Here is a 70,733-nt window from a genome sequence, read left to right on the forward strand (position 1 = left end):
CTTCGCAAAGGTGATGAAACAAGCTGTACAACACTGCGATTGTGTGCGCATCTTGCCAACTGAGAGAAAACAGTACCTGACCACTCTCCTGCCTTTTCTATTCACATGAACATTCGATTGCAAGCTGTTTTGGACAACTTTCTTTCTCTTCTTGCAAAACACTTGGGAGACCTCCGTGCAGCCTCTAGAACACGATGGGAGATGTTTTCTGTGCTGGCACAGTTTCTCCTTGCCAGACAGAGTGGAAAAGCTTTTTGCTAAGATGTAGACGAGAAGAGAGGCTAAAGACGAAGGTACGGTGCTCTGCAGAGCTAAGCACCGCTCCCGGACCTCTTTCGGCAGAAGGCGCACACCGCAGAGCACTGTGAGCGGCAGAATCGTCTTTGCGCGAAGAAGCAGCTTCTTCGTCTCCGGGAGCCGGAGAGAGCGGCAACTTCGCAAAGGTGATGAAACAAGCTGTACAACACTGCGATTGTGTGCGCATCTTGCCAACTGAGAGAAAACAGTACCTGACCACTCTCCTGCCTTTTCTATTCACATGAACATTCGATTGGAGCTGTTTTGGACAACTTTCTTTCTCTTCTTGCAAAACACTCTGCAGACCTGCGTGCAGCCTCTAGAACACGATGGGAGATGTTTTCTGTGCTGGCACAGTTTCTCCTTGCCAGACAGAGTGGAAAAGCTTTTTGCTAAGATGTAGACGAGAAGAGAGGCTAAAGACGAAGGTACGGTGCTCTGCAGAGCTAAGCACCGCTCCCGGGCGTCTTTCGGCAGAAGGCGCACACCGCAGAGCACTGTGAGCGGCAGAATCGTCTTTGCGCGAAGAAGCAGCTTCTTCGTCTCCGGGAGCCGGAGAGAGGGGCAACTTGGCAAAGGTGATGAAACAAGCTGTACAACACTGCGATTGTGTGCGCAGCTTGCCAAGTGAGAGAAAACAATACCTGACCACTCTCCTGCCTTTTCTATTCACATGAACATTCGATTGCAAGCTGTTTTGGACAACTTTCTTTCTCTTCTTGCAAAACACTCGGCAGACCTGCGTGCAGCCTCTAGAACACGATGGGAGATGTTTTCTGTGCTGGCACAGTTTCTCCTTGCCAGACAGAGTGGAAAAGCTTTTTGCTAAGATGTAGACGAGAAGAGAGGCTAAAGACGAAGGTACGGTGCTCTGCAGAGCTAAGCACCGCTCCCGGGCGTGTTTCGGCAGAAGGCGCACACCGCAGAGCACTGTGAGCGGCAGAATCGTCTTTGGGCGAAGAAGCAGCTTCTTCGTCTCCGGGAGCCGGACACAGCGGCAACTTCGCAAAGGTGATGAAACAAGCTGTACAACACTGCGATTGTGTGCGCAGCTTGCCAACTGAGAGAAAACAGTACCTGACCACTCTCCTGCCTTTTCTATTCACATGAACATTCGATTGCAAGCTGTTTTGGACAACTTTCTTTCTCTTCATGCAAAACACTTGGCAGACCTCCGTGCAGCCTCTAGAACACGATGGGAGATGTTTTCTGTGCTGGCACAGTTTCTCCTTGCCAGACAGAGTGGAAAAGCTTTTTGCTAAGATGTAGACGAGAAGAGAGGCTAAAGACGAAGGTACGGTGCTCTGCAGAGCTAAGCACCGCTCCCGGACCTCTTTCGGCAGAAGGCGCACACCGCAGAGCACTGTGAGCGGCAGAATCGTCTTTGCGCGAAGAAGCAGCTTCTTCGTCTCCGGGAGCCGGAGAGAGCGGCAACTTGGCAAAGGTGATGAAACAAGCTGTACAACACTGCGATTGTGTGCGCAGCTTGCCAAGTGAGAGAAAACAATACCTGACCACTCTCCTGCCTTTTCTATTCACATGAACATTCGATTGCAAGCTGTTTTGGACAACTTTCTTTCTCTTCTTGCAAAACACTCGGCAGACCTCCGTGCAGCCTCTAGAACACGATGGGAGATGTTTTCTGTGCTGGCACAGTTTCTCCTTGCCAGACAGAGTGGAAAAGCTTTTTGCTAAGATGTAGACGAGAAGAGAGGCTAAAGACGAAGGTACGGTGCTCTGCAGAGCTAAGCACCGCTCCCGGGCCTCTTTCGGCAGAAGCCGCACACCGCAGAGCACTGTGAGCGGCAGAATCGTCTTTGCGCGAAGAAGCAGCTTCTTCGTCTCCGGGAGCCGGAGAGAGCGGCAACTTGGCAAAGGTGATGAAACAAGCTGTACAACACTGCGATTGTGTGCGCAGCTTTCCAAGTGAGAGAAAACAATACCTGACCACTCTCCTGCCTTTTCTCTTCACATGAACATTCGATTGCAAGCTGTTTTGGACAACTTTCTTTCTCTTCTTGCAAAACACTGGGCAGACCTGCGTGCAGCCTCTAGAACACGATGGGAGATGTTTTCTGTGCTGGCACAGTTTCTCCTTGCCAGACAGAGTGGAAAAGCTTTTTGCTAAGATGTAGACGAGAAGAGAGGCTAAAGACGAAGGTACGGTGCTCTGCAGAGCTAAGCACCGCTCCCGGGCCTCTTTCGGCAGAAGCCGCACACCGCAGAGCACTGTGAGCGGCAGAATCGTCTTTGCGCGAAGAAGCAGCTTCTTCGTCTCCGGGAGCCGGAGAGAGCGGCAACTTGGCAAAGGTGATGAAACAAGCTGTACAACACTGCGATTGTGTGCGCCGCTTGCCAACTGAGACAAAACAGTACCTGACCACTCTCCTGCCTTTTCTATTCACTTGAACATTCGATTGCAAGCTGTTTTGGACAACTTTCTTTCTCTTCTTGCAAAACACTGGGCAGACCTGCGTGCAGCCTCTAGAACACGATGGGAGATGTTTTCTGTGCTGGCACAGTTTCTCCTTGCCAGACAGAGTGGAAAAGCTTTTTGCTAAGATGTAGACGAGAAGAGAGGCTAAAGACGAAGGTACGGTGCTCTGCAGAGCTAAGCACCGCTCCCGGGCCTCTTTCGGCAGAAGCCGCACACCGCAGAGCACTGTGAGCGGCAGAATCGTCTTTGCGCGAAGAAGCAGCTTCTTCGTCTCCGGGAGCCGGAGAGAGCGGCAACTTGGCAAAGGTGATGAAACAAGCTGTACAACACTGCGATTGTGTGCGCAGCTTTCCAAGTGAGAGAAAACAATACCTGACCACTCTCCTGCCTTTTCTATTCACATGAACATTCGATTGCAAGCTGTTTTGGACAACTTTCTTTCTCTTCTTGCAAAACACTTGGCAGACCTCCGTGCAGCCTCTAGAACACGATGGGAGATGTTTTCTGTGCTGGCACAGTTTCTCCTTGCCAGACAGAGTGGAAAAGCTTTTTGCTAAGATGTAGACGAGAAGAGAGGCTAAAGACGAAGGTACGGTGCTCTGCAGAGCTAAGCACCGCTCCCGGACCTCTTTCGGCAGAAGGCGCACACCGCAGAGCACTGTGAGCGGCAGAATCGTCTTTGCGCGAAGAAGCAGCTTCTTCGTCTCCGGGAGCCGGAGAGAGCGGCAACTTGGCAAAGGTGATGAAACAAGCTGTACAACACTGCGATTGTGTGCGCAGCTTGCCAACTGAGAGAAAACAGTACCTGACCACTCTCCTGCCTTTTCTATTCACATGAACATTCGATTGCAAGCTGTTTTGGACAACTTTCTTTCTCTTCTTGCAAAACACTCGGCAGACCTGCGTGCAGCCTCTAGAACACGATGGGAGATGTTTTCTGTGCTGGCACAGTTTCTCCTTGCCAGACAGAGTGGAAAAGCTTTTTGCTAAGATGTAGACGAGAAGAGAGGCTAAAGACGAAGGTACGGTGCTCTGCAGAGCTAAGCACCGCTCCCGGACCTCTTTCGGCAGAAGGCGCACACCGCAGAGCACTGTGAGCGGCAGAATCGTCTTTGCGCGAAGAATCAGCTTCTTTTTCTCCGGGAGCCGGAGAGAGCAACAACTTCGCAAAGGTGATGAAACAAGCTGTACAACACTGCGATTGTGTGCGCAGTTTGCCAAGTGAGAGAAAACAATACCTGACCACTCTCCTGCCTTTTCTATTCACATGAACATTCGATTGCAAGCTGTTTTGGACAACTTTCTTTCTCTTCTTGCAAAACACTCGGCAGACCTGCGTGCAGCCTCTAGAACACGATGGGAGATGTTTTCTGTGCTGGCACAGTTTCTCCTTGCCAGACAGAGTGGAAAAGCTTTTTGCTAAGATGTAGACGAGAAGAGAGGCTAAAGACGAAGGTACGGTGCTCTGCAGAGCTAAGCACCGCTCCCGGGCGTGTTTCGGCAGAAGGCGCACACCGCAGAGCACTGTGAGCGGCAGAATCGTCTTTGGGCGAAGAAGCAGCTTCTTCGTCTCCGGGAGCCGGACACAGCGGCAACTTGGCAAAGGTGATGAAACAAGCTGTACAACACTGCGATTGTGTGCGCAGCTTGCCAACTGAGAGAAAACAGTACCTGACCACTCTCCTGCCTTTTCTATTCACATGAACATTCGATTGGAAGCTGTTTTGGACAACTTTCTTTCTCTTCTTGCAAAACACTTGGCAGACCTCCGTGCAGCCTCTAGAACACGATGGGAGATGTTTTCTGTGCTGGCACAGTTTCTCCTTGCCAGACAGAGTGGAAAAGCTTTTTGCTAAGATGTAGACGAGAAGAGAGGCTAAAGACGAAGGTACGGTGCTCTGCAGAGCTAAGCACCCCTCCCGGACCTCTTTCGGCAGAAGGCGCACACCGCAGAGCACTGTGAGCGGCAGAATCGTCTTTGGGCGAAAAAGCAGCTTCTTCGTCTCCGGGAGCCGCAGAGAGCGGCAACTTGGCAAAGGTGATGAAACAAGCTGTACAACACTGCGATTGTGTGCGCAGCTTGCCAACTGAGAGAAAACAGTACCTGACCACTCTCCTGCCTTTTCTATACACATGAACATTCGATTGCAAGCTGTTTTGGACAACTTTTTTTCTCTTCTTGCAAAACACTCGGCAGACCTCCGTGCAGCCTCTAGAACACGATGGGAGATGTTTTCTGTGCTGGCACAGTTTCTCCTTGCCAGACAGAGTGGAAAAGCTTTTTGCTAAGATGTAGACGAGAAGAGAGGCTAAAGACGAAGGTACGGTGCTCTGCAGAGCTAAGCTCCGCACCCGGACCTCTTTCGGCAGAAGGCGCACACCGCAGAGCACTGTGAGCGGCAGAATCGTCTTTGCGCGAAGAAGCAGCTTCTTCGTCTCCGGGAGCCGGAGAGAGCGGCAACTTCGCAAAGGTGATGAAACAAGCTGTACAACACTGCGATTGTGTGCGCATCTTGCCAACTGAGAGAAAACAGTACCTGACCACTCTCCTGACTTTTCTATTCACATGAACATTCGATTGCAAGCTGTTTTGGACAACTTTCTTTCTCTTCTTGCAAAACACTTGGCAGACCTGCGTGCAGCCTCTAGAACACGATGGGAGATGTTTTCTGTGCTGGCACAGTTTCTCCTTGCCAGACAGAGTGGAAAAGCTTTTTGCTAAGATGTAGACGAGAAGAGAGGCTAAAGACGAAGGTACGGTGCTCTGCAGAGCTAAGCACCGCTCCCGGGCCTCTTTCGGCAGAAGGCGCACACCGCAGAGCACTGTGAGCGGCAGAATCGTCTTTGCGCGAAGAAGCAGCTTCTTCGTCTCCGGGAGCCGGAGAGAGCGGCAACTTGGCAAAGGTGATGAAACAAGCTGTACAACACTGCGATTGTGTGCGCAGCTTGCCAAATGAGAGAAAACAATATCTGACCACTCTCCTGCCTTTTCTATTCACATGAACATTCGATTGCAAGCTGTTTTGGACAACTTTCTTTCTCTTCTTGCAAAACACTTGGCAGACCTCCGTGCAGCCTCTAGAACACGATGGGAGATGTTTTCTGTGCTGGCACAGTTTCTCCTTGCCAGACAGAGTGGAAAAGCTTTTTGCTAAGATGTAGACGAGAAGAGAGGCTAAAGACGAAGGTACGGTGCTCTGCAGAGCTAAGCACCGCTCCCAGACCTCTTTCGGCAGAAGGCGCACACCGCAGAGCACTGTGAGCGGCAGAATCGTCTTTGCGTGAAGAAGCAGCTTCTTCGTCTCCGGGAGCCGGAGAGAGCGGCAACTTCGCAAAGGTGATGAAACAAGCTGTACAACACTGCGATTGTGTGCGCCGCTTGCCAACTGAGAGAAAACAGTACCTGACCACTCTCCTGCCTTTTCTATACACATGAACATTCGATTGCAAGCTGTTTTGGACAACTTTCTTTCTCTTCTTGCAAAACACTTGGCAGACCTCCGTGCAGCCTCTAGAAGACGATGGGAGATGTTTTTTGTGCTGGCACAGTTTCTCATTGCCAGACAGACTGGAAAAGCTTTTTGCTAAGATGTAGACGAGAAGAGAGTCTAAAGACGAAGGTACGGTGCTCTGCAGAGCTAAGCACCGCTCCCGGACCTCTTTCGGCAGAAGGCGCACACCGCAGAGCACTGTGAGCGGCAGAATCGTCTTTGCGCGAAGAAGCAGCTTCTTCGTCTCCGGGAGCCGGAGAGAGCGGCAACTTGGCAAAGGTGATGAAACAAGCTGTACAACACTGCGATTGTGTGCGCAGCTTGCCAACTAAGAGAAAACAGTACCTGACGACTCTCCTGCCTTTTCTATTCACATGAACATTCGATTGCAAGCTGTTTTGGACAACTTTCTTTCTCTTCTTGCAAAACACTCGGCAGACCTGCGTGCAGCCTCTAGAACACGATGGGAGATGTTTTCTGTGCTGGCACAGTTTCTCCTTGCCAGACAGAGTGGAAAAGCTTTTTGCTAAGATGTAGACGAGAAGAGAGGCTAAAGACGAAGGTACGGTGCTCTGCAGAGCTAAGCACCGCTCCCGGGCGTCTTTCGGCAGAAGGCGCACACCGCAGAGCACTGTGAGCGGCAGAATCGTCTTTGCGCGAAGAAGCAGCTTCTTCGTCTCCGGGAGCCGGAGAGAGCGGCAACTTGGCAAAGGTGATGAAACAAGCTGTACAACACTGCGATTGTGTACGCAGCTTGCCAAGTGAGAGAAAACAATACCTGACCACTCTCCTGCCTTTTCTATTCACATGAACATTCGATTGCAAGCTGTTTTGGACAACTTTCTTTCTCTTCTTGCAAAACACTCGGCAGACCTCCGTGCAGCCTCTAGAACACGATGGGAGATGTTTTCTGTGCTGGCACAGTTTCTCCTTGCCAGACAGAGTGGAAAAGCTTTTTGCTAAGATGTAGACGAGAAGAGAGGCTAAAGAAGCAGGTATGGTGCTCTGCAGAGCTAAGCACCACTCCCGGGCGTCTTTCGGCAGAAGGCGCACACCGCAGAGCACTGTGAGCGGCAGAATCGTCTTTGCGCGAAGAAGCAGCTTCTTCGTCTCCGGGAGCCGGAGAGAGCGGCAACTTCGCAAAGGTGATGAAACAAGCTCTACAACACTGCGATTGTGTGCGCAGCTTGCCAACTGAGAGAAAACAGTACCTGACCACTCTCCTGCCTTTTCTATTCACATGAACATTTGATTGGAAGCTGTTTTGGACAACTTCCTTTCTCTTCTTGCAAAATACTCGGCAGACCTCCGTGCAGCCTCTAGAACACGATGGTAGATGTTTTTTGTGCAGGCACAGTTTCTCCTTGCCAGACAGAGTGGAAAAGCTTTTTGCTAAGATGTAGACGAGAAGAGAGGCTAAAGACGAAGGTACGGTGCTCTGCAGAGCTAAGCACCCCTCCCGGACCTCTTTCGGCAGAAGGCGCACACCGCAGAGCACTGTGAGCGGCAGAATCGTCTTTGCGCGAAGAAGCAGCTTCTTCGTCTCCGGGAGCCGGAGAGAGCGGCAACTTCGCAAAGGTGATGAAACAAGCTGTACAACACTGCGATTGTGTGCGCAGCTTGCCAAGTGAGAGAAAACAGTACCTGACCACTCTCCTGCCTTTTCTATTCACATGAACATTGGATTGCAAGCTGTTTTGGACAACTTTCTTTCTCTTCTTGCAAAACACTCGGCAGGCCTGTGTGCAGCCTCTAGAACACGATGGGAGATGTTTTTTGTGCTGGCACAGTTTCTCCTTGCCAGACAGAGTGGAAAAGCTTTTTGCTAAGATGTAGACGAGAAGAGAGGCTAAAGACGAAGGTACGGTGGTCTGCAGAGCTAAGCACCGCTCCCGGGCCTCTTTCGGCAGAAGGCGCACACCGCAGAGCACTGTGAGCGGCAGAATCGTCTTTGCGCGAAGAAGCAGCTTCTTCGTCTCCGGGAGCCGGAGAGAGCGGCAGCTTCGCAAAGGTGATGAAACAAGCTGTACGACACTGCGATTGTGTGCGCAGCTTGCCAACTGAGAGAAAACAGTACCTGACCACTCTCCTGCGTTTTCTATTCATTTGAACATTCGATTGGGAGCTGTTTTGGACAACTTTCTTTCTCTTCTTGCAAAACACTCGGCAGACCTCCGTGCAGCCTCTAGAACACGATGGGAGATGTTTTTTGTCCTGGCAAAGTTTCTCCTTGCCAGACAGAGTGGAAAAGCTTTTTGCTAAGATGTAGACGAGAAGAGAGGCTAAAGAAGCAGGTATGGTGCTCTGCAGAGCTAAGCACCGCTCCCGGACCTCTTTCGGCAGAAGGCGCACACCGCAGAGCACTGTGAGCGGCAGAATCGTCTTTGCGCGAAGAAGCAGCTTCTTCGTCTCCGGGAGCCGGAGAGAGCGGCAACTTCGCAAAGGTGATGAAACAAGCTCTACAACACTGCGATTGTGTGCGCAGTTTGCCAACTGAGAGAAAACAGTACCTGACCACTCTCCTGCCTTTTCTATTCACATGAACATTCGATTGCAAGCTGTTTTGGACAACTTTCTTTCTCTTCTTGCAAAACACTCGGCAGTCCTCCGTGCAGCCTCTAGAACACGATGGGAGATGTTTTCTGTGCCGGCACAGTTTCTCCTTGCCAGACAGAGTGGAAAAGCTTTTTGCTAAGATGTAGACGAGAAGAGAGGCTAAAGACGAAGGTACGGTTCTCTGCAGAGCTAAGCACCACTCCCGGGCGTCTTTCGGCAGAAGGCGCACACCGCAGAGCACTGTGAGCGGCAGAATCGTCTTTGCGCGAAGAAGCAGCTTCTTCGTCTCCGGGAGCCGGAGAGAGCGGCAACTTCGCAAAGGTGATGAAACAAGCTGTACAACACTGCGATTGTGTGCGCAGCTTGCCAAGTGAGAGAAAACAGTACCTGACCACTCTCCTGCCTTTTCTATTCACATGAACATTCGATTGGAAGCTGTTTTGGACAACTTTCTTTCTCTTCTTGCAAAACACTTGGCAGACCTCCGTGCAGCCTCTAGAACACGATGGGAGATGTTTTCTGTGCTGGCACAGTTTCTCCTTGCCAGACAGAGTGGAAAAGCTTTTTGCTAAGATGTAGACGAGAAGAGAGGCTAAAGACGAAGGTACGGTGCTCTGCAGAGCTAAGCACCGCTCCCGGACCTCTTTCGGCAGAAGGCGCACACCGCAGAGCACTGTGAGCGGCAGAATCGTCTTTGCGCGAAGAAGCAGCTTCTTCGTCTCCGGGAGCCGGAGAGAGCGGCAACTTCGCAAAGGTGATGAAACAAGCTGTACAACACTGCGATTGTGTGCGCAGCTTGCCAACTGAGAGAAAACAGTACCTGACCACTCTCCTGCCTTTTCTATTCACATGAACATTCGATTGCAAGCTGTTTTGGACAACTTTCTTTCTCTTCTTGCAAAACACTCGGCAGTCCTCCGTGCAGCCTCTAGAACACGATGGGAGATGTTTTCTGTGGTGGCACAGTTTCTCTTCGCCAGACAGAGTGGAAAAGCTTTTTGCTAAGATGTAGACGAGAAGAGAGGCTAAAGACGAAGGTACGGTTCTCTGCAGAGCTAAGCACCACTCCCGGGCGTCTTTCGGCAGAAGGCGCACACCGCAGAGCACTGTGAGCGGCAGAATCGTCTTTGCGCGAAGAAGCAGCTTCTTCGTCTCCGGGAGCCGGAGAGAGCGGCAACTTCGCAAAGGTGATGAAACAAGCTGTACAACACTGCGATTGTGTGCGCAGCTTGCCAAGTGAGAGAAAACAGTACCTGACCACTCTCCTGCCTTTTCTATTCACATGAACATTTGATTGGAAGCTGTTTTGGACAACTTTCTTTCTCTTCTTGCAAAATACTCGGCAGACCTCCGTGCAGCCTCTAGAACACGATGGTAGATATTTTTTGTGCTGGCACAGTTTCTCCTTGCCAGACAGAGTGGAAAAGCTTTTTGCTAAGATGTAGACGAGAAGAGAGGCTAAAGACGAAGGTACGGTGCTCTGCAGAGCTAAGCACCCCTCCCGGACCTCTTTCGGCAGAAGGCGCACACCGCAGAGCACTGTGAGCGGCAGAATCGTCTTTGGGCGAAGAAGCAGCTTCTTCGTCTCCGGGAGCCGGAGAGAGCGGCAACTTCGCAAAGGTGATGAAACAAGCTGTACAACACTGCGATTGTGTGTGCAGCTTGCCAACTGAGAGAAAACAGTACCTGACCACTCTCCTGCCATTCTATTCACATGAACATTCGATTGCAAGCTGTTTTGGACAACCTTCTTTCTCTTCTTGCAAAACACTCGGCAGACCTGCGTGCAGCCTCTAGAACACGATGGGAGATGTTTTCTGTGCTGGCACAGTTTCTCCTTGCCAGACAGAGTGGAAAAGCTTTTTGCTAAGATGTAGACGAGAAGAGAGGCTAAAGACGAAGGTACGGTGCTCTGCAGAGCTAAGCACCGCTCCCGGACCTCTTTCGGCAGAAGGCGCACACCGCAGAGCACTGTGAGCGGCAGAATCGTCTTTGGGCGAAGAAGCAGCTTCTTCGTCTCCGGGAGCCGGAGAGAGCGGCAGCTTCGCAAAGGTGTGAAACAAGCTGTACAACACTGCGATTGTGTGCGCAGCTTGCCAACTGAGAGAAAACAGTACCTGACCACTCTCCTGCCTTTTCTATTCACTTGAACATTCGATTGCAAGCTGTTTTGGACAACTTTGCTTCTCTTCTTGCAAAACACTCGGCAGACCTGCGTGCAGCCTCTAGAAGACGATGGGAGATGTTTTCTGTGCTGGCACAGTTTCTCCTTGCCAGACAGAGTGGAAAAGCTTTTTGCTAAGATGTAGACGAGAAGAGAGGCTAAAGACGAAGGTACGGTGCTCTGCAGAGCTAAGCACCGCTCCCGGGCCTCTTTCGGCAGAAGGCGCACACCGCAGAGCACTGTGAGCGGCAGAATCGTCTTTGCGCGAAGAAGCAGCTTCTTCGTCTCCGGGAGCCGGAGAGAGCGGCAACTTCGCAAAGGTGATGAAACAACCTGTACAACACTGCGATTGTGTGCGCAGCTTGCCAACTGAGAGAAAACAGTACCTGACCACTCTCCTGCCTTTTCTATTCACATGAACATTCGATTGCAAGCTGTTTTGGACAACTTTCTTTCTCTTCTTGCAAAACACTCGGCAGACCTCCGTGCAGCCTCTAGAACACGATGGGAGATGTTTTCTGTGCTGGCACAGTTTCTCCTTGCCAGACAGAGTGGAAAAGCTTTTTGCTAAGATGTAGACGAGAAGAGAGGCTAAAGACGAAGGTACGGTGCTCTGCAGAGCTAAGCACCCCTCCCGGACCTCTTTCGGCAGAAGGCGCACACCGCAGAGCACTGTGAGCGGCAGAATCGTCTTTGCGCGAAGAAGCAGCTTCTTCGTCTCCGGGAGCCAGAGAGAGCGGCAACTTCGCAAAGGTGATGAAACAAGCTGTACAACACTGCGATTGTGTGCGCAGTTTGCCAACTGAGAGAAAACAGTACCTGACCACTCTCCTGCCTTTTCTATTCACATGAACATTCGATTGCAAGCTGTTTTGGACAACTTTCTTTCTCTTCTTGCAAAATACTCGGCAGACCTGCGTGCAGCCTCTAGAACACGATGGGAGATGTTTTCTGTGCTGGCACAGTTTCTCCTTGCCAGACAGAGTGGAAAAGCTTTTTGCTAAGATGTAGACGAGAAGAGAGGCTAAAGACGAAGGTACGGTGCTCTGCAGAGCTAAGCACCGCTCCCGGACCTCTTTCGTCACAAGGCGCACACCGCAGAGCACTGTGAGCGGCAGAATCGTCTTTGCGCGAAGAAGCAGCTTCTTCGTCTCCGGGAGCCGGAGAGAGCGGCAGCTTCGCAAAGGTGATGAAACAAGCTGTACAACACTGCGATTGTGTGCGCAGCTTGCCAACTGAGAGCAAACAGTACCTGACCACTCTCCTGCCTTTTCTATACACATGAACATTCGATTGCAAGCTGTTTTGGACAACTTTCTTTCTCTTCTTGCAAAACACTCGGCAGACCTCCGTGCAGCCTCTAGAACACGATGGGAGATGTTTTTTGTGCTGGCACAGTTTCTCCTTGCCAGACAGAGTGGAAAAGCTTTTTGCTAAGATGTAGACGAGAAGAGAGGCTGAAGAAGCAGGTATGGTGCTCTGCAGAGCTAAGCACCGATCCCGGACCTCTTTCGGCAGAAGGCGCACACCGCAGAGCACTGTGAGTGGCAGAATCGTCTTTGGGCGAAGAAGCAGCTTCTTCGTTTCCGGGAGCCGGAGAGAGCGACAACTTCGCAAAGGCGATGAAACAAGCTGTACAACACTGCGATTGTGTGCGCAGCTTGCCAACTGAGAGAAAACAGTACCTGACCACTCTCCTGCCTTTTCTATTCACATGAACATTCGATTGGAAGCTGTTTTGGACAACTTTCTTTCTCTTCTTGCAAAACACTCGGCAGACCTCCGTGTAGCCTCTAGAACACGATGGGAGATGTTTTCTGTGCTGGCACAGTTTCTCCTTGCCAGACAGAGTGGAAAAGCTTTTTGCTAAGATGTAGACGAGAAGAGAGGCTAAAGACGAAGGTACGGTGCTCTGCAGAGCTAAGCACCGCTCCCGGGCGTCTTTCGGCAGAAGGCGCACACCGCAGAGCACTGTGAGCGGCAGAATCGTCTTTGGGCGAAAAAGCAGCTTCTTCGTCTCCGAGAGCCGGAGAGAGCGGCAACTTCGCAAAGGTGATGAAACAAGCTGTACAACACTGCGATTGTGTGCGCAGCTTGCCAACTGAGAGAAAACAGTACCTGACCACTCTCCTGCCTTTTCTATTCACATGAACATTCGATTGCAAGCTGTTTTGGACAACTTTCTTTCTCTTCTTGCAAAACACTCGGCAGACCTCCGTGCAGCCTCTAGAACACGATGGGAGATGTTTTCTGTGCTGGCACAGTTTCTCCTTGCCAGACAGAGTGGAAAAGCTTTTTGCTAAGATGTAGACGAGAAGAGAGGCTAAAGACGAAGGTACGGTGCTCTGCAGAGCTAAGCACCGCTCCCGGGCGTGTTTCGGCAGAAGGCGCACACCGCAGAGCACTGTGAGCGGCAGAATCGTCTTTGCGCGAAGAAGCAGCTTCTTTGTCTCCGGGAGCCGGAGAGAGCGGCAACTTCGCAAAGGTGATGAAACAAGCTGTACAACACTGCGATTGTGTGCGCAGCTTGCCAACTGAGAGAAAACAGTACCTGACCACTCTCCTGCCTTTTCTATTCACATGAACATTCGATTGCAAGCTGTTTTGGACAACTTTCTTTCTCTTCTTGCAAAACACTTGGCAGACCTCCGTGCAGCCTCTAGAACACGATGGGAGATGTTTTCTGTGCTGGCACAGTTTCTCCTTGCCAGACAGAGTGGAAAAGCTTTTTGCTAAGATGTAGACGAGAAGAGAGGCTAAAGACGAAGGTACGGTGCTCTGCAGAGCTAAGCACCGCTCCCGGACCTCTTTCGGCAGAAGGCGCACACCGCAGAGCACTGTGAGCGGCAGAATCGTCTTTGCGCGAAGAAGCAGCTTCTTCGTCTCCGGGAGCCGGAGAGAGCGGCAACTTCGCAAAGGTGATGAAACAAGCTGTACAACACTGCGATTGTGTGCGCAGCTTGCCAACTGAGAGAAAACAGTACCTGACCACTCTCCTGCCTTTTCTATTCACATGAACATTCGATTGCAAGCTGTTTTGGACAACTTTCTTTCTCTTCTTGCAAAACACTCGGCAGACCTGCGTGCAGCCTCTAGAACACGATGGGAGATGTTTTCTGTGCTGGCACAGTTTCTCCTTGCCAGACAGAGTGGAAAAGCTTTTTGCTAAGATGTAGACGAGAAGAGAGGCTAAAGAAGCATGTACGGTGCCTCTCAGAGCTAAGCACAGCTCCCGGGGCTCTTTCGGCAGAAGGCGCACACCGCAGAGCACTGTGAGCGGCAGAATCGTCTTTGCGCGAAGAAGCAGCTTCTTCGTCTCCGGGAGCCGGGGAGAGCGACAACTTCGCAAAGGTGATGAAACAAGCTGTACAACACTGCGATTGTGTGCGCAGCTTGCCAACTGAGAGAAAACAGTACCTGACCACTCTCCTGCCTTTTCTATTCACTTGAACATTCGATTGCAAGCTGTTTTGGACAACTTTCTTTCTCTTCTTGCAAAACACTCGGCAGACCTCCGTGCAGCCTCTAGAACACGATGGTAGATGTTTCTTGTGCTGGCACAGTTTCTCCTTGCCAGACAGAGTGGAAAAGCTTTTTGCTAAGATGTAGACGAGAAGAGAGGCTAAAGAAGCAGGTATGGTGCTCTGCAGAGCTAAGCACCGCTCCCGGACCTCTTTCGGCAGAAGGCGCACACCGCAGAGCACTGTGAGCGGCAGAATCGCCTTTGCGCGAAGAAGCAGCTTCTTCGTCTCCGGGAGCCGGAGAGAGCGGCAACTTCGCAAAGGTGATGAAACAAGCTCTACAACACTGCGATTGTGTGCGCAGTTTGCCAACTGAGAGAAAACAGTACATGACCACTCTCCTGCCTTTTCTATTCACATGAACATTCGATTGCAAGCTGTTTTGGACAGCTTTCTTTCTCTTCTTGCAAAACACTCGGCAGACCTCCGTGCAGCCTCTAGAACACGATGGGAGATGTTTTCTGTGCTGGCACAGTTTCTCCTTGCCAGACAGAGTGTAAAAGCTTTTTGCTAAGATGTAGACGAGAAGAGAGGCTAAAGACGAAGGTACGGTGCTCTGCAGAGCTAAGCACCGCTCCCGGGCATTTTTCGGCGGAAGGCGCACACCGCAGAGCACTGTGAGCGGCAGAATCGTCTTTGCGCGAAGAAGCAGCTTCTTCGTCTCCGGGAGCCGGAGAGAGCGGCAGCTTCGCAAAGGTGATGAAACAAGCTGTACAACACTGCGATTGTGTGCGCAGCTTGCCAAGTGAGAGAAAACAGTACCTGACCACTCTCCTGCCTTTTCTATTCACATGAACATTCGATTGCAAGCTGTTTTGGACAACTTTCTTTCTCTTCTTGCAAAACACTCGGCAGACCTGCGTGCAGCCTCTAGAACACGATGGGAGATGTTTTTTGTGCTGGCACAGTTTCTCCTTGCCAGACAGAGTGGAAAAGCTTTTTGCTAAGATGTAGACGAGAAGAGAGGCTAAAGACGAAGGTACGGTGCTCTGCAGAGCTAAGCACAGCTCCCGGGCCTCTTTCGGCAGAAGCCGCACACCGCAGAGCACTGTGAGCGGCAGAATCGTCTTTGCGCGAAGAAGCAGCTTCTTCGTCTCCGGGAGCCGGAGAGAGCGGCAACTTGGCAAAGGTGATGAAACAAGCTGAACGACACGGCGATAGTGTGCGCAGCTTGCCAACTGAGAGAAAACAGTACCTGACCACTCTCCTGCCTTTTCTATTCACTTGAACATTCGATTGCAAGCTGTTTTGGACAACTTTCTTTCTCTTCTTGCAAAACACTCGGCAGACCTGCGTGCAGCCTCTAGAACACGATGGGAGATGTTTTTTGTGCTGGCACAGTTTCTCCTTGCCAGACAGAGTGGAAAAGCTTTTTGCTAAGATGTAGAGGAGAAGAGAGGCTAAAGACGAAGGTACGGTGCTCTGCAGAGCTAAGCACCGCTCCCGGGCGTCTTTCGGCAGAAGGCGCACACCGCAGAGCACTGTGAGCGGCAGAATCGTCTTTGGGCGAAGAAGCAGCTTCTTCGTCTCCGGGAGCCGGAGAGAGCGGCAACTTCGCAAAGGTGATGAAACAAGCTGTACAACACTGCGATTGTGTGCGCAGCTTGCCAACTGAGAGAAAACAGTACCTGACCACTCTCCTGCCTTTTCTATTCACATGAACATTCGATTGGAAGCTGTTTTGGACAACTTTCTTTCTCTTCTTGCAAAACACTTGGCAGACCTCCGTGCAGCCTCTAGAACACGATGGGAGATGTTTTCTGTGCTGGCACAGTTTCTCCTTGCCAGACAGAGTGGAAAAGCTTTTTGCTAAGATGTAGACGAGAAGAGAGGCTAAAGACGAAGGTACGGTGCTCTGCAGAGCTAAGCACCGCTCCCGGACCTCTTTCGGCAGAAGGCGCACACCGCAGAGCACTGTGAGCGGCAGAATCGTCTTTGCGCGAAGAAGCAGCTTCTTCGTCTCCGGGAGCCGGAGAGAGCGGCAACTTGGCAAAGGTGATGAAACAAGCTGAACGACACGGCGATTGTGTGCGCAGCTTGCCAACTGAGAGAAAACAGTACCTGACCACTCTCCTGCCTTTTCTATTCACTTGAACATTCGATTGCAAGCTGTTTTGGACAACTTTCTTTCTCTTCTTGCAAAACACTCGGCAGACCTGCGTGCAGCCTCTAGAACACGATGGGAGATGTTTTTTGTGCTGGCACAGTTTCTCCTTGCCAGACAGAGTGGAAAAGCTTTTTGCTAAGATGTAGAGGAGAAGAGAGGCTAAAGACGAAGGTACGGTGCTCTGCAGAGCTAAGCACCGCTCCCGGGCGTCTTTCGGCAGAAGGCGCACACCGCAGAGCACTGTGAGCGGCAGAATCGTCTTTGGGCGAAGAAGCAGCTTCTTCGTCTCCGGGAGCCGGAGAGAGCGGCAACTTCGCAAAGGTGATGAAACAAGCTGTACAACACTGCGATTGTGTGCGCAGCTTGCCAACTGAGAGAAAACAGTACCTGACCACTCTCCTGCCTTTTCTATTCACATGAACATTCGATTGCAAGCTGTTTTGGACAACTTTCTTTCTCTTCTTGCAAAACACTTGGCAGACCTCCGTGCAGCCTCTAGAACACGATGGGAGATGTTTTCTGTGCTGGCACAGTTTCTCCTTGCCAGACAGAGTGGAAAAGCTTTTTGCTAAGATGTAGACGAGAAGAGAGGCTAAAGACGAAGGTACGGTGCTCTGCAGAGCTAAGCACCGCTCCCGGACCTCTTTCGGCAGAAGGCGCACACCGCAGAGCACTGTGAGCGGCAGAATCGTCTTTGCGCGAAGAAGCAGCTTCTTCGTCTCCGGGAGCCGGAGAGAGCGGCAACTTCGCAAAGGTGATGAAACAAGCTGTACAACACTGCGATTGTGTGCGCAGCTTGCCAACTGAGAGAAAACAGTACCTGACCACTCTCCTGCCTTTTCTATTCACATGAACATTCGATTGCAAGCTGTTTTGGACAACTTTCTTTCTCTTCTTGCAAAACACTCGGCAGACCTCCGTGCAGCCTCTAGAACACGATGGGAGATGTTTTCTGTGCTGGCACAGTTTCTCCTTGCCAGACAGAGTGGAAAAGCTTTTTGCTAAGATGTAGACGAGAAGAGAGGCTAAAGACGAAGGTACGGTGCTCTGCAGAGCTAAGCACCCCTCCCGGACCTCTTTCGGCAGAAGGCGCACACCGCAGAGCACTGTGAGTGGCAGAATCGTCTTTGCGCGAAGAAGCAGCTTCTTCGTCTCCGGGAGCAAGAGAGAGCGGCAACTTCGCAAAGGTGATGAAACAAGCTGTACAACACTGCGATTGTGTGCGCAGTTTGCCAAGTGAGAGAAAACAGTACCTGACCACTCTCCTGCCTTTTCTATTCACATGAACATTCGATTGCAAGCTGTTTTGGACAACTTTCTTTCTCTTCTTGCAAAATACTCGGCAGACCTGCGTGCAGCCTCTAGAACACGATGGGAGATGTTTTCTGTGCTGGCACAGTTTCTCCTTGCCAGACAGAGTGGAAAAGCTTTTTGCTAAGATGTAGACGAGAAGAGAGGCTAAAGACGAAGGTACGGTGCTCTGCAGAGCTAAGCACCGCTCCCGGACCTCTTTCGTCACAAGGCGCACACCGCAGAGCACTGTGAGCGGCAGAATCGTCTTTGCGCGAAGAAGCAGCTTCTTCGTCTCCGGGAGCCGGAGAGAGCGGCAGCTTCGCAAAGGTGATGAAACAAGCTGTACAACACTGCGATTGTGTGCGCAGCTTGCCAACTGAGAGCAAACAGTACCTGACCACTCTCCTGCCTTTTCTATACACATGAACATTCGATTGCAAGCTGTTTTGGACAACTTTCTTTCTCTTCTTGCAAAACACTCGGCAGACCTCCGTGCAGCCTCTAGAACACGATGGGAGATGTTTTTTGTGCTGGCACAGTTTCTCCTTGCCAGACAGAGTGGAAAAGCTTTTTGCTAAGATGTAGACGAGAAGAGAGGCTAAAGAAGCAGGTATGGTGCTCTGCAGAGCTAAGCACCGCTCCCGGACCTCTTTCGGCAGAAGGCGCACACCGCAGAGCACTGTGAGTGGCAGAATCGTCTTTGGGCGAAGAAGCAGCTTCTTCGTTTCCGGGAGCCGGAGAGAGCGACAACTTCGCAAAGGCGATGAAACAAGCTGTACAACACTGCGATTGTGTGCGCAGCTTGCCAACTGAGAGAAAACAGTACCTGACCACTCTCCTGCCTTTTCTATTCACATGAACATTCGATTGGAAGCTGTTTTGGACAACTTTCTTTCTCTTCTTGCAAAACACTCGGCAGACCTCCGTGTAGCCTCTAGAACACGATGGGAGATGTTTTCTGTGCTGGCACAGTTTCTCCTTGCCAGACAGAGTGGAAAAGCTTTTTGCTAAGATGTAGACGAGAAGAGAGGCTAAAGACGAAGGTACGGTGTTCTGCAGAGCTAAGCACCGCTCCCGGGCGTCTTTCGGCAGAAGGCGCACACCGCAGAGCACTGTGAGCGGCAGAATCGTCTTTGGGCGAAAAAGCAGCTTCTTCGTCTCCGAGAGCCGGAGAGAGCGGCAACTTCGCAAAGGTGATGAAACAAGCTGTACAACACTGCGATTGTGTGCGCAGCTTGCCAACTGAGAGAAAACAGTACCTGACCACTCTCCTGCCTTTTCTATTCACATGAACATTCGATTGCAAGCTGTTTTGGACAACTTTCTTTCTCTTCTTGCAAAACACTCGGCAGACCTGCGTGCAGCCTCTAGAACACGATGGGAGATGTTTTCTGTGCTGGCACAGTTTCTCCTTGCCAGACAGAGTGGAAAAGCTTTTTGCTAAGATGTAGACAAGAAGAGAGGCTAAAGACGAAGGTACGGTGCTCTGCAGAGCTAAGCACCGCTCCCGGACCTCTTTCGGCAGAAGGCGCACACCGCAGAGCACTGTGAGCGGCAGAATCGTCTTTGCGCGAAGAAGCAGCTTCTTCGTCTCCGGGAGCCGGAGAGAGCGGCAACTTCGCAAAGGTGATGAAACAAGCTGTACAACACTGCGATTGTGTGCGCAGTTTGCCAACTGAGAGAAAACAGTACCTGACCACTCTCCTGCCTTTTCTATTCACATGAACATTCGATTGCAAGCTGTTTTGGACAACTTTCTTTCTCTTCTTGCAAAACACTCGGCAGGCCTGCGTGCAGCCTCTAGAACACGATGGGAGATGTTTTCTGTGCTGGCACAGTTTCTCCTTGCCAGACAGATTGGAAAAGCTTTTTGCTAAGATGTAGACGAGAAGAGAGGCTAAAGACGAAGGTACGGTGCTCTGCAGAGCTAAGCACCGCTCCCGGGCGTCTTTCGGCAGAAGGCGCACACCGCAGAGCACTGTGAGCGGCAGAATCGTCTTTGCGCGAAGAAGCAGCTTCTTCGTCTCCGGGAGCCGGAGAGAGCGGCAGCTTCGCAACGGTGATGAAACAAGCTGTACAACACTGCGATTGTGTGCGCAGCTTGCCAACTGAGAGAAAACAGTACCTGACCACTCTCCTGCCTTTTCTATTCACATGAACATTCGATTGCAAGCTGTTTTGGACAACTTTCTTTCTCTTCTTGCAAATACTCGGCAGACCTGCGTGCAGCCTCTAGAACACGATGGGAGATGTTTTCTGTGCTGGCACAGTTTCTCCTTGCCAGACAGAGTGGAAAAGCTTTTTGCTAAGATGTAGACGAGAAGAGAGGCTAAAGACGAAGGTACGGTGCTCTGCAGAGCTAAGCACCGCTCCCGGACCTCTTTCGGCAGAAGGCGCACACCGCAGAGCACTGTGAGCGGCAGAATCGTCTTTGCGCGAAGAAGCAGCTTCTTCGTCTCCGGGAGCCGGAGAGAGCGGCAACTTCGCAAAGGTGATGAAACAAGCTCTACAACACTGCGATTGTGTGCGCATCTTGCCAACTGAGAGAAAACAGTACCTGACCACTCTCCTGCCTTTTCTATTCACATGAACATTCGATTGCAAGCTGTTTTGGACAACTTTCTTTCTCTTCTTGCAAAACACTCGGCAGACCTGCGTGCAGCCTCTAGAACACGATGGGAGATGTTTTCTGTGCTGGCACAGTTTCTCCTTGCCAGACAGAGTGGAAAAGCTTTTTGCTAAGATGTAGACGAGAAGAGAGGCTAAAGACGAAAGTACGGTTCTCTGCAGAGCTAAGCACCGCTCCCGGGCGTCTTTCGGCAGAAGGCGCACACCACAGAGCACTGTGAGCGGCAGAATCGTCTTTGCGCGAAGAAGCAGCTTCTTCGTCTCCGGGAGCCGGAGAGAGCGACAACTTCGCAAAGGTGATGAAACAAGCTGTACAACACTGCGATTGTGTGCGCAGCTTGCCAACTGAGAGAAAACAGTACCTGACCACTCTCCTGCCTTTTCTATTCACTTGAACATTCGATTGGGAGCTGTTTTGGACAACTTTCTTTCTCTTCTTTGAAAACACTCGGCAGACCTCCGTGCAGCCTCTAGAACACGATGGTAGATGTTTTTTGTGCTGGCACAGTTTCTCCTTGCCAGACAGAGTGTAAAAGCTTTTTGCTAAGATGTAGACGAGAAGAGAGGCTAAAGAAGCAGGTATGGTGCTCTGCAGAGCTAAGAACCGCTCCCGGACTTCTTTCGGCAGAAGGCGCACAACGCAGAGCACTGTGAGCGGCAGAATCGTCTTTGCGCGAAGAAGCAGCTTCTTCGTCTCCGGGAGCCGGAGAGAGCGGCAACTTCGCAAAGGTGATGAAACAAGCTCTACAACACTGTGATTGTGTGCGCAGTTTGCCAAGTGAGAGAAAACAGTACCTGACCACTCTCCTGCCTTTTCTATTCACATGAACATTCGATTGCAAGCTGTTTTGGACAACTTTCTTTCTCTTCTTGCAAAACACTCGGCAGGCCTGCGTGCAGCCTCTAGAACACGATGGGAGATGTTTTCTGTGCTGGCACAGTTTCTCCTTGCCAGACAGAGTGGAAAAGCTTTTTGCTAAGATGTAGACGAGAAGAGAGGCTAAAGACGAAGGTACGGTGCTCTGCAGAGCTAAGCACCGCTCCCGGGTGTCTTTCGGCAGAAGGCGCACACCGCAGAGCACTGTGAGCGGCAGAATCGTCTTTGCGCGAAGAAGCAGCTTCTTCGTCTCCGGGAGCCGGAGAGAGCGGCAGCTTCGCAAAGGTGATGAAACAAGCTGTACAACACTGCGATTGTGTGCGCAGCTTGCCAACTGAGAGAAAACAGTACCTGACCACTCTCCTGCCTTTTCTATTCACATGAACATTCGATTGGAAGCTGTTTTGGACAACTTTCTTTCTCTTCTTGCAAAACACTCGGCAGACCTCCGTGCAGCCTCTAGAACACGATGGGAGATGTTTTTTGTGCTGGCACAGTTTCTCCTTGCCAGACAGAGTGGAAAAGCTTTTTGCTAAGATGTAGACGAGAAGAGAGGCTAAAGAAGCAGGTACGGTGCTCTGCAGAGCTAAGCACCGCTCCCGGGCCTCTTTCGGCAGAAGCCGCACACCGCAGAGCACTGTGAGCGGCAGAATCGTCTTTGCGCGAAGAAGCAGCTTCTTCGTCTCCGGGAGCCGGAGAGAGCGGCAACTTCGCAAAGGTGATGAAACAAGCTGTACGACACGGCGATTGTGTGCGCAGCTTGCCAACTGAGAGAAAACAGTACCTGACCACTCTCCTGCCTTTTCTATTCACTTGAACATTCGATTGCAAGCTGTTTTGGACAACTTTCTTTCTCTTCTTGCAAAACACTCGGCAGACCTGCGTGCAGCCTCTAGAACACGATGGGAGATGTTTTTTGTGCTGGCACAGTTTCTCCTTGCCAGACAGAGTGGAAAAGCTTTTTGCTAAGATGTAGACGAGAAGAGAGGCTAAAGACGAAGGTACGGTGCTCTGCAGAGCTAAGCACCGCTCCCGGGCGTGTTTCGGCAGAAGGCGCACACCGCAGAGCACTGTGAGCGGCAGAATCGTCTTTGGGCGAAGAAGCAGCTTCTTCGTCTCCGGGAGCCGGAGAGAGCGGCAACTTCGCAAAGGTGATGAAACAAGCTGTACAACACTGCGATTGTGTGCGCAGCTTGCCAACTGAGAGAAAACAGTACCTGACCACTCTCCTGCCTTTTCTATTCACATGAACGTTCGATTGCAAGCTGTTTTGGACAACTTTCTTTCTCTTCTTGCAAAACACTTGGCAGACCTCCGTGCAGCCTCTAGAACACGATGGGAGATGTTTTCTGTGCTGGCACAGTTTCTCCTTGCCAGACAGAGTGGAAAAGCTTTTTGCTAAGATGTAGACGAGAAGAGAGGCTAAAGACGAAGGTACGGTGCTCTGCAGAGCTAAGCACCGCTCCCGGACCTCTTTCGGCAGAAGGCGCACACCGCAGAGCACTGTGAGCGGCAGAATCGTCTTTGGGCGAAGAAGCAGCTTCTTCGTCTCCGGGAGCCGGAGAGAGCGGCAACTTCGCAAAGGTGATGAAACAAGCTGTACAACACTGCGATTGTGTGCGCAGCTTGCCAAGTGAGAGAAAACAGTACCTGACCACTCTCCTGCCTTTTGTAATCACATGAACATTCGATTGCAAGCTGTTTTGGACAACTTTCTTTCTCTTCTTGCAAAACACTCGGCAGACCTCCGTGCAGCCTCTAGAACACGATGGGAGATGTTTTTTGTGCTGGCACAGTTTCTCCTTGCCAGACAGAGTGGAAAAGCTTTTTGCTAAGATGTAGATGAGAAGAGAGGCTAAAGACGAAGGTACGGTGCTCTGCAGAGCTAAGCACCGCTCCCGGGCGTCTTTCGGCAGAAGGAGCACACCGCAGAGCACTGTGAGCGGCAGAATCGTCTTTGCGCGAAGAAGCAGCTTCTTCGTCTCCGGGAGCCGGAGAGAGCGGCAGCTTCGCAAAGGTGATGAAACAAGCTGTACGACACTGCGATTGTGTGCGCAGCTTGCCAACTGAGAGAAAACAGTACCTGACCACTCTCCTGCCTTTTGTAATCACATGAACATTCGATTGCAAGCTGTTTTGGACAACTTTCTTTCTCTTCTTGCAAAACACTCGGCAGACCTGCGTGCAGCCTCTAGAACACGATGGGAGATGTTTTTTGTGCTGGCACAGTTTCTCATTGCCAGACAGAGTGGAAAAGCTTTTTCCTAAGATGTAGACGAGAAGAGAGGCTAAAGGCGAAATTACGGTTCTCTGCAGAGCTAAGCACCGCTCCCGGGCGTCTTTCGGCAGAAGGCGCACTCCGCAGAGCACTGTGAGCGGCAGAATCGTCTTTGCGCGAAGAAGCAGCTTCTTCGTCTCCGGGAGCCGGAGAGAGCGACAACTTGGCAAAGGTGATGAAACAAGCTGTACAACACTGCGATTGTGTGCGCAGCTTGCCAACTGAGAGAAAACAGTACCTGACCACTCTCCTGCCTTTTCTATTCACTTGAACATTCGATTGGGAGCTGTTTTGGACAACTTTCTTTCTCTTCTTGCAAAACACTCGGCAGACCTCCGTGCAGCCTCTAGAACACGATGGTAGATGTTTTTTGTGCTGGCACAGTTTCTCCTTGCCAGACAGAGTGGAAAAGCTTTTTGCTAAGATGTAGACGAGAAGAGAGGCTAAAGAAGCAGGTATGGTGCTCTGCAGAGCTAAGAACCGCTCCCGGACTTCTTTCGGCAGAAGGCGCACAACGCAGAGCACTGTGAGCGGCAGAATCGTCTTTGCGCGAAGAAGCAGCTTCTTCGTCTCCGGGAGCCGGAGAGAGCGGCAACTTCGCAAAGGTGATGAAACAAGCTCTACAACACTGCGATTGTGTGCGCAGTTTGCCAACTGAGAGAAAACAGTACCTGACCACTCTCCTGCCTTTTCTATTCACATGAACATTCGATTGCAAGCTGTTTTGGACAACTTTCTTTCTCTTCTTGCAAAACACTCGGCAGACCTCCGTGCAGCCTCTAGAACACGATGGGAGATGTTTTCTGTGCTGGCACAGTTTCTCCTTGCCAGACAGAGTGGAAAAGCTTTTTGCTAAGATGTAGATGAGAAGAGAGGCTAAAGACGAAAGTACGGTTCTCTGCAGAGCTAAGCACCGCTCCCGGGCGTCTTTCGGCAGAAGGCGCACACCGCAGAGCACTGTGAGCGGCAGAATCGTCTTTGCGCGAAGAAGCAGCTTCTTCGTCTCCGGGAGCCGGAGAGAGCGACAACTTCGCAAAGGTGATGAAACAAGCTGTACAACACTGCGATTGTGTGCGCAGCTTGCCAACTGAGAGAAAACAGTACCTGACCACTCTCCTGCCTTTTCTATTCACATGAACATTCGATTGCAAGCTGTTTTGGACAACTTTCTTTCTCTTCTTGCAAAACACTTGGCAGACCTCCGTGCAGCCTCTAGAACACGATGGGAGATGTTTTCTGTGCTGGCACAGTTTCTCCTTGCCAGACAGAGTGGAAAAGCTTTTTGCTAAGATGTAGACGAGAAGAGAGGCTAAAGACGAAGGTACGGTGCTCTGCAGAGGTAAGCACCGCTCCCGGACCTCTTTCGGCAGAAGGCGCACACCGCAGAGCACTGTGAGCGGCAGAATCGTCTTTGGGCGAAGAAGCAGCTTCTTCGTCTCCGGGAGCCGGAGAGAGCGGCAACTTCGCAAAGGTGATGAAACAAGCTGTACAACACTGCGATTGTGTGCGCATCTTGCCAACTGAGAGAAAACAGTACCTGACCACTCTCCTGCCTTTTCTATTCACATGAACATTCGATTGCAAGCTGTTTTGGACAACTTCTTTCTCTTCTTGCAAAACACTCGGCAGACCTCCGTGCAGCCTCTAGAACACGATGGGAGATGTTTTCTGTGCTGGCACAGTTTCTCCTTGCCAGACAGAGTGGAAAAGCTTTTTGCTAAGATGTAGACGAGAAGAGAGGCTAAAGACGAAGGTACGGTGCTCTGCAGAGCTAAGCACCGCTCCCGGACCTCTTTCGGCAGAAGGCGCACACCGCAGAGCACTGTGAGCGGCAGAATCGTCTTTGGGCGAAGAAGCAGCTTCTTCGTCTCCGGGAGCCGGAGAGAGCGGCAGCTTCGCAAAGGTGATGAAACAAGCTGTACAACACTGCGATTGTGTGCGCAGCTTGCCAACTGAGAGAAAACAGTACCTGACCACTCTCCTGCCTTTTGTAATCACATGAACATTCGATTGCAAGCTGTTTTGGACAACTTTCTTTCACTTCTTGCAAAACACTCGGCAGACCTCCGTGCAGCCTCTAGAACACGATGGGAGATGTTTTTTGTGCTGGCACAGTTTCTCCTTGCCAGACAGAGTGGAAAAGCTTTTTGCTAAGATGTAGATGAGAAGAGAGGCTAAAGACGAAAGTACGGTTCTCTGCAGAGCTAAGCACCGCTCCCGGGCGTCTTTCGGCAGAAGGCGCACACCGCAGAGCACTGTGAGCGGCAGAATCGTCTTTGCGCGAAGATGCAGCTTCTTCGTCTCCGGGAGCCGGAGAGAGCGACAACTTCGCAAAGGTGATGAAACAAGCTGTACAACACTGCGATTGTGTGCGCAGCTTGCCAACTGAGAGAAAACAGTACCTGACCACTCTCCTGCCTTTTCTATTCACTTGAACATTCGATTGGGAGCTGTTTTGGACAACTTTCTTTCTCTTCTTGCAAAACACTCGGCAGACCTCCGTGCAGCCTCTAGAACACGATGGTACATGTTTCTTGTGCTGGCACAATTTCTCTTTGCCAGACAGAGTGGAAAAGCTTTTTGCTAAGATGTAGACGAGAAGAGAGGCTAAAGAAGCAGGTATGGTGCTCTGCAGAGCTAAGCACCGCTCCCGGACCTCTTTCGGCAGAAGGCGCACACCGCAGAGCACTGTGAGCGGCAGAATCGTCTTTGCGTGAAGAAGCAGCTTCTTCGTCTCCGGGAGCCAGAGAGAGCGGCAACTTCGCAAAGGTGATGAAACAAGCTCTACAACACTGCGATTGTGTGCGCAGTTTGCCAACTGAGAGAAAACAGTACCTGACCACTCTCCGTCCTTTTCTATTCACATGAACATTCGATTGCAAGCTGTTTTGGACAACTTTCTTTCTCTTCTTGCAAAACACTCGGCAGGCCTGCGTGCAGCCTCTAGAACACGATGGGAGATGTTTTCTGTGCTGGCACAGTTTCTCCTTGCCAGACAGAGTGGAAAAGCTTTTTGCTAAGATGTAGACGAGAAGAGAGGCTAAAGACGAAAGTACGGTTCTCTGCAGAGCTAAGCACCGCTCCCGGGCGTCTTTCGGCAGAAGGCGCACACCGCAGAGCACTGTGAGCGGCAGAATCGTCTTTGCGCGAAGAAGCAGCTTCTTCGTCTCCGGGAGCCGGAGAGAGCGACAACTTCGCAAAGGTGATGAAACAAGCTGTACAACACTGCGATTGTGTGCGCAGCTTGCCAACTGAGAGAAAACAGTACCTGACCACTCTCCTGCCTTTTCTATTCACTTGAACATTCGATTGGGAGCTGTTTTGGACAACTTTCTTTCTCTTCTTGCAAAACACTCGGAAGACCTCCGTGCAGCCTCTAGAACACGATGGTACATGTTTCTTGTGCTGGCACAATTTCTCCTTGCCAGACAGAGTGGAAAAGCTTTTTGCTAAGATGTAGACGAGAAGAGAGGCTAAAGAAGCAGGTATGGTGCTCTGCAGAGCTAAGCACCGCTCCCGGACCTCTTTCGGCAGAAGGCGCACACCGCAGAGAACTGTGAGCGGCAGAATCGTCTTTGCGCGAAGAAGCAGCTTCTTCGTCTCCGGGAGCCGGAGAGAGCGGCAACTTCGCAAAGGTGATGAAACAAGCTCTACAACACTGCGATTGTGTGCGCAATTTGCCAACTGAGAGAAAACAGTACCTGACCACTCTCCTGCCTTTTCTATTCACATGAACATTCGATTGGAAGCTGTTTTGGACAACTTTCTTTCTCTTCTTGCAAAACACTTGGCAGACCTCCGTGCAGCCTCTAGAACACGATGGGAGATGTTTTCTGTGCTGGCACAGTTTCTCCTTGCCAGACAGAGTGGAAAAGCTTTTTGCTAAGATGTAGACGAGAAGAGAGGCTAAAGACGAAGGTACGGTGCTCTGCAGAGCTAAGCACCGCTCCCGGGCGTGTTTCGGCGGAAGGCGCACACCGCAGAGCACTGTGAGCGGCAGAATCGTCTTTGCGCGAAGAAGCAGCTTCTTCGTCTCCGGGAGCCGGAGAGAGCGGCAACTTGGCAAAGGTGATGAAACAAGCTGTACAACACTGCGATTGTGTGCGCAGCTTGCCAACTGAGAGAAAACAGTACCTGACGACTCTCCTGCCTTTTCTATTCACATGAACATTCGATTGGAAGCTGTTTTGGACAACTTTCTTTCTCTTCTTGCAAAACACTCGGCAGACCTCCGTGCAGCCTCTAGAACACGATGGGAGATGTTTTCTGTGCTGGCACAGTTTCTCCTTGCCAGACAGAGTGGAAAAGCTTTTTGCTAAGATGTAGACGAGAAGAGAGGCTAAAGAAGCAGGTACGGTGCTCTGCAGAGCTAAGCACAGCTCCCGGGCCTCTTTCGGCAGAAGGCGCACACCACAGAGCACTGTGAGCGGCAGAATCGTCTTTGCGCGAAGAAGCAGCTTCTTCGTCTCCGGGAGCCGGAGAGAGCGGCAACTTGGCAAAGGTGATGAAACAACTGTACAACACGGCGATTGTGTGCGCAGCTTGCCAACTGAGAGAAAACAGTACCTGACCACTCTCCTGCCTTTTCTATTCACTTGAACATTCGATTGCAAGCTGTTTTGGACAACTTTCTTTCTCTTCTTGCAAAACACTCGGCAGACCTGCGTGCAGCCTCTAGAACACGATGGGAGATGTTTTTTGTGCTGGCACAGTTTCTCCTTGCCAGACAGAGTGGAAAAGCGTTTTGCTAAGATATAGAGGAGAAGAGAGGCTAAAGACGAAGGTACGGTGCTCTGCAGAGCTAAGCACCGCTCCCGGACCTCTTTCGGCAGAAGGCGCACACCGCAGAGCACTGTGAGCAGCAGAATCGTCTTTGCGCGAAGAAGCAGCTTCTTCGTCTCCGGGAGCCGGAGAGAGCGGCAACTTCGCAAAGGTGATGAAACAAGCTGTACAACACTGCGATTGTGTGCGCAGCTTGCCAACTGAGAGAAAACAGTACCTGACCACTCTCCTGCCTTTTCTATTCACATGAACATTCGATTGCAAGCTGTTTTGGACAACTTTCTTTCTCTTCTTGCAAAACACTTGGCAGACCTGCGTGCAGCCTCTAGAACACGATGGGAGATGTTTTCTGTGCTGGCACAGTTTCTCCTTGCCAGACAGAGTGGAAAAGCTTTTTGCTAAGATGTAGACGAGAAGAGAGGCTAAAGACGAAGGTACGGTGCTCTGCAGAGCTAAGCACCGCTCCCGGACCTCTTTCGGCAGAAGGCGCACACCGCAGAGCACTGTGAGCGGCAGAATCGTCTTTGCGCGAAGAAGCAGCTTCTTCGTTTCCGGGAGCCGGAGAGAGCGGCAACTTCGCAAAGGTGATGAAACAAGCTGTACAACACTGCGATTGTGTGCGCAGCTTGCCAACTGAGAGAAAACAGTACCTGACCACTCTCCTGCCTTTTCTATTCACATGAACATTCGATTGCAAGCTGTTTTGGACAACTTTCTTTCTCTTCTTGCAAAACACTCGGCAGACCTGCGTGCAGCCTCTAGAACACGATGGGAGATGTTTTCTGTGCTGGCACAGTTTCTCCTTGCCAGACAGAGTGGAAAAGCTTTTTGCTAAGATGTAGACGAGAAGAGAGGCTAAAGACGAAGGTACGGTGCTCTGCAGAGCTAAGCACCGCTCCCGGGCGTGTTTCGGCAGAAGGCGCACACCGCAGAGCACTGTGAGCGGCAGAATCGTCTTTGGGCGAAGAAGCAGCTTCTTCGTCTCCGGGAGCCGGAGAGAGCGGCAACTTCGCAAAGGTGATGAAACAAGCTGTACAACACTGCGATTGTGTGCGCAGCTTGCCAACTGAGAGAAAACAGTACCTGACCACTCTCCTGCCTTTTCTATTCACATGAACATTCGATTGCAAGCTGTTTTGGACAACTTTCTTTCTCTTCTTGCAAAACACTTGGCAGACCTCCGTGCAGCCTCTAGAACACGATGGGAGATGTTTTCTGTGCTGGCACAGTTTCTCCTTGCCAGACAGAGTGGAAAAGCTTTTTGCTAAGATGTAGACGAGAAGAGAGGCTAAAGACGAAGGTACGGTGCTCTGCAGAGCAAAGCACCGCTCCCGGACCTCTTTCGGCAGAAGGCGCACACCGCAGAGCACTGTGAGCGGCAGAATAGTCTTTGCGCGAAGAAGCAGCTTCTTCGTCTCCGGGAGCCGGAGAGAGCGGCAACTTCGCAAAGGTGATGAAACAAGCTGTACAACACTGCGATTGTGTGCGCAGCTTGCCAACTGAGAGAAAACAGTACCTGACCACTCTCCTGCCTTTTCTATTCACATGAACATTCGATTGGAAGCTGTTTTGGACAACTTTCTTTCTCTTCTTGCAAAACACTCGGCAGACCTGCGTGCAGCCTCTAGAACACGATGGGAGATGTTTTCTGTGCTGGCACAGTTTCTCCTTGCCAGACAGAGTGGAAAAGCTTTTTGCTAAGATGTAGACGAGAAGAGAGGCTAAAGACGAAGGTACGGTGCTCTGCAGAGCTAAGCACCGCTCCCGGGCCTCTTTCGGCAGAAGGCGCACACCGCAGAGCACTGTGAGCGGCAGAATCGTCTTTGCGTGAAGAAGCAGCTTCTTCATCTCCGGGAGCCGGAGAGAGCGGCAACTTCGCAAAGATGATGAAACAAGCTGTACAACACTGCGATTGTGTGCGCAGCTTGCCAACTGAGACAAAACAGTACCTGACCACTCTCCTGCCTTTTCTATACACATGAACATTCGATTGCAAGCTGTTTTGGACAACTTTCTTTCTCTTCTTGCAAAACACTTGGCAGACCTCCGTGCAGCCTCTAGAAGACGATGGGAGATGTTTTTTGTGCTGGCACAGTTTCTCCTTGCCAGACAGAGTGGAAAAGCTTTTTGCTAAGATGTAGAGGAGAAGAGAGGCTAAAGACGAAGGTACGGTGCTCTGCAGAGCTAAGCACCACTCCCGGGCGTCTTTCGGCAGAAGGCGCACACCGCAGAGCACTGTGAGCGGCAGAATCGTCTTTGCGCGAAGAAGCAGCTTCTTTGTCTCCGGGAGCCGGAGAGAGCGACAACATCGCAAAGGTGATGAAACAAGCTGTACAACACTGCGATTGTGTGCGCAGCTTGCCAACTGAGAGAAAACAGTACCTGACCACTCTCCTGCCTTTTGTAATCACATGAACATTCGATTGGAAGCTGTTTTGGACAACTTTCTTTCTCTTCTTGCAAAACACTCGGCAGACCTGCGTGCAGCCTCTAGAACACGATGGGAGATGTTTTCTGTGCTGGCACAGTTTCTCCTTGCCAGACAGAGTGGAAAAGCTTTTTGCTAAGATGTAGACGAGAAGAGAGGCTAAAGACGAAGGTACGGTGCTCTGCAGAGCTAAGCACCGCTCCCGGACCTCTTTCGGCAGAAGGCGCACACCGCAGAGCACTGTGAGCGGCAGAATCGTCTTTGCGCGAAGAAGCAGCTTCTTCGTCTCCGGGAGCCGGAGAGAGCGGCAACTTCGCAAAGGTGATGAAACAAGCTGTACAACACTGCGATTGTGTGCGCAGCTTGCCAACTGAGAGAAAACAGTACCTGACCACTCTCCTGCATTTTCTATTCACATGAACATTCGATTGCAAGCTGTTTTGGACAACTTTCTTTCTCTTCTTGCAAAACACTTGGCAGACATCCGTGCAGCCTCTAGAACACGATGGGAGATGTTTTCTGTGCTGGCACAGTTTCTCCTTGCCAGACAGAGTGGAAAAGCTTTTTGCTAAGATGTAGACGAGAAGAGAGGCTAAAGACGAAGGTACGGTGCTCTGCAGAGCTAAGCACCGCTCCCGGACCTCTTTCGGCAGAAGGCGCACACCGCAGAGCACTGTGAGCGGCAGAATCGTCTTTGCGCGAAGAAGCAGCTTCTTCGTCTCCGGGAGCCGGAGAGAGCGGCAACTTCGCAAAGGTGATGAAACAAGCTGTACAACACTGCGATTGTGTGCGCATCTTGCCAACTGAGTGAAAACAGTACCTGACCACTCTCCTGCCTTTTCTATTCACATGAACATTCGATTGGAAGCTGTTTTGGACAACTTTCTTTCTCTTCTTGCAAAACACTTCGCAGACCTCCATGCAGCCTCTAGAACACGATGGGAGATGTTTTTTGTGCTGGCACAGTTTCTCCTTGCCAGACAGAGTGGAAAAGCTTTTTGCTAAGATGTAGAGGAGAAGAGAGGCTAAAGACGAAGGTACGGTGCTCTGCAGAGCTAAGCACCGCTACCGGGCGTGTTTCGGCAGAAGGCGCACACCGAAGAGCACTGTGAGCGGCAGAATCGTCTTTGGGCGCAGAAGCAGCTTCTTCGTCTCCGGGAGCCGGAGAAAGCGGCAACTTCGCAAAGGTGATGAAACAAGCTGTACAACACTGCGATTGTGTGCGCAGCTTGCCAACTGAGAGAAAACAGTACCTGACCACTCTCCTGCCTTTTCTATTCACATGAACATTCGATTGCAAGCTGTTTTGGACAACTTTCTTTCTCTTCTTGCAAAACACTTGGCAGACCTCCGTGCAGCCTCTAGAACACGATGGGAGATGTTTTCTGTGCTGGCACAGTTTCTCCTTGCCAGACAGAGTGGAAAAGCTTTTTGATAAGATGTAGACGAGAAGAGAGGCTAAAGACGAAGGTACGGTGCTCTGCAGAGCTAAGCACCGCTCCCGGACCTCTTTCGGCAGAAGGCGCACACCGCAGAGCACTGTGAGCGGCAGAATCGTCTTTGCGCGAAGAAGCAGCTTCTTCGTCTCCGGGAGCCGGAGAGAGCGGCAACTTCGCAAAGGTGATGAAACAAGCTGTACAACACTGCGATTGTGTGCGCAGCTTGCCAACTGAGAGAAAACAGTACCTGACCACTCTCCTGCCTTTTCTATTCACATGAACATTTGATTGGAAGCTGTTTTGGACAACTTTCTTTCTCTTCTTGCAAAACACTCGGCAGACCTCCGTGCAGCCTCTAGAACACGATGGTAGATGTTTTTTGTGCTGGCACAGTTTCTCCTTGCCAGACAGAGTGGAAAAGCTTTTTGCTAAGATGTAGACGAGAAGAGAGGCTAAAGACGAAGGTACGGTGCTCTGCAGAGCTAAGCACCGCTCCCGGACCTCTTTCGGCAGAAGGCGCACACCGCAGAGCACTGTGAGCGGCAGAATCGTCTTTGCGCGAAGAAGCAGCTTCTTCGTCTCCGGGAGCCGGAGAGAGCGGCAACTTCGCAAAGGTGATGAAACAAGCTGTACAACACTGCGATTGTGTGCGCAGCTTGCCAAGTGAGAGAAAACAGTACCTGACCACTCTCCTGCCTTTTCTATTCACATGAACATTCGATTGCAAGCTGTTTTGGACAACTTTCTTTCTCTTCTTGCAAAACACTCGGCAGACCTGCGTGCAGCCTCTAGAACACGATGGGAGATGTTTTCTGTGCTGGCACAGTTTCTCCTTGCCAGACAGAGTGGAAAAGCTTTTTGCTAAGATGTAGACGAGAAGAGAGGCTAAAGACGAAGGTACGGTGCTCTGCAGAGCTAAGCACCGCTCCCGGACCTCTTTCGGCAGAAGGCGCACACCGCAGAGCACTGTGAGCGGCAGAATCGTCTTTGCGCGAAGAAGCAGCTTCTTCGTCTCCGGGAGCCGGAGAGAGCGGCAACTTCGCAAAGGTGATGAAACAAGCTGTACAACACTGCGATTGTGTGCGCAGCTTGCCAAGTGAGAGAAAACAGTACCTGACCACTCTCCTGCCTTTTCTATTCACATGAACATTCGATTGGAAGCTGTTTTGGACAACTTTCTTTCTCTTCTTGCAAAACACTCGGCAGACCTGCGTGCAGCCTCTAGAACACGATGGGAGATGTTTTCTGTGCTGGCACAGTTTCTCCTTGCCAGACAGAGTGGAAAAGCTTTTTGCTAAGATGTAGACGAGAAGAGAGGCTAAAGACGAAGGTACGGTGCTCTGCAGAGCTAAGCACCGCTCCCGGGCCTCTTTCGGCAGAAGGCGCACACCGCAGAGCACTGTGAGCGGCAGAATCGTCTTTGCGCGAAGAAGCAGCTTCTTCTTCTCCGGGAGCCGGAGAGAGCGGCAGCTTCGCAAAGGTGATGAAACAAGCTGTACGACACTGCGATTGTGTGCGCAGCTTGCCAACTGAGAGAAAACAGTACCTGACCACTCTCCTGCCTTTTCTATTCACTTGAACATTCGATTGGGAGCTGTTTTGGACAACTTTCTTTCTCTTCTTGCAAAACACTCGGCAGACCTCCGTGCAGCCTCTAGAACACGATGGGAGATGTTTTCTGTGCTGGCACAGTTTCTCCTTGCCAGACAGAGTGGAAAAGCTTTTTGCTAAGATGTAGACGAGAAGAGAGGCTAAAGAAGCAGGTATGGTGCTCTGCAGAGCTAAGCACCGCTCCCGGACCTCTTTCGGCAGAAGGCGCACACCGCAGAGCACTGTGAGCGGCAGAATCGTCTTTGGGCGAAGAAGCAGCTTCTTCGTCTCCGGGAGCCGGAGAGAGCGGCAACTTCGCAAAGGTGATGAAACAAGCTCTACAACACTGCGATTGTGTGCGCAGTTTGCCAACTGAGAGAAAACAGTACCTGACCACTCTCCTGCCTTTTGTAATCACATGAACATTCGATTGCAAGCTGTTTTGGACAACTTTCTTTCTCTTCTTGCAAAACACTCGGCAGGCCTGTGTGCAGCCTCTAGAACACGATGGGAGATGTTTTCTGTGCTGGCACAGTTTCTCCTTGCCAAACAGAGTGGAAAAGCTTTTTGCTAAGATGTAGACGAGAAGAGAGGCTAAAGACGAAGGTACGGTGCTCTGCAGAGCTAAGCACCGCTCCCGGACCTCTTTCAGCAGAAGGCGCACACCGCAGAGCACTGTGAGCGGCAGAATCGTCTTTGCACGAAGAAGCAGCTTCTTCGTCTCCGGGAGCCGGAGAGAGCGGCAACTTCGCAAAGGTGATGAAACAAGCTGTACAACACTGCGATTGTGTGCGCAGCTTGCCAACTGAGAAAAAACAGTACCTGACCACTCTCCTGCCTTTTCTATTCACATGAACATTCGATTGCAAGCTGTTTTGGACAACTTTCTTTCTCTTCTTGCAAAACACTCGGCAGTCCTCCGTGCAGCCTCTAGAACACGATGGGAGATGTTTTCTGTGCCGGCACAGTTTCTCCTTGCCAGACAGAGTGGAAAAGCTTTTTGCTAAGATGTAGACGAGAAGAGAGGCTAAAGACGAAGGTACGGTTCTCTGCAGAGCTAAGCACCGCTCCCGGGCGTCTTTCGGCAGAAGGCGCACACCGCAGAGCACTGTGAGCGGCAGAATCGTCTTTGCGCGAAGAAGCAGCTTCTTCGTCTCCGGGAGCCGGAGAGAGCGGCAACTTCGCAAAGGTGATGAAACAAGCTGTACAACACTGCGATTGTGTGCGCAGCTTGCCAACTGAGAGAAAACAGTACCTGACCACTCTCCTGCCTTTTCTATTCACATGAACATTCGATTGCAAGCTGTTTTGGACAACTTTCTTTCTCTTCTTGCAAAACACTCGGCAGACCTCCGTGCAGCCTCTAGAACACGATGGGAGATGTTTTCTGTGCTGGCACAGTTTCTCCTTGCCAGACAGAGTGGAAAAGCTTTTTGCTAAGATGTAGACGAGAAGAGAGGCTAAAGACGAAGGTACGGTGCTCTGCAGAGCTAAGCACCGCTCCCGGACCTCTTTCGGCAGAAGGCGCACACCGCAGAGCACTGTGAGCGGCAGAATCGTCTTTGCGCGAAGAAGCAGCTTCTTCGTCTCCGGGAGCCGGAGAGAGCGGCAACTTCGCAAAGGTGATGAAACAAGCTGTACAACACTGCGATTGTGTGCGCAGTTTGCCAACTGAGAGAAAACAGTACCTGACCACTCTCCTGCCTTTTCTATTCACATGAACATTCGATTGCAAGCTGTTTTGGACAACTTTCTTTCTCTTCTTGCAAAACACTCGGCAGGCCTGTGTGCAGCCTCTAGAACACGATGGGAGATGTTTTCTGTGCTGGCACAGTTTCTCCTTGCCAAACAGAGTGGAAAAGCTTTTTGCTAAGATGTAGACGAGAAGAGAGGCTAAAGACGAAGGTACGGTGCTCTGCAGAGCTCAGCACCGCTCCCGGACCTCTTTCAGCAGAAGGCGCACACCGCAGAGCACTGTGAGCGGCAGAATCGTCTTTGCACGAAGAAGCAGCTTCTTCGTCTCCGGGAGCCGGAGAGAGCGGCAACTTCGCAAAGGTGATGAAACAAGCTGTACAACACTGCGATTGTGTGCGCAGCTTGCCAACTGAGAAAAAACAGTACCTGACCACTCTCCTGCCTTTTCTATTCACATGAACATTCGATTGCAAGCTGTTTTGGACAACTTTCTTTCTCTTCTTGCAAAACACTCGGCAGTCCTCCGTGCAGCCTCTAGAACACGATGGGAGATGTTTTCTGTGCCGGCACAGTTTCTCCTTGCCAGACAGAGTGGAAAAGCTTTTTGCTAAGATGTAGACGAGAAGAGAGGCTAAAGACGAAGGTACGGTTCTCTGCAGAGCTAAGCACCGCTCCCGGGCGTCTTTCGGCAGAAGGCGCACACCGCAGAGCACTGTGAGCGGCAGAATCGTCTTTGCGCGAAGAAGCAGCTTCTTCGTCTCCGGGAGCCGGAGAGAGCGGCAACTTCGCAAAGGTGATGAAACAAGCTGTACAACACTGCGATTGTGTGCGCAGCTTGCCAACTGAGAGAAAACAGTACCTGACCACTCTCCTGCCTTTTCTATTCACATGAACATTCGATTGCAAGCTGTTTTGGACAACTTTCTTTCTCTTCTTGCAAAACACTCGGCAGACCTCCGTGCAGCCTCTAGAACACGATGGGAGATGTTTTCTGTGCTGGCACAGTTTCTCCTTGCCAGACAGAGTGGAAAAGCTTTTTGCTAAGATGTAGACGAGAAGAGAGGCTAAAGACGAAGGTACGGTGCTCTGCAGAGCTAAGCACCGCTCCCGGACCTCTTTCGGCAGAAGGCGCACACCGCAGAGCACTGTGAGCGGCAGAATCGTCTTTGCGCGAAGAAGCAGCTTCTTCGTCTCCGGGAGCCGGAGAGAGCGGCAACTTCGCAAAGGTGATGAAACAAGCTGTACAACACTGCGATTGTGTGCGCAGTTTGCCAACTGAGAGAAAACAGTACCTGACCACTCTCCTGCCTTTTCTATTCACATGAACATTCGATTGCAAGCTGTTTTGGACAACTTTCTTTCTCTTCTTGCAAAACACTCGGCAGTCCTCCGTGCAGCCTCTAGAACACGATGGGAGATGTTTTCTGTGCCGGCACAGTTTCTCCTTGCCAGACAGAGTGGAAAAGCTTTTTGCTAAGATGTAGACGAGAAGAGAGGCTAAAGACGAAGGTACGGTGCTCTGCAGAGCTAAGCACCGCTCCCGGACCTCTTTCGGCAGAAGGCGCACACCGCAGAGCACTGTGAGCGGCAGAATCGTCTTTGCGCGAAGAAGCAGCTTCTTCGTCTCCGGGAGCCGGAGAGAGCGGCAGCTTCGCAAAGGTGTGAAACAAGCTGTACAACACTGCGATTGTGTGCGCAGCTTGCCAACTGAGAGAAAACAGTACCTGACCACTCTCCTGCCTTTTCTATTCACTTGAACATTCGATTGCAAGCTGTTTTGGACAACTTTCTTTCTCTTCTTGCAAAACACTCGGCAGACCTCCGTGCAGCCTCTAGAACACGATGGGAGATGTTTTCTGTGCTGGCACAGTTTCTCCTTGCCAGACAGAGTGGAAAAGCTTTTTGCTAAGATGTAGACGAGAAGAGAGGCTAAAGACGAAGGTACGGTGCTCTGCAGAGCTAAGCACCGCTCCCGGACCTCTTTCGGCAGAAGGCGCACACCGCAGAGCACTGTGAGCGGCAGAATCGTCTTTGCGCGAAGAAGCAGCTTCTTCGTCTCCGGGAGCCGGAGAGAGCGGCAACTTCGCAAAGGTGATGAAACAAGCTGTACAACACTGCGATTGTGTGCGCAGCTTGCCAACTGAGAGAAAACAGTACCTGACCACTCTCCTGCCTTTTCTATTCACATGAACATTCGATTGCAAGCTGTTTTGGACAACTTTCTTTCTCTTCTTGCAAAACACTCGGCAGACCTGCGTGCAGCCTCTAGAACACGATGGGAGATGTTTTCTGTGCCGGCACAGTTTCTCCTTGCCAGACAGAGTGGAAAAGCTTTTTGCTAAGATGTAGACGAGAAGAGAGGCTAAAGACGAAGGTACGGTGCTCTGCAGAGCTAAGCACCGCTCCCGGACCTCTTTCGGCAGAAGGCGCACACCGCAGAGCACTGTGAGCGGCAGAATCGTCTTTGCGCGAAGAAGCAGCTTCTTCGTCTCCGGGAGCCGGAGAGAGCGGCAGCTTCGCAAAGGTGTGAAACAAGCTGTACAACACTGCGATTGTGTGCGCAGCTTGCCAACTGAGAGAAAACAGTACCTGACCACTCTCCTGCCTTTTCTATTCACTTGAACATTCGATTGCAAGCTGTTTTGGACAACTTTCTTTCTCTTCTTGCAAAACACTCGGCAGACCTCCGTGCAGCCTCTAGAACACGATGGGAGATGTTTTCTGTGCTGGCACAGTTTCTCCTTGCCAGACAGAGTGGAAAAGCTTTTTGCTAAGATGTAGACGAGAAGAGAGGCTAAAGACGAAGGTACGGTGCTCTGCAGAGCTAAGCACCGCTCCCGGACCTCTTTCGGCAGAAGGCGCACACCGCAGAGCACTGTGAGCGGCAGAATCGTCTTTGCGCGAAGAAGCAGCTTCTTCGTCTCCGGGAGCCGGAGAGAGCGGCAACTTCGCAAAGGTGATGAAACAAGCTGTACAACACTGCGATTGTGTGCGCAGCTTGCCAAGTGAGAGAAAACAGTACCTGACCACTCTCCTGCCTTTTCTATTCACATGAACATTCGATTGCAAGCTGTTTTGGACAACTTTCTTTCTCTTCTTGCAAAACACTCGGCAGACCTCCGTGCAGCCTCTAGAACACGATGGGAGATGTTTTCTGTGCTGGCACAGTTTCTCCTTGCCAGACAGAGTGGAAAAGCTTTTTGCTAAGATGTAGACGAGAAGAGAGGCTAAAGACGAAGGTACGGTGCTCTGCAGAGCTAAGCACCGCTCCCGGACCTCTTTCGTCACAAGGCGCACACCGCAGAGCACTGTGAGCGGCAGAATCGTCTTTGCGCGAAGAAGCAGCTTCTTCGTCTCCGGGAGCCGGAGAGAGCGGCAACTTCGCAAAGGTGATGAAACAAGCTGTACAACACTGCGATTGTGTGCGCAGCTTGCCAACTGAGAGCAAACAGTACCTGACCACTCTCCTGCCTTTTCTATACACATGAACATTCGATTGCAAGCTGTTTTGGACAACTTTCTTTCTCTTCTTGCAAAACACTCGGCAGACCTCCGTGCAGCCTCTAGAACACGATGGGAGATGTTTTCTGTGCTGGCACAGTTTCTCCTTGCCAGACAGAGTGGAAAAGCTTTTTGCTAAGATGTAGACGAGAAGAGAGGCTAAAGAAGCAGGTATGGTGCTCTGCAGAGCTAAGCACCGCTCCCGGACCTCTTTCGGCAGAAGGCGCACACCGCAGAGCACTGTGAGTGGCAGAATCGTCTTTGGGCGAAGAAGCAGCTTCTTCGTTTCCGGGAGCCGGAGAGAGAGACAACTTCGCAAAGGTGATGAAACAAGCTGTACAACACTGCGATTGTGTGCGCAGCTTGCCAACTGAGAGAAAACAGTACCTGACCACTCTCCTGCCTTTTCTATTCACATGAACATTCGATTGCAAGCTGTTTTGGACAACTTTCTTTCTCTTCTTGCAAAACACTCGGCAGACCTGCGTGCAGCCTCTAGAACACGATGGGAGATGTTTTCTGTGCTGGCACAGTTTCTCCTTGCCAGACAGAGTGGAAAAGCTTTTTGCTAAGATGTAGACGAGAAGAGAGGCTAAAGACGAAGGTACGGTGCTCTGCAGAGCTTAGCACCGCTCCCGGGCGTGTTTCGGCAGAAGGCGCACACCGCAGAGCACTGTGAGCGGCAGAATCGTCTTTGGGCGAAGAAGCAGCTTCTTCGTCTCCGGGAGCCGGAGAGAGCGGCAACTTCGCAAAGGTGATGAAACAAGCTGTACAACACTGCGATTGTGTGCGCAGCTTGCCAACTGAGAGAAAACAGTACCTGACCACTCTCCTGCCTTTTCTATTCACATGAACATTCGATTGCAAGCTGTTTTGGACAACTTTCTTTCTCTTCTTGCAAAACACTTGGCAGACCTCCGTGCAGCCTCTAGAACACGATGGGAGATGTTTTCTGTGCTGGCACAGTTTCTCCTTGCCAGACAGAGTGGAAAAGCTTTTTGCTAAGATGTAGACGAGAAGAGAGGCTAAAGACGAAGGTACGGTGCTCTGCAGAGCTAAGCACCGCTCCCGGGCGTCTTTCGGCAGAAGGCGCACACCGCAGAGCACTGTGAGCGGCAGAATTGTCTTTGCGCGAAGAAGCAGCTTCTTCGTCTCCGGGAGCCGGAGAGAGCGGCAACTTCGCAAAGGTGATGAAACAAGCTGTACAACACTGCGATTGTGTGCGCAGCTTGCCAACTGAGAGAAAACAGTACCTGACCACTCTCCTGCCTTTTCTATTCACATGAACATTCGATTGGAAGCTGTTTTGGACAACTTTCTTTTTCTTCTTGCAAAACACTCGGCAGACCTGCGTGCAGCCTCTAGAACACGATGGGAGATGTTTTCTGTGCTGGCACAGTTTCTCCTTGCCAGACAGAGTGGAAAAGCTTTTTGCTAAGATGTAGACGAGAAGAGAGGCTAAAGACGAAGGTACGGTGCTCTGCAGAGCTAAGCACCGCTCCCGGGCCTCTTTCGGCAGAAGGCGCACACCGCAGAGCACTGTGAGCGGCAGAATCGTCTTTGCGTGAAGAAGCAGCTTCTTCATCTCCGGGAGCCGGAGAGAGCGGCAACTTCGCAAAGGTGATGAAACAAGCTGTACAACACTGCGATTGTGTGCGCAGCTTGCCAACTGAGACAAAACAGTACCTGACCACTCTCCTGCCTTTTCTATACACATGAACATTCGATTGCAAGCTGTTTTGGACAACTTTCTTTCTCTTCTTGCAAAACACTTGGCAGACCTCCGTGCAGCCTCTAGAAGACGATGGTAGATGTTTTTTGTGCTGGCACAGTTTCTCCTTGCCAGACAGAGTGGAAAAGCTTTTTGCTAAGATGTAGAGGAGAAGAGAGGCTAAAGACGAAGGTACGGTGCTCTGCAGAGCTAAGCACCACTCCCGGGCGTCTTTCGGCAGAAGGCGCACACCGCAGAGCACTGTGAGCGGCAGAATCGTCTTTGCGCGAAGAAGCAGCTTCTTTGTCTCCGGGAGCCGGAGAGAGCGACAACATCGCAAAGGTGATGAAACAAGCTGTACAACACTGCGATTGTGTGCGCAGCTTGCCAACTGAGAGAAAACAGTACCTGACCACTCTCCTGCCTTTTGTAATCACATGAACATTCGATTGGAAGCTGTTTTGGACAACTTTCTTTCTCTTCTTGCAAAACACTCGGCAGACCTGCGTGCAGCCTCTAGAACACGATGGGAGATGTTTTCTGTGCTGGCACAGTTTCTCCTTGCCAGACAGAGTGGAAAAGCTTTTTGCTAAGATGTAGACGAGAAGAGAGGCTAAAGACGAAGGTACGGTGCTCTGCAGAGCTAAGCACCGCTCCCGGACCTCTTTCGGCAGAAGGCGCACACCGCAGAGCACTGTGAGCGGCAGAATCGTCTTTGCGCGAAGAAGCAGCTTCTTCGTCTCCGGGAGCCGGAGAGAGCGGCAACTTCGCAAAGGTGATGAAACAAGCTGTACAACACTGCGATTGTGTGCGCAGTTTGCCAACTGAGAGAAAACAGTACCTGACCACTCTCCTGCATTTTCTATTCACATGAACATTCGATTGCAAGCTGTTTTGGACAACTTTCTTTCTCTTCTTGCAAAACACTTGGCAGACCTCCGTGCAGCCTCTAGAACACGATGGGAGATGTTTTCTGTGCTGGCACAGTTTCTCCTTGCCAGACAGAGTGGAAAAGCTTTTTGCTAAGATGTAGACGAGAAGAGAGGCTAAAGACGAAGGTACGGTGCTCTGCAGAGCTAAGCACCGCTCCCGGACCTCTTTCGGCAGAAGGCGCACACCGCAGAGCACTGTGAGCGGCAGAATCGTCTTTGCGCGAAGAAGCAGCTTCTTCGTCTCCGGGAGCCGGAGAGAGCGGCAACTTCGCAAAGGTGATGAAACAAGCTGTACAACACTGCGATTGTGTGCGCATCGTGCCAACTGAGTGAAAACAGTACCTGACCACTCTCCTGCCTTTTCTATTCACATGAACATTCGATTGGAAGCTGTTTTGGACAACTTTCTTTCTCTTCTTGCAAAACACTTCGCAGACCTCCATGCAGCCTCTAGAACACGATGGGAGATGTTTTTTGTGCTGGCACAGTTTCTCCTTGCCAGACAGAGTGGAAAAGCTTTTTGCTAAGATGTAGACGAGAAGAGAGGCTAAAGACGAAGGTACGGTGCTCTGCAGAGCTAAGCACCGCTACCGGGCGTGTTTCGGCAGAAGGCGCACACCGAAGAGCACTGTGAGCGGCAGAATCGTCTTTGGGCGCAGAAGCAGCTTCTTCGTCTCCGGGAGCCGGAGAAAGCGGCAACTTCGCAAAGGTGATGAAACAAGCTGTACAACACTGCGATTGTGTGCGCAGCTTGCCAACTGAGAGAAAACAGTACCTGACCACTCTCCTGCCTTTTCTATTCACATGAACATTCGATTGCAAGCTGTTTTGGACAACTTTCTTTCTCTTCTTGCAAAACACTTGGCAGACCTCCGTGCAGCCTCTAGAACACGATGGGAGATGTTTTCTGTGCTGGCACAGTTTCTCCTTGCCAGACAGAGTGGAAAAGCTTTTTGATAAGATGTAGACGAGAAGAGAGGCTAAAGACGAAGGTACGGTGCTCTGCAGAGCTAAGCACCGCTCCCGGACCTCTTTCGGCAGAAGGCGCACACCGCAGAGCACTGTGAGCGGCAGAATCGTCTTTGCGCGAAGAAGCAGCTTCTTCGTCTCCGGGAGCCGGAGAGAGCGGCAACTTGGCAAAGGTGATGAAACAAGCTGTACGACACTGCGATTGTGTGCGCAGCTTGCCAACTGAGAGAAAACAGTACCTGACCACTCTCCTGCCTTTTCTATTCACATGAACATTTGATTGGAATCTGTTTTGGACAACTTTCTTTCTCTTCTTGCAAAACACTCGGCAGACCTCCGTGCAGCCTCTAGAACACGATGGTAGATGTTTTTTGTGCTGGCACAGTTTCTCCTTGCCAGACAGAGTGGAAAAGCTTTTTGCTAAGATGTAGACGAGAAGAGAGGCTAAAGACGAAGGTACGGTGCTCTGCAGAGCTAAGCACCGCTCCCGGACCTCTTTCGGCAGAAGGCGCACACCGCAGAGCACTGTGAGCGGCAGAATCGTCTTTGCGCGAAGAAGCAGCTTCTTCGTCTCCGGGAGCCGGAGAGAGCGGCAACTTCGCAAAGGTGATGAAACAAGCTGTACAACACTGCGATTGTGTGCGCAGCTTGCCAAGTGAGAGAAAACAGTACCTGACCACTCTCCTGCCTTTTCTATTCACATGAACATTCGATTGGAAGCTGTTTTGGACAACTTTCTTTCTCTTCTTGCAAAACACTCGGCAGACCTGCGTGCAGCCTCTAGAACACGATGGGAGATGTTTTCTGTGCTGGCACAGTTTCTCCTTGCCAGACAGAGTGGAAAAGCTTTTTGCTAAGATGTAGACGAGAAGAGAGGCTAAAGACGAAGGTACGGTGCTCTGCAGAGCTAAGCACCGCTCCCGGACCTCTTTCGGCAGAAGGCGCACACCGCAGAGCACTGTGAGCGGCAGAATCGTCTTTGCGCGAAGAAGCAGCTTCTTCGTCTCCGGGAGCCGGAGAGAGCGGCAACTTCGCAAAGGTGATGAAACAAGCTGTACAACACTGCGATTGTGTGCGCAGCTTGCCAAGTGAGAGAAAACAGTACCTGACCACTCTCCTGCCTTTTCTATTCACATGAACATTCGATTGGAAGCTGTTTTGGACAACTTTCTTTCTCTTCTTGCAAAACACTCGGCAGACCTCCGTGCAGCCTCTAGAACACGATGGGAGATGTTTTCTGTGCTGGCACAGTTTCTCCTTGCCAGACAGAGTGGAAAAGCTTTTTGCTAAGATGTAGACGAGAAGAGAGGCTAAAGACGAAGGTACGGTGCTCTGCAGAGCTAAGCACCGCTCCCGGGCCTCTTTCGGCAGAAGGCGCACACCGCAGAGCACTGTGAGCGGCAGAATCGTCTTTGCGCGAAGAAGCAGCTTCTTCTTCTCCGGGAGCCGGAGAGAGCGGCAGCTTCGCAAAGGTGATGAAACAAGCTGTACGACACTGCGATTGTGTGCGCAGCTTGCCAACTGAGAGAAAACAGTACCTGACCACTCTCCTGCCTTTTCTATTCACTTGAACATTCGATTGGGAGCTGTTTTGGACAACTTTCTTTCTCTTCTTGCAAAACACTCGGCAGACCTCCGTGCAGCCTCTAGAACACGATGGGAGATGTTTTCTGTGCTGGCACAGTTTCTCCTTGCCAGACAGAGTGGAAAAGCTTTTTGCTAAGATGTAGACGAGAAGAGAGGCTAAAGAAGCAGGTATGGTGCTCTGCAGAGCTAAGCACCGCTCCCGGACCTCTTTCGGCAGAAGGCGCACACCGCAGAGCACTGTGAGCGGCAGAATCGTCTTTGGGCGAAGAAGCAGCTTCTTCGTCTCCGGGAGCCGGAGAGAGCGGCAACTTCGCAAAGGTGATGAAACAAGCTCTACAACACTGCGATTGTGTGCGCAGTTTGCCAACTGAGAGAAAACAGTACCTGACCACTCTCCTGCCTTTTGTAATCACATGAACATTCGATTGCAAGCTGTTTTGGACAACTTTCTTTCTCTTCTTGCAAAACACTCGGCAGGCCTGTGTGCAGCCTCTAGAACACGATGGGAGATGTTTTCTGTGCTGGCACAGTTTCTCCTTGCCAAACAGAGTGGAAAAGCTTTTTGCTAAGATGTAGACGAGAAGAGAGGCTAAAGACGAAGGTACGGTGCTCTGCAGAGCTAAGCACCGCTCCCGGACCTCTTTCAGCAGAAGGCGCACACCGCAGAGCACTGTGAGCGGCAGAATCGTCTTTGCACGAAGAAGCAGCTTCTTCGTCTCCGGGAGCCGGAGAGAGCGGCAACTTCGCAAAGGTGATGAAACAAGCTGTACAACACTGCGATTGTGTGCGCAGCTTGCCAACTGAGAAAAAACAGTACCTGACCACTCTCCTGCCTTTTCTATTCACATGAACATTCGATTGCAAGCTGTTTTGGACAACTTTCTTTCTCTTCTTGCAAAACACTCGGCAGTCCTCTGTGCAGCCTCTAGAACACGATGGGAGATGTTTTCTGTGCCGGCACAGTTTCTCCTTGCCAGACAGAGTGGAAAAGCTTTTTGCTAAGATGTAGACGAGAAGAGAGGCTAAAGACGAAGGTACGGTTCTCTGCAGAGCAAAGCACCGCTCCCGGGCGTCTTTCGGCAGAAGGCGCACACCGCAGAGCACTGTGAGCGGCAGAATCGTCTTTGCGCGAAGAAGCAGCTTCTTCGTCTCCGGGAGCCGGAGAGAGCGGCAACTTCGCAAAGGTGATGAAACAAGCTGTACAACACTGCGATTGTGTGCGCAGCTTGCCAAGTGAGAGAAAACAGTACCTGACCACTCTCCTGCCTTTTGTAATCACATGAACATTCGATTGCAAGCTGTTTTGGACAACTTTCTCTCTCTTCTTGCAAAACACTCGGCAGACCTCCGTGCAGCCTCTAGAACACGATGGGAGATGTTTTCTGTGCTGGCACAGTTTCTCCTTGCCAGACAGAGTGGAAAAGCTTTTTGCTAAGATGTAGACGAGAAGAGAGGCTAAAGACGAAGGTACGGTGCTCTGCAGAGCTAAGCACCGCTCCCGGACCTCTTTCGGCAGAAGGCGCACACCGCAGAGCACTGTGAGCGGCAGAATCGTCTTTGCGCGAAGAAGCAGCTTCTTCGTCTCCGGGAGCCGGAGAGAGCGGCAACTTCGCAAAGGTGATGAAACAAGCTGTACAACACTGCGATTGTGTGCGCAGTTTGCCAACTGAGAGAAAACAGTACCTGACCACTCTCCTGCCTTTTCTATTCACATGAACATTCGATTGCAAGCTGTTTTGGACAACTTTCTTTCTCTTCTTGCAAAACACTCGGCAGTCCTCCGTGCAGCCTCTAGAACACGATGGGAGATGTTTTCTGTGCCGGCACAGTTTCTCCTTGCCAGACAGAGTGGAAAAGCTTTTTGCTAAGATGTAGACGAGAAGAGAGGCTAAAGACGAAGGTACGGTGCTCTGCAGAGCTAAGCACCGCTCCCGGACCTCTTTCGGCAGAAGGCGCACACCGCAGAGCACTGTGAGCGGCAGAATCGTCTTTGCGCGAAGAAGCAGCTTCTTCGTCTCCGGGAGCCGGAGAGAGCGGCAGCTTCGCAAAGGTGTGAAACAAGCTGTACAACACTGCGATTGTGTGCGCAGCTTGCCAACTGAGAGAAAACAGTACCTGACCACTCTCCTGCCTTTTCTATTCACTTGAACATTCGATTGCAAGCTGTTTTGGACAACTTTCTTTCTCTTCGTGCAAAACACTCGGCAGACCTCCGTGCAGCCTCTAGAACACGATGGGAGATGTTTTCTGTGCTGGCACAGTTTCTCCTTGCCAGACAGAGTGGAAAAGCTTTTTGCTAAGATGTAGACGAGAAGAGAGGCTAAAGACGAAGGTACGGTGCTCTGCAGACCTAAGCACCGCTCCCGGGCGTCTTTCGGCAGAAGGCGCACACCGCAGAGCACTGTGAGCGGCAGAATCGTCTTTGCGCGAAGAAGCAGCTTCTTCGTCTCCGGGAGCCGGAGAGAGCGGCAACTTCGCAAAGGTGATGAAACAAGCTGTACAACACTGCGATTGTGTGCGCAGCTTGCCAAGTGAGAGAAAACAGTACCTGACCACTCTCCTGCCTTTTCTATTCACATGAACATTCGATTGCAAGCTGTTTTGGACAACTTTCTTTCTCTTCTTGCAAAACACTCGGCAGACCTCCGTGCAGCCTCTAGAACACGATGGGAGATGTTTTCTGTGCTGGCACAGTTTCTCCTTGCCAGACAGAGTGGAAAAGCTTTTTGCTAAGATGTAGACGAGAAGAGAGGCTAAAGACGAAGTTACGGTGCTCTGCAGAGCTAAGCACCGCTCCCGGACCTCTTTCGGCAGAAGGCGCACACCGCAGAGCACTGTGAGTGGCAGAATCGTCTTTGGGCGAAGAAGCAGCTTCTTCGTTTCCGGGAGCCGGAGAGAGCGACAACTTCGCAAAGGTGATGAAACAAGCTGTACAACACTGCGATTGTGTGCGCAGCTTGCCAACTGAGAGAAAACAGTACCTGACCACTCTCCTGCCTTTTCTATTCACATGAACATTCGATTGCAAGCTGTTTTGGACAACTTTCTTTCTCTTCTTGCAAAACACTTGGCAGACCTCCGTGCAGCCTCTAGAACACGATGGGAGATGTTTTCTGTGCTGGCACAGTTTCTCCTTGCCAGACAGAGTGGAAAAGCTTTTTGCTAAGATGTAGACGAGAAGAGAGGCTAAAGACGAAGGTACGGTGCTCTGCAGAGCTAAGCACCGCTCCCGGACCTCTTTCGGCAGAAGGCGCACACCGCAGAGCACTGTGAGCGGCAGAATAGTCTTTGCGCGAAGAAGCAGCTTCTTCGTCTCCGGGAGCCGGAGAGAGCGGCAACTTCGCAAAGGTGATGAAACAAGCTGTACAACACTGCGATTGTGTGCGCAGCTTGCCAACTGAGAGAAAACAGTACCTGACCACTCTCCTGCCTTTTCTATTCACATGAACATTCGATTGGAAGCTGTTTTGGACAACTTTCTTTCTCTTCTTGCAAAACACTCGGCAGACCTGCGTGCAGCCTCTAGAACACGATGGGAGATGTTTTCTGGCTGGCACAGTTTCTCCTTGCCAGACAGAGTGGAAAAGCTTTTTGCTAAGATGTAGACGAGAAGAGAGGCTAAAGACGAAGGTACGGTGCTCTGCAGAGCTAAGCACCGCTCCCGGGCCTCTTTCGGCAGAAGGCGCACACCGCAGAGCACTGTGAGCGGCAGAATCGTCTTTGCGTGAAGAAGCAGCTTCTTCATCTCCGGGAGCCGGAGAGAGCGGCAACTTCGCAAAGATGATGAAACAAGCTGTACAACACTGCGATTGTGTGCGCAGCTTGCCAACTGAGACAAAAGAGTACCTGACCACTCTCCTGCCTTTTCTATACACATGAACATTCGATTGCAAGCTGTTTTGGACAACTTTCTTTCTCTTCTTGCAAAACACTTGGCAGACCTCCGTGCAGCCTCTAGAAGACGATGGGAGATGTTTTTTGTGCTGGCACAGTTTCTCCTTGCCAGACAGAGTGGAAAAGCTTTTTGCTAAGATGTAGAGGAGAAGAGAGGCTAAAGACGAAGGTACGGTGCTCTGCAGAGCTAAGCACCACTCCCGGGCGTCTTTCGGCAGAAGGCGCACACCGCAGAGCACTGTGAGCGGCAGAATCGTCTTTGCGCGAAGAAGCAGCTTCTTTGTCTCCGGGAGCCGGAGAGAGCGACAACATCGCAAAGGTGATGAAACAAGCTGTACAACACTGCGATTGTGTGCGCAGCTTGCCAACTGAGAGAAAACAGTACCTGACCACTCTCCTGCCTTTTGTAATCACATGAACATTCGATTGGAAGCTGTTTTGGACAACTTTCTTTCTCTTCTTGCAAAACACTCGGCAGACCTGCGTGCAGCCTCTAGAACACGATGGGAGATGTTTTCTGTGCTGGCACAGTTTCTCCTTGCCAGACAGAGTGGAAAAGCTTTTTGCTAAGATGTAGACGAGAAGAGAGGCTAAAGACGAAGGTACGGTGCTCTGCAGAGCTAAGCACCGCTCCCGGACCTCTTTCGGCAGAAGGCGCACACCGCAGAGCACTGTGAGCGGCAGAATCGTCTTTGCGCGAAGAAGCAGCTTCTTCGTCTCCGGGAGCCGGAGAGAGCGGCAACTTCGCAAAGGTGATGAAACAAGCTGTACAACACTGCGATTGTGTGCGCATCTTGCCAACTGAGAGAAAACAGTACCTGACCACTCTCCTGCATTTTCTATTCACATGAACATTCGATTGCAAGCTGTTTTGGACAACTTTCTTTCTCTTCTTGCAAAACACTTGGCAGACCTCCGTGCAGCCTCTAGAACACGATGGGAGATGTTTTCTGTGCTGGCACAGTTTCTCCTTGCCAGACAGAGTGGAAAAGCTTTTTGCTAAGATGTAGACGAGAAGAGAGGCTAAAGACGAAGGTACGGTGCTCTGCAGAGCTAAGCACCGCTCCCGGACCTCTTTCGGCAGAAGGCGCACACCGCAGAGCACTGTGAGCGGCAGAATCGTCTTTGCGCGAAGAAGCAGCTTCTTCGTCTCCGGGAGCCGGAGAGAGCGGCAACTTCGCAAAGGTGATGAAACAAGCTGTACAACACTGCGATTGTGTGCGCATCTTGCCAACTGAGTGAAAACAGTACCTGACCACTCTCCTGCCTTTTCTATTCACATGAACATTCGATTGGAAGCTGTTTTGGACAACTTTCTTTCTCTTCTTGCAAAACACTTCGCAGACCTCCATGCAGCCTCTAGAACACGATGGGAGATGTTTTTTGTGCTGGCACAGTTTCTCATTGCCAGACAGAGTGGAAAAGCTTTTTGCTAAGATGTAGACGAGAAGAGAGGCTAAAGACGAAGGTACGGTGCTCTGCAGAGCTAAGCACCGCTACCGGGCGTGTTTCGGCAGAAGGCGCACACCGAAGAGCACTGTGAGCGGCAGAATCGTCTTTGGGCGCAGAAGCAGCTTCTTCGTCTCCGGGAGCCGGAGAAAGCGGCAACTTCGCAAAGGTGATGAAACAAGCTGTACAACACTGCGATTGTGTGCGCAGCTTGCCAACTGAGAGAAAACAGTACCTGACCACTCTCCTGCCTTTTCTATTCACATGAACATTCGATTGCAAGCTGTTTTGGACAACTTTCTTTCTCTTCTTGCAAAACACTTGGCAGACCTGCGTGCAGCCTCTAGAACACGATGGGAGATGTTTTCTGTGCTGGCACAGTTTCTCCTTGCCAGACAGAGTGGAAAAGCTTTTTGATAAGATGTAGACGAGAAGAGAGGCTAAAGACGAAGGTACGGTGCTCTGCAGAGCTAAGCACCGCTCCCGGACCTCTTTCGGCAGAAGGCGCACACCGCAGAGCACTGTGAGCGGCAGAATCGTCTTTGCGCGAAGAAGCAGCTTCTTCGTCTCCGGGAGCCGGAGAGAGCGGCAACTTGGCAAAGGTGATGAAACAAGCTGTACGACACTGCGATTGTGTGCGCAGCTTGCCAACTGAGAGAAAACAGTACCTGACCACTCTCCTGCCTTTTCTATTCACATGAACATTCGATTGCAAGCTGTTTTGGACAACTTTCTTTCTCTTCTTGCAAAACACTCGGCAGACCTCCGTGCAGCCTCTAGAACACGATGGTAGATGTTTTTTGTGCTGGCACAGTTTCTCCTTGCCAGACAGAGTGGAAAAGCTTTTTGCTAAGATGTAGACGAGAAGAGAGGCTAAAGACGAAGGTACGGTGCTCTGCAGAGCTAAGCACCGCTCCCGGACCTCTTTCGGCAGAAGGCGCACACCGCAGAGCACTGTGAGCGGCAGAATCGTCTTTGCGCGAAGAAGCAGCTTCTTCGTCTCCGGGAGCCGGAGAGAGCGGCAACTTCGCAAAGGTGATGAAACAAGCTGTACAACACTGCGATTGTGTGCGCAGCTTGCCAACTGAGAGAAAACAGTACCTGACCACTCTCCTGCCTTTTCTATTCACATGAACATTCGATTGGAAGCTGTTTTGGACAACTTTCTTTCTCTTCTTGCAAAACACTCGGCAGACCTGCGTGCAGCCTCTAGAACACGATGGGAGATGTTTTCTGTGCTGGCACAGTTTCTCCTTGCCAGACAGAGTGGAAAAGCTTTTTGCTAAGATGTAGAGGAGAAGAGAGGCTAAAGACGAAGGTACGGTGCTCTGCAGAGCTAAGCACCGCTCCCGGACCTCTTTCGGCAGAAGGCGCACACCGCAGAGCACTGTGAGCGGCAGAATCGTCTTTGCGCGAAGAAGCAGCTTCTTCGTCTCCGGGAGCCGGAGAGAGCGGCAACTTCGCAAAGGTGATGAAACAAGCTGTACAACACTGCGATTGTGTGCGCAGCTTGCCAACTGAGAGAAAACAGTACCTGACCACTCTCCTGCCTTTTCTATTCACATGAACATTCGATTGGAAGCTGTTTTGGACAACTTTCTTTCTCTTCTTGCAAAACACTCGGCAGACCTCCGTGCAGCCTCTAGAACACGATGGGAGATGTTTTCTGTGCTGGCACAGTTTCTCCTTGCCAGACAGAGTGGAAAAGCTTTTTGCTAAGATGTAGACGAGAAGAGAGGCTAAAGACGAAGGTACGGTGCTCTGCAGAGCTAAGCACCGCTCCCGGGCCTCTTTCGGCAGAAGGCGCACACCGCAGAGCACTGTGAGCGGCAGAATCGTCTTTGCGCGAAGAAGCAGCTTCTTCGTCTCCGGGAGCCGGAGAGAGCGGCAGCTTCGCAAAGGTGATGAAACAAGCTGTACGACACTGCGATTGTGTGCGCAGCTTGCCAACTGAGAGAAAACAGTACCTGACCACTCTCCTGCCTTTTCTATTCACTTGAACATTCGATTGGGAGCTGTTTTGGACAACTTTCTTTCTCTTCTTGCAAAACACTCGGCAGACCTCCGTGCAGCCTCTAGAACACGATGGGAGATGTTTTCTGTGCTGGCACAGTTTCTCCTTGCCAGACAGAGTGGAAAAGCTTTTTGCTAAGATGTAGACGAGAAGAGAGGCTAAAGAAGCAGGTATGGTGCTCTGCAGAGCTAAGCACCGCTCCCGGACCTCTTTCGGCAGAAGGCGCACACCGCAGAGCACTGTGAGCGGCAGAATCGTCTTTGGGCGAAGAAGCAGCTTCTTCGTCTCCGGGAGCCGGAGAGAGCGGCAACTTCGCAAAGGTGATGAAACAAGCTCTACAACACTGCGATTGTGTGCGCAGTTTGCCAACTGAGAGAAAACAGTACCTGACCACTCTCCTGCCTTTTGTAATCACATGAACATTCGATTGCAAGCTGTTTTGGACAACTTTCTTTCTCTTCTTGCAAAACACTCGGCAGGCCTGTGTGCAGCCTCTAGAACACGATGGGAGATGTTTTCTGTGCTGGCACAGTTTCTCCTTGCCAAACAGAGTGGAAAAGCTTTTTGCTAAGATGTAGACGAGAAGAGAGGCTAAAGACGAAGGTACGGTGCACTGCAGAGCTAAGCACCGCTCCCGGACCTCTTTCAGCAGAAGGCGCACACCGCAGAGCACTGTGAGCGGCAGAATCGTCTTTGCACGAAGAAGCAGCTTCTTCGTCTCCGGGAGCCGGAGAGAGCGGCAACTTCGCAAAGGTGATGAAACAAGCTGTACAACACTGCGATTGTGTGCGCAGCTTGCCAACTGAGAAAAAACAGTACCTGACCACTCTCCTGCCTTTTCTATTCACATGAACATTCGATTGCAAGCTGTTTTGGACAACTTTCTTTCTCTTCTTGCAAAACACTCGGCAGTCCTCTGTGCAGCCTCTAGAACACGATGGGAGATGTTTTCTGTGCCGGCACAGTTTCTCCTTGCCAGACAGAGTGGAAAAGCTTTTTGCTAAGATGTAGACGAGAAGAGAGGCTAAAGACGAAGGTACGGTTCTCTGCAGAGCTAAGCACCGCTCCCGGGCGTCTTTCGGCAGAAGGCGCACACCGCAGAGCACTGTGAGCGGCAGAATCGTCTTTGCGCGAAGAAGCAGCTTCTTCGTCTCCGGGAGCCGGAGAGAGCGGCAACTTCGCAAAGGTGATGAAACAAGCTGTACAACACTGCGATTGTGTGCGCAGCTTGCCAACTGAGAGAAAACAGTACCTGACCACTCTCCTGCCTTTTCTATTCACATGAACATTCGATTGCAAGCTGTTTTGGACAACTTTCTTTCTCTTCTTGCAAAACACTCGGCAGACCTCCGTGCAGCCTCTAGAACACGATGGGAGATGTTTTCTGTGCTGGCACAGTTTCTCCTTGCCAGACAGAGTGGAAAAGCTTTTTGCTAAGATGTAGACGAGAAGAGAGGCTAAAGACGAAGGTACGGTGCTCTGCAGAGCTAAGCACCGCTCCCGGACCTCTTTCGGCAGAAGGCGCACACCGCAGAGCACTGTGAGCGGCAGAATCGTCTTTGCGCGAAGAAGCAGCTTCTTCGTCTCCGGGAGCCGGAGAGAGCGGCAACTTCGCAAAGGTGATGAAACAAGCTGTACAACACTGCGATTGTGTGCGCAGTTTGCCAACTGAGAGAAAACAGTACCTGACCACTCTCCTGCCTTTTGTAATCACATGAACATTCGATTGCAAGCTGTTTTGGACAACTTTCTTTCTCTTCTTGCAAAACACTCGGCAGTCCTCCGTGCAGCCTCTAGAACACGATGGGAGATGTTTTCTGTGCCGGCACAGTTTCTCCTTGCCAGACAGAGTGGAAAAGCTTTTTGCTAAGATGTAGACGAGAAGAGAGGCTAAAGACGAAGGTACGGTGCTCTGCAGAGCTAAGCACCGCTCCCGGACCTCTTTCGGCAGAAGGCGCACACCGCAGAGCACTGTGAGCGGCAGAATCGTCTTTGCGCGAAGAAGCAGCTTCTTCGTCTCCGGGAGCCGGAGAGAGCGGCAGCTTCGCAAAGGTGTGAAACAAGCTGTACAACACTGCGATTGTGTGCGCAGCTTGCCAACTGAGAGAAAACAGTACCTGACCACTCTCCTGCCTTTTCTATTCACTTGAACATTCGATTGCAAGCTGTTTTGGACAACTTTCTTTCTCTTCGTGCAAAACACTCGGCAGACCTCCGTGCAGCCTCTAGAACACGATGGGAGATGTTTTCTGTGCTGGCACAGTTTCTCCTTGCCAGACAGAGTGGAAAAGCTTTTTGCTAAGATGTAGACGAGAAGAGAGGCTAAAGACGAAGGTACGGTGCTCTGCAGAGCTAAGCACCGCTCCCGGACCTCTTTCGTCACAAGGCGCACACCGCAGAGCACTGTGAGCGGCAGAATCGTCTTTGCGCGAAGAAGCAGCTTCTTCGTCTCCGGGAGCCGGAGAGAGCGGCAGCTTCGCAAAGGTGATGAAACAAGCTGTACAACACTGCGATTGTGTGCGCAGCTTGCCAACTGAGAGCAAACAGTACCTGACCACTCTCCTGCCTTTTCTATACACATGAAAATTCGATTGCAAGCTGTTTTGGACAACTTTCTTTCTCTTCTTGCAAAACACTCGGCAGACCTCCGTGCAGCCTCTAGAACACGATGGGAGATGTTTTTTGTGCTGGCACAGTTTCTCCTTGCCAGACAGAGTGGAAAAGCTTTTTGCTAAGATGTAGACGAGAAGAGAGGCTAAAGAAGCAGGTATGGTGCTCTGCAGAGCTAAGCACCGCTCCCGGACCTCTTTCGGCAGAAGGCGCACACCGCAGAGCACTGTGAGTGCAGAATCGTCTTTGGGCGAAGAAGCAGCTTCTTCGTTTCCGGGAGCCGGAGAGAGCGACAACTTCGCAAAGGTGATGAAACAAGCTGTACAACACTGCGATTGTGTGCGCAGCTTGCCAACTGAGAGAAAACAGTACCTGACCACTCTCCTGCCTTTTCTATTCACATGAACATTCGATTGGAAGCTGTTTTGGACAACTTTCTTTCTCTTCTTGCAAAACACTCGGCAGACCTCCGTGTAGCCTCTAGAACACGATGGCAGATGTTTTCTGTGCTGGCACAGTTTCTCCTTGCCAGACAGAGTGGAAAAGCTTTTTGCTAAGATGTAGACGAGAAGAGAGGCTAAAGACGAAGGTACGGTGCTCTGCAGAGCTAAGCACCGCTCCCGGGCGTGTTTCGGCAGAAGGCGCACACCGCAGAGCACTGTGAGCGGCAGAATCGTCTTTGGGCGAAAAAGCAGCTTCTTCGTCTCCGGGAGCCGGAGAGAGCGGCAACTTCGCAAAGGTGATGAAACAAGCTGTACAACACTGCGATTGTGTGCGCAGCTTGCCAACTGAGAGAAAACAGTACCTGACCACTCTCCTGCCTTTTCTATTCACATGAACATTCGATTGCAAGCTGTTTTGGACAACTTTCTTTCTCTTCTTGCAAAACACTCGGCAGACCTCCGTGCAGCCTCTAGAACACGATGGGAGATGTTTTTTGTACTGGCACAGTTTCTCCTTGCCAGACAGAGTGGAAAAGCTTTTTGCTAATATGTAGACGAGAAGAGAGGCTAAAGACGAAGGTACGGTGCTCTGCAGAGCTAAGCACCGCTCCCGGGCGTCTTTCGGCAGAAGGCGCACACCGCAGAGCACTGTGAGCGGCAGAATCGTCTTTGCGCGAAGAAGCAGCTTCTTTGTCTCCGGGAGCCGGAGAGAGCGGCAACTTCGCAAAGGTGATGAAACAAGCTGTACAACACTGCGATTGTGTGCGCAGCTTGCCAACTGAGAGAAAACAGTACCTGACCACTCTCCTGCCTTTTCTATTCACATGAACATTCGATTGGGAGCTGTTTTGGACAACTTTCTTTCTCTTCTTGCAAAACACTCGGCAGACCTCCGTGCAGCCTCTAGAACACGATGGGAGATGTTTTCTGTGCTGGCACAGTTTCTCCTTGCCAGACAGAGTGGAAAAGCTTTTTGCTAAGATGTAGACGAGAAGAGAGGCTAAAGACGAAGGTACGGTGCTCTGCAGAGCTAAGCACCGCTCCCGGGCCTCTTTCGGCAGAAGGCGCACACCGCAGAGCACTGTGAGCGGCAGAATCGTCTTTGCGCGAAGAAGCAGCTTCTTCGTCTCCGGGAGCCGGAGAGAGCGGCAACTTCGCAAAGGTGATGAAACAAGCTGTACAACACTGCGATTGTGTGCGCATCTTGCCAACTGAGAGAAAACAGTACCTGACCACTCTCCTGCCTTTTGTAATCACATGAACATTCGATTGCAAGCTGTTTTGGACAACTTTCTTTCACTTCTTGCAAAACACTCGGCAGACCTCCGTGCAGCCTCTAGAACACGATGGGAGATGTTTTTTGTGCTGGCACAGTTTCTCCTTGCCAGACAGATTGGAAAAGCTTTTTGCTAAGATGTAGACGAGAAGAGAGGCTAAAGACGAAAGTACGGTTCTCTGCAGAGCTAAGCACCGCTCCCGGGCGTCTTTCGGCAGAAGGCGCACACCGCAGAGCACTGTGAGCGGCAGAATCGTCTTTGCGCGAAGAAGCAGCTTCTTCGTCTCCGGGAGCCGGAGAGAGCGACAACTTCGCAAAGGTGATGAAACAAGCTGTACAACACTGCGATTGTGTGCGCAGCTTGCCAACTGAGAGAAAACAGTACCTGACCACTCTCCTGCCTTTTCTATTCACTTGAACATTCGATTGAGAGCTGTTTTGGACAACTTTCTTTCTCTTCTTGCAAAACACTCGGCAGACCTGCGTGCAGCCTCTAGAACACGATGGTAGATGTTTCTTGTGCTGGCACAGTTTCTCCTTGCCAGACAGAGTGGAAAAGCTTTTTGCTAAGATGTAGACGAGAAGAGAGGCTAAAGAAGCAGGTATGGTGCTCTGCAGAGCTAAGCACCGCTCCCGGACCTCTTTCGGCAGAAGGCGCACACCGCAGAGCACTGTGAGCGGCAGAATCGTCTTTGCGCGAAGAAGCAGCTTCTTCGTCTCCGGGAGCCGGAGAGAGCGGCAACTTCGCAAAGGTGATGAAACAAGCTCTACAACACTGCGATTGTGTGCGCAGTTTGCCAACTGAGAGAAAACAGTACCTGACCACTCTCCTGCCTTTTCTATTCACATGAACATTCGATTGCAAGCTGTTTTGGACAGCTTTCTTTCTCTTCTTGCAAAACACTCGGCAGGCCTGCGTGCAGCCTCTAGAACACGATGGGAGATGTTTTCTGTGCTGGCACAGTTTCTCCTTGCCAGACAGAGTGGAAAAGCTTTTTGCTAAGATGTAGACGAGAAGAGAGGCTAAAGACGAAGGTACGGTGCTCTGCAGAGCTAAGCACCGCTCCCGGGCGTGTTTCGGCGGAAGGCGCACACCGCAGAGCACGGTGAGCGGCAGAATCGTCTTTGCGCGAAGAAGCAGCTTCTTCGTCTCCGGGAGCCGGAGAGAGCGGCAGCTTCGCAAAGGTGATGAAACAAGCTGTACAACACTGCGATTGTGTGCGCAGCTTGCCAACTGAGAGAAAACAGTACCTGACCACTCTCCTGCCTTTTCTATTCACATGAACATTCGATTGGAAGCTGTTTTGGACAACTTTCTTTCTCTTCTTGCAAAACACTCGGCAGACCTCCGTGCAGCCTCTAGAACACGATGGGAGATGTTTTTTGTGCTGGCACAGTTTCTCCTTGCCAGACAGAGTGGAAAAGCTTTTTGCTAAGATGTAGACGAGAAGAGAGGCTAAAGAAGCAGGTACGGTGCTCTGCAGAGCTAAGCACAGCTCCCGGGCCTCTTTCGGCAGAAGCCGCACACCGCAGAGCACTGTGAGCGGCAGAATCGTCTTTGCGCGAAGAAGCAGCTTCTTCGTCTCCGGGAGCCGGAGAGAGCGGCAACTTGTCAAAGGTGATGAAACAAGCTGTACGACACGGCGATTGTGTGCGCAGCTTGCCAACTGAGAGAAAACAGTACCTGACCACTCTCCTGCCTTTTCTATTCACTTGAACATTCGATTGCAAGCTGTTTTGGACAACTTTCTTTCTCTTCTTGCAAAACACTCGGCAGACCTGCGTGCAGCCTCTAGAACACGATGGGAGATGTTTTTTGTGCTGGCACAGTTTCTCCTTGCCAGACAGAGTGGAAAAGCTTTTTGCTAAGATGTAGACGAGAAGAGAGGCTAAAGACGAAGGTACGGTGCTCTGCAGAGCTAAGCACCGCTCCCGGGCGTCTTTCGGCAGAAGGCGCACACCGCAGAGCACTGTGAGCAGCAGAATCGTCTTTGGGCGAAGAAGCAGCTTCTTCGTCTCCGGGAGCCGGAGAGAGCGGCAACTTCGCAAAGGTGATGAAACAAGCTGTACAACACTGCGATTGTGTGCGCAGCTTGCCAACTGAGAGAAAACAGTACCTGACCACTCTCCTGCCTTTTCTATTCACATGAACATTCGATTGGAAGCTGTTTTGGACAACTTTCATTCTCTTCTTGCAAAACACTTGGCAGACCTCCGTGCAGCCTCTAGAACACGATGGGAGATGTTTTCTGTGCTGGCACAGTTTCTCCTTGCCAGACAGAGTGGAAAAGCTTTTTGCTAAGATGTAGACGAGAAGAGAGGCTAAAGACGAAGGTACGGTGCTCTGCAGAGCTAAGCACCGCTCCCGGACCTCTTTCGGCAGAAGGCGCACACCGCAGAGCACTGTGAGCGGCAGAATCGTCTTTGCGCGAAGAAGCAGCTTCTTCGTCTCCGGGACCCGGAGAGAGCGGCAACTTCGCAAAGGTGATGAAACAAGCTGTACAACACTGCGATTGTGTGCGCAGCTTGCCAACTGAGAGAAAACAGTACCTGACCACTCTCCTGCCTTTTCTATTCACATGAACATTCGATTGCAAGCTGTTTTGGACAACTTTCTTTCTCTTCTTGCAAAACACTTGGCAGACCTCCGTGCAGCCTCTAGAACACGATGGGAGATGTTTTCTGTGCTGGCACAGTTTCTCCTTGCCAGACAGAGTGGAAAAGCTTTTTGCTAAGATGTAGACGAGAAGAGAGGCTAAAGACGAAGGTACGGTGCTCTGCAGAGCTAAGCACCGCTCCCGGACCTCTTTCGGCAGAAGGCGCACACCGCAGAGCACTGTGAGCGGCAGAATCGTCTTTGCGCGAAGAAGCAGCTTCTTCGTCTCCGGGAGCCGGAGAGAGCGGCAACTTCGCAAAGGTGATGAAACAAGCTGTACAACACTGCGATTGTGTGCGCAGCTTGCCAACTGAGAGAAAACAGTACCTGACCACTCTCCTGCCTTTTCTATTCACATGAACATTCGATTGCAAGCTGTTTTGGACAACTTTCTTTCTCTTCTTGCAAAACACTCGGCAGACCTCCGTGCAGCCTCTAGAACACGATGGGAGATGTTTTCTGTGCTGGCACAGTTTCTCCTTGCCAGACAGAGTGGAAAAGCTTTTTGCTAAGATGTAGACGAGAAGAGAGGCTAAAGACGAAGGTACGGTGCTCTGCAGAGCTAAGCACCGCTCCCGGACCTCTTTCGGCAGAAGGCGCACACCGCAGAGCACTGTGAGCGGCAGAATCGTCTTTGCGCGAAGAAGCAGCTTCTTCGTCTCCGGGAGCCGGAGAGAGCGGCAACTTCGCAAAGGTGATGAAACAAGCTGTACAACACTGCGATTGTGTGCGCATCTTGCCAAGTGAGAGAAAACAGTACCTGACCACTCTCCTGCCTTTTCTATTCACATTAATATTCAATTGCAAGCTGTTTTGGACAACTTTCTTTCTCTTCTTGCAAAACACTCGGCAGACCTCCGTGCAGCCTCTAGAACACGATGGGAGATGTTTTCTGTGCTGGCACAGTTTCTCCTTGCCAGACAGAGTGGAAAAGCTTTTTGCTAAGATGTAGACGAGAAGAGAGGCTAAAGACGAAGGTACCGTGCTCTGCAGAGCTAAGCACCGCTCCCGGGCGTCTTTCGGCAGAAGGCGCACACCGCAGAGCACTGTGAGCGGCAGAATCGTCTTTGCGCGAAGAAGCAGCTTCTTCGTCTCCGGGAGCCGGAGAGAGCGGCAACTTCGCAAAGGTGATGAAACAAGCTGTACAACACGGCGATTGTGTGCGCAGCTTGCCAACTGAGAGAAAACAGTACCTGACCACTCTCCTGCCTTTTCTATTCACATGAACATTCGATTGCAAGCTGTTTTGGACAACTTTCTTTCTCTTCTTGCAAAACACTCGGCAGACCTCCGTGCAGCCTCTAGAACACGATGGGAGATGTTTTCTGTGCTGGCACAGTTTCTCCTTGCCAGACAGAGTGGAAAAGCTTTTTGCTAAGATGTAGACGAGAAGAGAGGCTAAAGACGAAGGTACGGTGCTCTGCAGAGCTAAGCACCGCTCCCGGGGCTCTTTCGGCAGAAGGCGCACACCGCAGAGCACTGTGAGCGGCAGAATCGTCTTTGCGCGAAGAAGCAGCTTCTTCGTCTCCGGGAGCCGGAGAGAGCGGCAGCTTCGCAAATGTGATGAAACAAGCTGTACAACACTGCGATTGTGTGCGCAGCTTGCCAACTGAGAGAAAACAGTACCTGACCACTCTCCTGCCTTTTCTATTCACATGAACATTCGATTGGAAGCTGTTTTGGACAACTTTCTTTCTCTTCTTGCAAAACACTCGGCAGACCTCCGTGCAGCCTCTGGAACACGATGGGAGATGTTTTTTGTGCTGGCACAGTTTCTCCTTGCCAGACAGAGTGGAAAAGCTTTTTGCTAAGATGTAGACGAGAAGAGAGGCTAAAGAAGCAGGTACGGTGCTCTGCAGAGCTAAGCACCGCTCCCGGGCCTCTTTCGGCAGAAGCCGCACACCGCAGAGCACTGTGAGCGGCAGAATCGTCTTTGCGCGAAGAAGCAGCTTCTTCGTCTCCGGGAGCCGGAGAGAGCGGCAACTTCGCAAAGGTGATGAAACAAGCTGTACAACACTGCGATTGTGTGCGCAGCTTGCCAACTGAGAGAAAACAGTACCTGACCACTCTCCTGCCTTTTCTATTCACATGAACATTCGATTGCAAGCTGTTTTGGACAACTTTCTTTCTCTTCTTGCAAAACACTCGGCAGACCTCCGTGCAGCCTCTAGAACACGATGGGAGATGTTTTCTGTGCTGGCACAGTTTCTCCTTGCCAGACAGAGTGGAAAAGCTTTTTGCTAAGATGTAGACGAGAAGAGAGGCTAAAGACGAAGGTACGGTGCTCTGCAGAGCTAAGCACCGCTCCCGGGCGTGTTTCGGCAGAAGGCGCACACCGAAGAGCACTGTGAGCGGCAGAATCGTCTTTGGGCGAAGAAGCAGCTTCTTCGTCTCCGGAGCCGGAGAAAGCGGCAACTTCGCAAAGGTGATGAAACAAGCTGTACAACACTGCGATTGTGTGCGCAGCTTGCCAACTGAGAGAAAACAGTACCTGACCACTCTCCTGCCTTTTCTATTCACATGAACATTCGATTGGAAGCTGTTTTGGACAACTTTCTTTCTCTTCTTGCAAAACACTCGGCAGACCTCCGTGCAGCCTCTAGAAGACGATGGGAGATGTTTTCTGTGCTGGCACAGTTTCTCCTTGCCAGACAGAGTGGAAAAGCTTTTTGCTAAGATGTAGACGAGAAGAGAGGCTAAAGACGAAGGTACGGTGCTCTGCAGAGCTAAGCACCGCTCCCGGACCTCTTTCGGCAGAAGGCGCACACCGCAGAGCACTGTTAGCGGCAGAATCGTCTTTGCGCGAAGAAGCAGCTTCTTCGTCTCCGGGAGCCGGAGAGAGCGGCAACTTCGCAAAGGTGATGAAACAAGCTGTACAACACTGCGATTGTGTGCGCAGCTTGCCAAGTGAGAGAAAACAGTACCTGACCACTCTCCTGCCTTTTCTATTCACATGAACATTCGATTGCAAGCTGTTTTGGACAACTTTCTTTCTCTTCTTGCAAAACACTCGGCAGACCTGCGTGCAGCCTCTAGAACACGATGGGAGATGTTTTTTGTGCTGGCACAGTTTCTCCTTGCCAGACAGAGTGGAAAAGCTTTTTGCTAAGATGTAGACGAGAAGAGAGGCTAAAGGCGAAAGTACGGTTCTCTGCAGAGCTAAGCACCGCTCCCGGGCGTCTTTCGGCAGAAGGCGCACTCCGCAGAGCACTGTGAGCGGCAGAATCGTCTTTGCGCGAAGAAGCAGCTTCTTCGTCTCCGGGAGCCGGAGAGAGCGACAACTTCGCAAAGGTGATGAAACAAGCTGTACAACACTGCGATTGTGTGCGCAGCTTGCCAACTGAGAGAAAACAGTACCTGACCACTCTCCTGCCTTTTCTATTCCCTTGAACATTCGATTGGGAGCTGTTTTGGACAACTTTCTTTCTCTTCTTGCAAAACACTCGGCAGACCTCCGTGCAGCCTCTAGAACACGATGTGAGTTGTTTTCTGTGCTGGCACAGTTTCTCCTTGCCAGACAGAGTGGAAAAGCTTTTTGCTAAGATGTAGACGAGAAGGGAGGCTAAAGAAGCAGGTATGGTGCTCTGCAGAGCTAAGCACCGCTCCCGGACCTCTTTCGGCAGAAGGCGCACACCGCAGAGCACTGTGAGCGGCAGAATCGTCTTTGCGCGAAGAAGCAGCTTCTTCGTCTCCGGGAGCCGGAGAGAGCGGCAACTTCGCAAAGGTGATGAAACAAGCTCTACAACACTGCGATTGTGTGCGCAGTTTGCCAACTGAGAGAAAACAGTACCTGACCACTCTCCTGCCTTTTCTATTCACATGAACAGTCGATTGGAAGCTCTTTCGGACAACTTTCTTTCTCTTCTTGCAAAACACTCGCCAGACCTCCGTGCAGCCTCTAGAACACGATGGGAGATGTTTTCTGTGCTGGCACAGTTTCTCCTTGCCAGACAGAGTGGAAAAGCTTTTTGCTAAGATGTAGACGAGAAGAGAGGCTAAAGACGAAGGTACGGTGCTCTGCAGAGCTAAGCACCGCTTCCGGGCGTGTTTCGGCAGAAGGCGCACACCGCAGAGCACTGTGAGCGGCAGAATCGTCTTTGCGCGAAGAAGCAGCTTCTTCGTCTCCGGGAGCCGGAGAGAGCGGCAGCTTCGCAAAGGTGATGAAACAAGCTGTACAACACTGCGATTGTGTGCGCAGCTTGCCAACTGAGAGAAAACAGTACCTGACCACTCTCCTGCCTTTTCTATTCACATGAACATTCGATTGGAAGCTGTTTTGGACAACTTTCTTTCTCTTCTTGCAAAACACTCGGCAGACCTCCGTGCAGCCTCTAGAACACGATGGGAGATGTTTTTTGTGCTGGCACAGTTTCTCCTTGCCAGACAGAGTGGAAAAGCTTTTTGCTAAGATGTAGACGAGAAGAGAGGATAAAGAAGCGAGTACGGTGCTCTGCAGAGCTAAGCACAGCTCCCGGGCCTCTTTCGGCTGAAGCCGCACACCGCAGAGCACTGTGAGCGGCAGAATCGTCTTTGCGCGAAGAAGCAGCTTCTTCGTCTCCGGGAGCCGGAGAGAGCGGCAACTTCGCAAAGGTGATGAAACAAGCTGTACAACACTGCGATTGTGTGTGCAGCTTGCCAAGTGAGAGAAAACAGTACCTGACCACTCTCCTGCCTTTTCTATTCACATGAACATTCGATTGCAAGCTGTTTTGGACAACTTTCTTTCTCTTCTTGCAAAACACTCGGCAGACCTCCGTGCAGCCTCTAGAACACGATGGGAGATGTTTTCTGTGCTGGCAAAGTTTCTCCTTGCCAGACAGAGTGGAAAAGCTTTTTGCTAAGATGTAGACGAGAAGAGAGGCTAAAGACGAAGGTACGGTGCTCTGCAGAGCTAAGCACCGCTCCCGGGCCTCTTTCGGCAGAAGGCGCACACCGCAGAGCACTGTGAGCGGCAGAATCGTCTTTGCGCGAAGAAGCAGCTTCTTCGTCTCCGGGAGCCGGAGAGAGCGGCAACTTCGCAAAGGTGATGAAACAAGCTCTACAACACTGCGATTGTGTGCGCAGCTTGCCAAGTGAGAGAAAACAGTACCTGACCACTCTCCTGCCTTTTCTATTCACATGAACATTCGATTGCAAGCTGTTTTGGACAACTTTCTTTCTCTTCTTGCAAAACACTCGGCAGACCTCCGTGCAGCCTCTAGAACACGATGGGAGATGTTTTTTGTGCTGGCACAGTTTCTCCTTGCCAGACAGAGTGGAAAAGCTTTTTGCTAAGATGTAGACGAGAAGAGAGGCTAAAGACGAAGGTACGGTGCTCTGCAGAGCTAAGCACCGCTCCCGGGCGTCTTTCGGCAGAAGGAGCACACCGCAGATCACTGTGAGCGGCAGAATCGTCTTTGCGCGAAGAAGCAGCTTCTTCGTCTCCGGGAGCCGGAGAGAGCGGCAGCTTCGCAAAGGTGATGAAACAAGCTGTACGACACTGCGATTGTGTGCGCAGCTTGCCAACTGAGAGAAAACAGTACCTGACCACTCTCCTGCCTTTTGTAATCACATGAACATTCGATTGCAAGCTGTTTTGGACAACTTTCTTTCTCTTCTTGCAAAACACTCGGCAGACCTCCGTGCAGCCTCTAGAACACGATGGGAGATGTTTTTTGTGCTGGCACAGTTTCTCCTTGCCAGACAGAGTGGAAAAGCTTTTTGCTAAGATGTAGACGAGAAGAGAGGCTAAAGGCGAAAGTACGGTTCTCTGCAGAGCTAAGCACCGCTCCCGGGCGTCTTTCGGCAGAAGGCGCACTCTGCAGAGCACTGTGAGCGGCAGAATCGTCTTTGCACGAAGAAGCAGCTTCTTCGTCTCCGGGAGCCGGAGAGAGCGACAACTTCGCAAAGGTGATGAAACAAGCTGTACAACACTGCGATTGTGTGCGCAGCTTGCCAACTGAGAGAAAACAGTACCTGACCACTCTCCTGCCTTTTCTATTCACTTGAACATTCGATTGGGAGCTGTTTTGGACAACTTTCTTTCTCTTCTTGCAAAACACTCGGCAGACCTGCGTGCAGCCTCTAGAACACGATGTGAGATGTTTTCTGTGCTGGCACAGTTTCTCCTTGCCAGACAGAGTGGAAAAGCTTTTTGCTAAGATGTAGACGAGAAGAGAGGCTAAAGAAGCAGGTATGGTGCTCTGCAGAGCTAAGCACCGCTCCCGGACCTCTTTCGGCAGAAGGCGCACACCGCAGAGCACTGTGAGCGGCAGAATCGTCTTTGGGCGAAGAAGCAGCTTCTTCGTCTCCGGGAGCCGGAGAGAGCGGCAACTTCGCAAAGGTGATGAAACAAGCTCTACAACACTGCGATTGTGTGCGCAGTTTGCCAACTGAGAGAAAACAGTACCTGACCACTCTCCTGCCTTTTCTATTCACATGAACATTCGATTGCAAGCTGTTTTGGACAACTTTCTTTCTCTTCTTGCAAAACACTCGGCAGACCTCCGTGCAGCCTCTAGAACACGATGGGAGATGTTTTCTGTGCTGGCACAGTTTCTCCTTGCCAGACAGAGTGGAAAAGCTTTTTGCTAAGATGTAGACGAGAAGAGAGGCTAAAGACGAAGGTACGGTGCTCTGCAGAGCTAAGCACAGCTCCCGGGCCTCTTTCGGCAGAAGCCGCACACCGCAGAGCACTGTGAGCGGCAGAATCGTCTTTGCGCGAAGAAGCAGCTTCTTCGTCTCCGGGAGCCGGAGAGAGCGGCAACTTCGCAAAGGTGATGAAACAAGCTGTACAACACTGCGATTGTGTGCGCAGCTTGCCAACTGAGAGAAAACAGTACCTGACCACTCTCCTCCCTTTTCTATTCACATGAACATTCGATTGCAAGCTGTTTTGGACAACTTTCTTTCTCTTCTTGCAAAACACTTGGCAGACCTCCGTGCAGCCTCTAGAACACGATGGGAGATGTTTTCTGTGCTGGCACAGTTTCTCCTTGCCAGACAGAGTGGAAAAGCTTTTTGCTAAGATGTAGACGAGAAGAGAGGCTAAAGACGAAGGTACGGTGCTCTGCAGAGCTAAGCACCGCTCCCGGGCGTCTTTCGGCAGAAGGCGCACACCGCAGAGCACTGTGAGCGGCAGAATCGTCTTTGCGCGAAGAAGCAGCTTCTTCGTCTCCGGGAGCCGGAGAGAGCGGCAACTTCGCAAAGGTGATGAAACAAGCTGTACAACACTGCGATTGTGTGCGCATCTTGCCAACTGAGAGAAAAAAGTACCTGACCACTCTCCTGCCTTTTCTATTCACATGAACATTCGATTGCAAGCTGTTCTGGACAACTTTCTTTCTCTTCTTGCAAAACACTCGGCAGACCTCCGTGCAGCCTCTAGAACACGATGGGAGATGTTTTCTGTGCTGGCACAGTTTCTCCTTGCCAGACAGAGTGGAAAAGCTTTTTGCTAAGATGTAGACGAGAAGAGAGGCTAAAGACGAAGGTACGGTGCTCTGCAGAGCTAAGCACCGCTCCCGGGGCTCTTTCGGCAGAAGGCGCACACCGCAGAGCACTGTGAGCGGCAGAATCGTCTTTGCGCGAAGAAGCAGCTTCTTCGTCTCCGGGAGCCGGAGAGAGCGGCAGCTTCGCAAAGGTGATGAAACAAGCTGTACAACACTGCGATTGTGTGCGCAGCTTGCCAACTGAGAGAAAACAGTACCTGACCACTCTCCTGCCTTTTGTAATCACATGAACATTCGATTGCAAGCTGTTTTGGACAACTTTCTTTCACTTCTTGCAAAACACTCGGCAGACCTCCGTGCAGCCTCTAGAACACGATGGGAGATGTTTTTTGTGCTGGCACAGTTTCGCCTTGCCAGACAGAGTGGAAAAGCTTTTTGCTAAGATGTAGACGAGAAGAGAGGCTAAAGACGAAAGTACGGTTCTCTGCAGAGCTAAGCACCGCTCCCGGGCGTCTTTCGGCAGAAGGCGCACACCGCAGAGCACTGTGAGCGGCAGAATCGTCTTTGCGCGAAGAAGCAGCTTCTTCGTCTCCGGGAGCCGGAGAGAGCGACAACTTCGCAATGGTGATGAAACAAGCTGTACAACACTGCGATTGTGTGCGCAGCTTGCCAACTGAGAGAAAACAGTACCTGACCACTCTCCTGCCTTTTCTATTCACTTGAACATTCGATTGGGAGCTGTTTTGGTCAACTTTCTTTCTCTTCTTGCAAAACACTCGGCAGACCTCCGTGCAGCCTCTAGAACACGATGTGAGATGTTTTCTGTGCTGGCACAGTTTCTCCTTGCCAGACAGAGTGGAAAAGCTTTTTGCTAAGATGTAGACGAGAAGAGAGGCTAAAGAAGCAGGTATGGTGCTCTGCAGAGCTAAGCACCGCTCCCGGACCTCTTTCGGCAGAAGGCGCACACCGCAGAGCACTGTGAGCGGCAGAATCGTCTTTGCGCGAAGAAGCAGCTTCTTCGTCTCCGGGAGCCGGAGAGAGCGGCAACTTCGCAAAGGTGATGAAACAAGCTCTACAACACTGCGATTGTGTGCGCAGTTTGCCAACTGAGAGAAAACAGTACCTGACCACTCTCCTGCCTTTTCTATTCACATGAACATTCGATTGGAAGCTGTTTTGGACAACTTTCTTTCTCTTCTTGCAAAACACTCGGCAGGCTGGCGTGCAGCCTCTAGAACACGATGGGAGATGTTTTCTGTGCTGGCACAGTTTCTCCTTGCCAGACAGAGTGGAAAAGCTTTTTGCTAAGATGTAGACGAGAAGAGAGGCTAAAGACGAAGGTACGGTGCTCTGCAGAGCTAAGCACCGCTCCCGGGCGTTTCGGCGGAAGGCGCACACCGCAGAGCACTGTGAGCGGCAGAATCGTCTTTGCGCGAAGAAGCAGCTTCTTCGTCTCCGGGAGCCGGAGAGAGCGGCAGCTTCGCAAAGGTGATGAAACAAGCTGTACAACACTGCGATTGTGTGCGCAGCTTGCCAAGTGAGAGAAAACAGTACCTGACCACTATCCTGCCTTTTCTATTCACATGAACATTCGATTGGAAGCTGTTTTGGACAACTTTGTTTCTCTTCTTGCAAAACACTCGGCAGACCTCCGTGCAGCCTCTAGAACACGATGGGAGATGTTTTTTGTGCTGGCACAGTTTCTCCTTGCCAGACAGAGTGGAAAAGCTTTTTGCTAAGATGTAGACGAGAAGAGAGGCTAAAGAAGCAGGTACGGTGCTCTGCAGAGCTAAGCACAGCTCCCGGGCCTCTTTCGGCAGAAGGCGCACACCGCAGAGCACTGTGAGCGGCAGAATCGTCTTTGCGCGAAGAAGCAGCTTCTTCGTCTCCGGGAGCCGGAGAGAGCGGCAACTTGGCAAAGGTGATGAAACAAGCTGTACAACACTGCGATTGTGTGCGCAGCTTGCCAACTGAGAGAAAACAGTACCTGACCACTCTCCTGCCTTTTCTATTCACTTGAACATTCGATTGCAAGCTGTTTTGGACAACTTTCTTTCTCTTCTTTCAAAACACTCGGCAGACCTGCGTGCAGCCTCTAGAACACGATGGGAGATGTTTTTTGTCCTGGCACAGTTTCTCCTTTCCAGACAGAGTGGAAAAGCTTTTTGCTAAGATGTAGAGGAGAGGAGAGGCTAAAGACGAAGGTACGGTGCTCTGCAGAGCAAAGCACCGCTCCCGGGCGTCTTTCGGCAGAAGGCGCACACCGCAGAGCACTGTGAGCAGCAGAATCGTCTTTGGGCGAAGAAGCAGCTTCTTCGTCTCCGGGAGCCGGAGAGAGCGGCAACTTCGCAAAGGTGATGAAACAAGCTGTACAACACTGCGATTGTGTGCGCAGCTTGCCAACTGAGAGAAAACAGTACCTGACCACTCTCCTGCCTTTTCTATTCACATGAACATTCGATTGCAAGCTGTTTTGGACAACTTTCTTTCTCTTCTTGCAAAACACTTGGCAGACCTCCGTGCAGCCTCTAGAACACGATGGGAGATGTTTTCTGTGCTGGCACAGTTTCTCCTTGCCAGACAGAGTGGAAAAGCTTTTTGCTAAGATGTAGACGAGAAGAGAGGCTAAAGACGAAGGTACGGTGCTCTGCAGAGCTAAGCACCGCTCCCGGACCTCTTTCGGCAGAAGGCGCACACCGCAGAGCACTGTGAGCGGCAGAATCGTCTTTGCGCGAAGAAGCAGCTTCTTCGTCTCCGGGAGACGGAGAGAGCGGCAACTTCGCAAAGGTGATGAAACAAGCTGTACAACACTGCGATTGTGTGCGCAGCTTGCCAACTGAGAGAAAACAGTACCTGACCACTCTCCTGCCTTTTCTATTCACATGAACATTCGATTGCAAGCTGTTTTGGACAACTTTCTTTCTCTTCTTGCAAAACACTCGGCAGACCTCCGTGCAGCCTCTAGAACACGATGGGAGATGTTTTCTGTGCTGGCACAGTTTCTCCTTGCCAGACAGAGTGGAAAAGCTTTTTGCTAAGATGTAGACGAGAAGAGAGGCTAAAGACGAAGGTACGGTGCTCTGCAGAGCTAAGCACCGCTCCCGGACCTCTTTCGGCAGAAGGCGCACACCGCAGAGCACTGTGAGCGGCAGAATCGTCTTTGCGCGAAGAAGCAGCTTCTTCGTCTCCGGGAGCCGGAGAGAGCGGCAACTTCGCAAAGGTGATGAAACAAGCTGTACAACACTGCGATTGTGTGCGCAGCTTGCCAACTGAGAGAAAACAGTACCTGACCACTCTCCTGCCTTTTCTATTCACATGAACATTCGATTGCAAGCTGTTTTGGACAACTTTCTTTCTCTTCTTGCAAAACACTTGGCAGACCTCCGTGCAGCCTCTAGAACACGATGGGAGATGTTTTCTGTGCTGGCACAGTTTCTCCTTGCCAGACAGAGTGGAAAAGCTTTTTGCTAAGATGTAGACGAGAAGAGAGGCTAAAGACGAAGGTACGGTGCTCTGCAGAGCTAAGCACCGCTCCCGGACCTCTTTCGGCAGAAGGCGCACACCGCAGAGCACTGTGAGCGGCAGAATCGTCTTTGCGCGAAGAAGCAGCTTCTTCGTCTCCGGGAGCCGGAGAGAGCGGCAACTTCGCAAAGGTGATGAAACAAGCTGTACAACACTGCGATTGTGTGCGCAGCTTGCCAACTGAGAGAAAACAGTACCTGACCACTCTCCTGCCTTTTCTATTCACATGAACATTCGATTGCAAGCTGTTTTGGACAACTTTCTTTCTCTTCTTGCAAAACACTCGGCAGACCTCCGTGCAGCCTCTAGAACACGATGGGAGATGTTTTCTGTGCTGGCACAGTTTCTCCTTGCCAGACAGAGTGGAAAAGCTTTTTGCTAAGATGTAGACGAGAAGAGAGGCTAAAGACGAAGGTACGGTGCTCTGCAGAGCTAAGCACCGCTCCCGGACCTCTTTCGGCAGAAGGCGCACACCGCAGAGCACTGTGAGCGGCAGAATCGTCTTTGCGCGAAGAAGCAGCTTCTTCGTCTCCGGGAGCCGGAGAGAGCGGCAACTTCGCAAAGGTGATGAAACAAGCTGTACAACACTGCGATTGTGTGCGCAGCTCTCCAACTGAGAGAAAACAGTACCTGACCACTCTCCTGCCTTTTCTATTCACATGAACATTCGATTGCAAGCTGTTTTGGACAACTTTCTTTCTCTTCTTGCAAAACACTTGGCAGACATCCGTGCAGCCTCTAGAAGACGATGGGAGATGTTTTCTGTGCTGGCACAGTTTCTCCTTGCCAGACAGAGTGGAAAAGCTTTTTGCTAAGATGTAGAGGAGAAGAGAGGCTAAAGACGAAGGTACGGTGCTCTGCAGAGCTAAGCACCGCTCCCGGACCTCTTTCGGCAGAAGGCGCACACCGCAGAGCACTGTGAGCGGCAGAATCGTCTTTGCGCGAAGAAGCAGCTTCTTCGTCTCCGGGAGCCGGAGAGAGCGGCAACTTCGCAAAGGTGATTAAACAAGCTGTACAACACTGCGATTGTGTGCGCATCTTGCCAAGTGAGAGAAAACAGTACCTGACCACTCTCCTGCCTTTTCTATTCACTTGAACATTCGATTGGGAGCTGTTTTGGTCAACTTTCTTTCTCTTCTTGCGAAACACTCGGCAG

The sequence above is a fragment of the Melozone crissalis genome, unplaced genomic scaffold, assembly GCF_028551555.1.
Source record: "Melozone crissalis strain CALT ecotype California unplaced genomic scaffold, PUWL_Pcris_2 ptg000223l_1, whole genome shotgun sequence".
In the NCBI taxonomy this organism is placed as follows: Eukaryota; Metazoa; Chordata; class Aves; order Passeriformes; family Passerellidae; genus Melozone; species Melozone crissalis.